The sequence below is a fragment of the Schistosoma mansoni genome, chromosome 1, assembly GCF_000237925.1.
Source record: "Schistosoma mansoni strain Puerto Rico chromosome 1, complete genome".
NCBI lineage: Eukaryota > Metazoa > Platyhelminthes > Trematoda > Strigeidida > Schistosomatidae > Schistosoma > Schistosoma mansoni.
The window spans coordinates 3,255,668-3,322,101 of record NC_031495.1 but is presented as its reverse complement, the minus strand read 5'-3'; the positions used below and the strand labels follow the sequence as shown (position 1 = coordinate 3,322,101).

At 36.5% G+C, this 66,434-nt stretch overlaps 2 protein-coding genes across 2 annotated transcripts; both read left to right on the top strand.

Moving 5' to 3' along the window:
- Positions 1–5,809: 5,809 nt before the first annotated feature.
- Positions 5,810–14,281, top strand: Smp_152190 (basic helix-loop-helix transcription factor,hes-related; the record flags this gene model as incomplete). Its single annotated transcript, XM_018793007.1, has 5 exons — positions 5,810–5,890; positions 8,582–8,686; positions 10,249–10,315; positions 13,710–13,947; positions 14,092–14,281. The coding sequence occupies 5 exons, from the start codon at positions 5,810–5,812 to the stop codon at positions 14,279–14,281; spliced, it is 681 nt and encodes a 226-aa protein (XP_018647563.1).
- Positions 14,282–32,304: 18,023 nt separating this feature from the next.
- Positions 32,305–50,334, top strand: Smp_152180 (putative fad NAD binding oxidoreductases; the record flags this gene model as incomplete). The annotated part of the gene is given in 6 exon segments (XM_018793006.1): positions 32,305–32,457; positions 35,152–36,033; positions 36,059–36,073; positions 36,079–36,345; positions 49,620–49,695; positions 50,210–50,334. Coding segments are annotated over 6 exon segments (1,518 nt in total).
- Positions 50,335–66,434: the final 16,100 nt, after the last annotated feature.

Sequence of the window (66,434 nt, the reverse complement as noted above, 5' to 3'; positions counted from 1 at the left end):
ATAGTGGAGATATATGTAGATACAATAAAGTTATTATTACTGTTTTATAAGCTTGAACCAATAGATAGACAGGTGAGAAAGGAAAGTTATTATTATAAATTTTTTATCAGAGTATCGAAAGTATTTCCAATTCGAGGAGTGAAATTCAACTGTCTTAGGGAAATAAGATTTGATATACTTGTCACATTCAATCGAAACAAGAATTCATTTGCAAAACTAAGAAAATGTAGCAGGTTAAAAAAGATTCCTTTCAACAAGAGAGAACACTTTTTAATATCCATCTTTTGCTTACAAGACCATCTTTCTTTCTAATAATATAAAACATGGTAACTAAATCTCTATTAGTTTTCTTAGTATCTATGATAAAAGTGGAAAATGTACAATATTCATAATAATAGTATGAAATTAAAGTCAAGCCTATATATATACATTACAGAATCAATAGACTAGTTGTTATGTTTAACGTTCATAGAATCATTTGAATGCTCATTATTATTATTATTTTACATTGAAGGTTTACTTGTCAAATCACTGTATTGCAATGATGATTACCTTTTTGCAATGAAATATTGACCGTATGAAAGTTGTGTTTAATTTGTGAAACTTAGGAACAAATTTTTCGCATGTCCTTTTTTGTTCCATACTCAAATTTTCCCACGCCTAGTATGGGGGTATTAACATCATTTTGGGAATAATCAAAATACAATAGACAAGTTATTGTTAGAGTATCTTCCTTCAACCAGAACAAAGGATCCAGTACAATTATGTACCTGCACAGATTACTAATCTTCAAATGATTGCTAATTCTACTTAAAACGATTTAAGACCACGTGACTCATGTCTACCTCATATGTATGGTTTACCAAAAGTTCACAAAAATGACGTTTTCCTTGGAACTATCCCATCAATATATTGTTTGTTTGAATCTTCCCACTGATGTTTTTAGGACTGCAACTGGTCAGTCTCTAATTGGCATATGTGCATACTGTGCGTATTGCCTCGATATAGCCTTAATTCACAAGCATGGTAAGCAAAGATGGATAGCGGCTAGCAGTGGAATCCCATCAATGATAAATTCATCGTATCAAAAAACTTGCATGCTCGATAGCAGAAAAGCTAGAGCTGGTGAGTCAGAGATTAGTAACATACATGTTAATAGATTCATTCCAGTTTGTAGATAGACTAAATTGTACGAATGTTGCCAGTTAGTTCATGGTTTCTTTTGATGTATCATCCTTGTTCACAAAGATACCACTTTTGAATCTAATGATATAAGTTGTCAGAATTCGCATCTCCTACCTTTAACAGTCCCAGAATTCAAAAATCTACTACTAGTTTGCACAAAAGATATTCAATTCCTGTTCAATGATACCATATATCGTCACTTCGATGGCATAGCAATAGGAAGTCCATTAGGTCCAATTAAGGCAGATATTTTTATGGGGTATCTTGAAAATGCAGTGCTTAAACAAACGATTTGCGCAACAACCGAATACTTCGAATATGTTGATGACACGTTTATTGTCTACAACAGTAAACAGCATGCAATTCACTTGTTAGAACTCTTCATTAGTGCCCATCTCAACATACAATTTACTATGAAGTACGGAAAAATGATATGTCCCACTTTATTGATATTGCCGTACAAGACAGGACAGTTCAACGTTCGGTTTATCGAAAAAGCACTTGGAATGATCTTTACATGAATTTCAATAGTTTTTTTCTAATTAGTTATAAGAAAGCACTGTTCAAAATACTATTGTATAGGGTAGAAAAGGTATGTGTCATCGATAAACTAGAAGAAGAATTGATGAACATTGAAAAATACCTATAAGGCAACTACTACCCACAGAAATTTGTTGACAGATATGAAAAACCATTACCTACAAATCTCAACTTCAAAGATGATGTAGTCGTAAACACAGTCAATAGGAGGATTAACACAACACTAACCAGAACTTATCAGTTCATACTCAATAACCCAATTAAAGGTCGACCAGCCACCCCCCATCATGTTACCGCCAACTGTGTTTATAAATTTACGTGTACCTACAACAGTGAACATTATTAGATTAGAAACTAACTTATTTGATCTGTTCAGAGATACTAACCTATATTATCTTCTAAACAGTATCCTGTCAAGACTCAGTGGCCGAGTGGATTATGCGATGGCGTTTGAAGCGAATGGTACTGGGTTCGAGTCCGAGAGTGATCATCAACTCTGAGATGCAGGTACATCCAGCTGACAAGTCCCAAATAGGACGAAACGCCCATCAAACTGGATTCCATTGCTAGCCACTATCTATCTTTGCATACAATGCTTGTGAAATAAGGCTATATCGAGGCGATAGCCACAGTATGCACATATGCCAATTAGAGACTGACCAGTTGCTGTCCTAAACATCGATGTGAAGATTCAAACAAACAATACTAAATGAATATTCTATATGGTTTAGGAATCAATTGTATAAGGTTTATTATGTAATACATATGACGGAAATCAATTTTAAGTTTATTCCTTGAGTAATAAGTAGCCTACCTGGTTTTGATTTTCTTTGAGAAAAATACGCTTTTCAACATTCTTGTGGGTTTGTATACTGAGAAATAAAAGTGGAGTAGAATATTATGAGGAAATAACAAAATGGTAGGTATTATACATACATACATTTAGATTGAAGAATACTGAGTGCTTACAGTTGTCATGCAGTTGGAATTCACCGTTAGTGTAACTAAATAAACGATCATAATCAGAATAGGGGTTTGTGGGGATTGTGGTAAATTTGAATGGTTGCTCAAGATCACTGGTAGATTAGAGTTAGACATTAACACTGTTGGATACTTGTTCAATGGTTTAAAGGTTAAGAGTTCGCGCGCGAGATCGAAGGTCTTGGGTTCGAATCTCCTGTGCGTGGGTGCGCACTACTGAAGAGTCCCATTTTAGGATAAAATGGCCGTCCAGTACCTCCAGGCTTTCAATGTTGGTCTTGTTTAGATAGACTCATGAACTCAACTATTAAAACGATCATAAGACATACTGGAAGAGTTCGTAATCAATTTTCCGATCAATTGTGTTCAAGTTTCAAGTATTACTGAAAGCTTTTATAAGAGATTCTCATCTCTTTTTTATTCAAATCTCAGACATTTCAAATTTATTAACTCCTATTATTCTATACTCACAAATAGTTAGTTAAAAACCATCGAAACATTTTTGACGTCATTCATTTTTGTATTAGTTGTTTGAATCTTCTATTTGATGTTTAGGACTGCAATGGATCAGTCTGTTATTGTCATATATGCATCCTGTACGGACTGTCTAGATATTGTTTTACGTCACAAGCATTATAAGCAAAGATGAATGATAGATAGCAGTGGAATCCAGGAAGCGCATTCCGTCCATCTGACGAGTCCCAAAAATAACGAAATGAACGTCCTGGATTCCACTGCTAACCGCCATCCATCATCCGTTGGATGATAACCTTAAAGTCAGTGTTTTCAATCATATTGTAATTTAAATATTGATCATGATTTTGATAAATTAACTGTTAAACTGACAAAATATACGATAGTATAACGATTGTGAATGAATGACAAATCTATTTAAATATTTATTTTCAGTATGAGGGTGTGAAGATTGTTAAATATCATCGAAATCATGAACCGATCAATGTTAGATCACCATTAAAAATCTCCATGGATCGGACGGTTGTTTTGTCCTCGTACAAAACTCCTCAGAGGAGCGCATCCATGATCTCGCATGCAGAAATCAAACTCAGTGCCTTCGATCTCACACACAAACGCTTAACATTTAGACTACTGAACCAAAGTCCAACGATGTTAGTGATTAACTTCAATCAATCCATAACATTGTGGGGTCATGTGTCCATTGTTTTTGGTGAATAACTATCTCACATATGATATGGATTAGCTCCACTGACCACGGCTTGTCACTAGAACTACAAAAATTTCCTCTTGAAGCTAGTCATTAGTGAGCACATGATAATTTTCAGTATGAGGTTGTGAAGATTGTTGAATTTCATTAAAATCATGAACTGATCTAATTTAGACCACTATTGTGCTAACTGATAACTTCCAAAGGTTAAAATTAAACTAATGAGATTTTCAAGAACTTCATTGATTCAGTTTAAGTATTCATGTTAATGAATATTAGTAAAGTAGTAACAATGTATCCCAACAATCTCAATAAAATATTTCCCAGACAAAGTTTGGATACTAAACCTAGCTACAATCTAATAAATATATCGACACTCATCCACTGCTGAGGAGTCCCATAATAGGACGAAACGGCCGTCCAGTGCTTCCAGGTTTTCGATGGTGGTCTAGCTTCAATTGATTCATGATTTCAACTGTGAAAATATCATTCATTCTTTATCAGAAAGGAGTTTATGGAGATTCTAGTAATTTAATAGTTAGATTCATTAGTCAATTAAAGCTAGACCACCATGGAAAACCTAGGAGCATTGAACGGCCACTTCGCCTTATTGTGAGACTCCTCAGTAGTGCGCATCCACGATCCCGCCTCAAGAGATTCCAACCCAGGACCTATCAGTCTCGTGCGCGAACACTTAACCGATAGACCACTGAGCCGGCATCCAACTGTGTTAATGTCTACCTTCAATCAATTCAGGTTTTCCATGTTGGTCTAGCTTTAATTGACTCATGAATTCATTTATTAAATTACTAAAATCTCCAGAGAACCCCTTTCTGATTTTTATATTTGCTCAAAGCACCATAAAAGCAAACGGTCATAATTCCATTACAACCGTAAACTAATGACAATTCTGGCCCTTTGATCAACACAACACCTTTCAGTTATTGAGTTAAAGTTCATTAGTTTTTATTTTTCATACTTCAGCGAAATTTATGAAACAATAACTACTGAAGTTTACAAGCTCAGAAATAAATTAATGACCACTGGTCATAAATTATCATGTTCATGGTGAGATCAAGGGTTTTAAATTCAATTATAAGTCAGAATGAGTTTTGTGGAGATTTCAGTATTTTCATAGTTGAAATCATGAATCAATTGATGCTAAACCACCATGGAAAACCTGGAAGCGCTGGACGGTTGTTTCGTCCTATTACGGGACGATCCACGATCCCGTCTCGCGAGATTCGAACCCAGGACCTATCAGTCTCGCGCCAGAGCACTTAACCGATAGAACATATCAACTATATGTGCGGTCATTATTATGATCCCATAAAAAGGAACTGTAAACAAGGGCAGAACACCAAATACAAATCTCTCTTCCCTTCTCTACTTTGCAGTGATCTTTAGTGAGCTTCTATTTCAATTGATTAACTAATAAGACCCATCTTATCTTATCCCCCAAAAAATGTAACATTCAACATTATTTCTAATAACCCATTATCATTGTCTTCTAATTTAACAAATCAAATTGAGGGAATAATTTTTTTTATAAACTGGCACAATTTCATCATGTGAGAAAATATGTGTACATGTGTGTATATGTGCATGTAGACATGACTAGGCATTTCAGTCATCTCTTACATGTGTCGATAATGTAGAACAAGAAAGGGATCAGGTTACAAAAATATGTTGTTGTTGTGCTTTTTTTTCAATATTCTTTAAGGAAGCCAATCAGTAATCAATTAACAATCAATTATAGATCCTATCTCTCACTCCACTCCCCCACACCAACCCATCCAGTGGTTAACTTCATAAATAAATGATTATATAATTAGTCTATTTTATTCAAATAGGAAAGTTTATTATTACAATAGAATGTATACATCAACTCCATATACTAATAATACAATACAACATTCAATGATACCTGATGAAATGGATATCTCCAATACTATTCAATTTAATTCTAACTTTAATGGAACTCAAACAAGTTGGAAAAAGGTAAGTGAATATAAGAATCAATACTTCCTCATTGTATTACTTTTAATAATAAGTCATAATATCTATGATTGATATAATCACATGATAAGTAATACTTTTAATAGTTGAAAGCGTGAGTCAATTGAAGCTAGACCACTAGCGAAAACCTGGAAGCACTGGACGGCCGTTTCGGTTAAGTGCTCTGGCACGAGACTGGTAGGTCTTGGGTTTGAATCTCGTGAGGCGAGGTCGTGGATGCTCACTGAAACTGAGGAGTCCCACAAAAGGATAAAACGGCTGTCCAGTGCTTCCAAGTTTTCCATGGTGGTCTAGCTTCAGTTGACTCACGCTTTCAACTATGAAAATACTAAATCTCCACAAAACCCCTTCTGATAATAATAATAATAATAATAATAATACTTTTAATGCCTACAATGCCTATAAAGTATAGCTTTCTCATATGAATTGGTCCACCATGGTGCTTGGTATCTGTATGGTTGAGCCACAGGATTGAACTGTATTGTTCAGATTGTAGCGTTGTAGCTCATATATTGTCTGGTTCTCCTGTTGGGCAGGATTGAGCTGTAGTATTCGGGTTAAGCCTGGGTAGTGTTTGGTTCTCTTGTTAAACGGGATCAAGCTGTACTGTTTGGGTTGTCACTTGAAAGTCTGGATGGTTTCTGGTTCTCCTGAAAACCAATTTGCAAAATTACCCTGGCCCATAAGGGTATATTATATAACTAATAACTTTCTCATATGAATAACAAAAATGTTTTCTAATGTTTTAAACAACATATTTACTTGTAGTATAGTCTGACCTTTGAATTTAACTTTAGCATGAATAGTCAATGTGCTTCTTTTTTTGATGGATTTCAAAAGAAGGAAGTTCATAAGTAGATGAAAGACACTGTAGAATATGTTTCTGATGGGGATATGTATATCTATGATTATTATTCTACGGTAAAAAAAACAACAACAACAACAAATAGTCCTATCCAGGATTCGTCATCTGGGTGTACCTGACGAGTCATAAATGGGACGAAACGTGCGTCCAACTGGATTCCACTGATAACCACCATTCATCTTTGTTTATAATGCTTGTGAATTAAGGCAATCTCGAGGTAATCCACACAGTATGCACATATGCAAATAAGAGACTGATCAACTGCAATCCTAAGTAACGATGGGAAGATTCAAGTAAACAATATGAATAATATTTTCTGGTAAGCGTTTTTAGCGAGTTAGTTTTCTACGGGATGGGGTCTCTAACCCCATGCCCAACCCTCCTCCTTTATCCGGGCTTGGGACCGGCAGTAGCCCCCGGAGGAACTACAGGCGGAGTGAAGTGAATTTAAAATAGTATACTTTTAAGGATGACATATGTTGTTTTATTTATAAACATAGTAGTGTAATAATTATTTTAGGGATAGTTTTGAGAAAAAATTGACACGAACAATAAAATTATGAAGTACTATACAATCAGTAATCAAAGTTAGAAGCTTCATTAAATTGTTTCTAAATGTAATGAATGAATTGTTTTATTTCAATTCAGTGACTAAATGGAATGATTACTTACTTCCACCTGTTACCCCTCGTGGAGGAGCATAGGCTGCACACCAGCATTCTTCGTCCAACCCTGTCCTGGGCAATCCTTTCCAGTTCTTTTCAGTTAACATTCATCCTTTTCATATCTGCTTCTATTTGCCGACGTATTGTGTTCTTTGGCCTTCCTCTTTTCCTCTTTCCTTCCGGATTCCAAGTTAGGGCTTATCTCGTGATGCAGTTTGATGATTTCCTTAATGTATGTCCTATCCACTTCATACGTGTTTTCCTAATTTCCTCTTCATCTGGAAGCTGGTTTGTCGTCTCCCATAAAACGCTGTTGCTGATAGTATCCAGTCAGTGAATGTTGAGTATTTTGCTTGGACAACCTAGTGGAATAATACTCATAACTGATTAATTTTGTAGATAGATAGATAGATAGATAGATAGATATGAACACACAATATACCTATGGATTCTAAACGCTTACGGATAAGAAATTTACTTAGTATTGTTTGTTTGGATCTTCCCATTGTTACTTAGGACTGCAACTGGTCACTCTCATTAGCATATGTGCATACTGTGAGTATTGCCTCGATATAGCCTAAATTCACAAGCATGGTAAGCAAAGATGGATAGCAGCTAGCAGTGGAATTCAGTTTGACGAGCGTTTCATCCTATCTGGGATTCATCAGATGGATGTACCTGCATCTCAGAGTTGATGTTCACTCTGGGACTCGAACCCATTACCTTTCGCTTCAAACATCATCACGTGATCCACTCAGCTACTGAGTCCTAATAGCCATCTGCTTGTGTAATGGGGTGAAGTTTAAATTCACTATTATCTTCCCATTGTTCTTTAGAACTGCAATCGATCAGTCTCTTGTTGTCATACGTACATCCTATGCGGACTACCTCAATATCGCTTGACGTCACAAGTCAGCAAGAGACTGATCAATTGTAGTTCTAAATAACAATGGGAAGATACAAGTAAAACAACACCAAGTCAATGAAACTATAGATTAGGTTTAATTTATTGATACACTTGGAACACTTAATGATTTGTCACATATAACACTTTAAGTATAATAATATGATGTTGCTACCTCTTTCTTAATTAAAATCAATCATAATTATTTGTTTACTATTCAACTTTTTTCATTCAATTAGCGTAATAAACCTTTAGTAGAGAAACGTAGACGTCAACGAATTAATCATGCTTTAGAAGAATTAAGAAGATTGATTATAGAGCCTAGAATTAAACATGTAAGTTTAGTTGTCCCAATTTTTTTTGGGGGGGAGGGGGTTTCTCTTCTTCCCTTTTTTTCCACTTACTAGTTAATTAATTGACGGATTCCTTTATTTTGTCATCCTAATTCAAACGGGTGCATATTTAATTGTGTTAATCAAGTGAACATTGTGTCTGTTATTGAATTTCATAAGTATCATGCTGTGTGTTAAGAAATTATAAATTACATTGTTTGAATACTTTTATGTATATAATAGGTTAAACAATATTAGAAGGGGGGGGGTAAGATGGTGGTTGGAGGTGGTCAACAGGAAACCCTGGACCTGGGTTTCATGCTACTTGGCACTCGTCAGCAAGGTGTACCTGTAATCTTGAGGGAACTGGTGCTCCCTGACGGATTCGATCCCGTGTCACTCAGCTTCACAGCCAGAGACATAGTGCATAGTGCACGCAGTGTCGAGCCACCTAGACTAGTGGCCACATTGCAACTTGATCGATAGCATTCGACCAGCACTAAGAAGGACTTGACACGCATGACATTGATCACTACGCAGTGATCAATCAATTGTGAATATTAGAAGGAGGGTTTTTTGTGGAGATTTTAGTAATTTTATATAATTGAAATCATGAGTTAATTGAAGCTAGATTACCATGGAAAACCTGGAATCTCACGAGGCGGGATCGTGGATGGGCACTGCTGAGGAGTCCTACAATAGGACGAAACGGCCATCTAGAGCTTCCAGGTGTTAAACAATAGTTTTAAATCATATGAATATGTATTTACGATTGAATAATAGATCTTAATAAATAGAAGGAAAAAAAGAACGTGTTAAATGTCGTGTATTATCTGAGTAAGCAATGAAATATATTGAGATGAGGGGAGATTTGTAGCTCAGGTGGATGATATTAATAGAGTTTTGTTCTCTGAGCTGGGCGATGAAAGCTTCACGACCAAACCATCCAGCTCAGAGAACAGAACTCTATCAAAATGAAATATATCTTCAAAGTGTTTTTCAAATGATTCAATGACTATTCTTTAATTCAATATATCGATACTATTTGTTGTACAATTTATGAGTTGATGAATAGACTCAAAATATAAAGTAACATCAGAATAACCATTACATACAGTTGCATTTTAACATTAAAAATATTTTAATGGTTAAATTTATGAATCCATCTAAGTTAAACAACTATTGAAAGTCGTGACCAGTGAAGTTCAATTCATGTTGGGTGTGAGAAACTTATCTACATTAGACAATAGATGAAGAGATATACAAGACCATGAATCAATTACAGTTAGACATTAACATCGTTGGATATCGGTTCAGTTATCTAGAGGTTGAGCGTTCACGTGTAAGACTGAAGTTTCTAGTCTTGATTCTAGTATACAAAGTCGTAGATATGCACTGATGACGAGTCCCATACTATAACGAAACAGTCATCCAATGATTCCATGTATTCAATGGTGGTCTAACTTAGATCAACTCGTGAATTCAATTACTAAAAAATATTTTCATTCATTTGTTTGCTTATTTTACATTGACACCATTCTATATTACTTTCATATGATCTTTTATTCTAACAGTCTAATAAATTAGAGAAAGCTGATATTTTGGATATGACAGTGAAATTCATAAAAGATTTAACAAATAGTAAGTATTTGTAATAAAACTATTTTTGCAAGTGAATTTATTTACTTTGATACTTACATTTTCTAAAAAAAAAAGACTGATCGATTGCAGGTACATCCAGCTGACGAGTCTCAAATGGGACGAAACGCGTATCCAACTGGATTCCATTGCTAACCACTATCCATCTTTGCTTATAATGCCTTTGAATTAAGGCTATATCGAGGTAATACTTACAATATGCACGTATACCAATAAGAGACTGATCAACTGCAATCCTAAGTAACAATGGGAAGATACAAGTAAACAATATCAAGTGAAGTTAATCTTCACCCCATTATACAAGCAAGTGGCTATCAGAACTCAGTAGCTGAGTGAATAACGCGATGGCGTTTGAAGTTAACTGTACTGAGTTCGAATCCCAGAGTGAACAACAACTCCGAGATGTAGGTACATCCAGCTGACGAGTCTCAAATAGGATGAAACGCGTGTCAAACTGGATTCCATTGCTAACCACTATCCATCTTTGCTTATAATGCTTGTTAATTAAGGCTATATCGAGGCAATACGCACGTAGGCACATATGCCAACAAGAGACTGATCAATTACAGTCTTAAGTAACAGTCGAAAGATTCAAACAAACAATGCTAAGTGAATTTAAAAAGTCGGATTGTTTATTTTTCTAGTGTATACTTAACACTTTAAGAGTCTTGAAAACTTGATAAGTCTTCAATGCGATTCGCTACGAAATAGGTTACCTAAAAAGAATATATATATATATATATATATATATATATGACGTACTCTGTAGGTGGTATTCGTTATGGACTAACAGGTGATAAGGATAAATCGAAAGCATCTTGTTTAATTAGGTATCTGTAAAGTGGATAAAAAGAATTAAGGGTCAGTTCAACAAAATTAGTTGCTAATCTTTGTACCTGTTATTATTGATAGCCTTAAATAAAAACAAATGGACTGCATGATAACGTTTATCATAAATCTAAGATAAGTTTTGTGATTATTCATGAATTGTTCATATATGTCTATGTCTAGTAACAATAACACCAGACCTAAACAGCAATGGGAAGATGGAAGCAAATAATAGCAAGTGAATTAAACATTACCCCATTGCACAAGTAGGTGGCTATCAGGACTCAGTAGATCAGTGGATAACGCGATGGAGTTTGAAGAGAACGGTACTGGGTTCGAGTCCCAGAGTGAACATCAACTCTGAGATGCAGGTTCATCCAGCTGACCAGTCCCAAATAGGACGAAAAGCGCGTCAAACTGAATTCCAGTGCTAACCACCATTCATCATTGCTTACAAAGCTTGTGACTTCAAGCAAACTCAAGGCAGTCCACATAGGATGCATATATGCCAACAAGAGACTGATCAATCTCAGTCTTAAACAATAGTGAGAAGATTCAAGCAAACAATACCAAGTGAAGAAAATGAAACTGATATTGTCGAAATACACGTCTTTGATTTGTGCTATTTTTTTGCAACGACTATCATCACAGTCTTCATAAAGAATACTCACTAATACCATTTCAACACTTATTTTACAAACTGTTAGTTCATGACATCATCTACCAGAATAATCATTATTCGAATTATTGATATTCAATTAGCAGTCAAATTGAATTAGGATTTTCCAAACCCTAATGGAAAAGCTTAGGTCAAAGTTTAAATGTATGAATGTAGTTCTATAGAACTCAATAAATTGCTGACAATTTGTCTTATAGTATCAAAAAAGAATACTATCAAGTTGTCTTACTGTTCTGAACAGAAATATAATCACATTTTTGAATACAAATTATTATTTTATAGAGTTGAGATCATGAGTCAACTGAAGCTAGATCACCATGGAAAATCTGGAAGCACTGGACGGTCGTTTCGTCCCATTCTAGGACTCGTCAGCAGTGCGCACCCTTGATCCCGCATCGTGAGATTCCAACCCAGGACGTACCTGTCTCGCGCCAGAGCACTTAACTGATAGACCACTGAGCCGGGATCCAACTATGGTAATGTCTAACTTCAACCAATCCACGAAATTGAGCAACCATTCGCCAATGTCATCAGTGAGATTCGCACTGCTGAGGAGTCCCATAATAGGACGAAACGGCCGTCCAGTGCTTTCAGGTTTTCCTTGGTGGTCTAGCTTCAATTGACTCATGATCTCAACTCTATAAAATTACTAAAATCTCTCCAAAACCCCTTCTGATAAATTATTATTTTACAATTTCGGGTTGTGGAGATTGTTGAATTTTGTTGAAACCGTAAACTGATCAATGTTAGACCACTATTAAAAACTTCTAAGCGCTGGACGCCCATTTCGTCCAAGCATGGGGCTCCTCAGCAGTGTGCGTCTACGAGCTCGTACTCGAGAATCGAACCCAGGACCTCAGGTCTCGCAAGCGAACGCTTACCTTCTAGACCAGTAAGCCGGGATCCAATGGTGTTAATGTCCACTTTTAACCAATTCACGTTGTTGCACGATCATCTTCTATTAATAGTTTAGGAGTTTTTCCTATTTCATTTTGTTTTATCCCGATGAGAATAGTGAATGGTAACTGTTGGAATCGACTTCTGGAATAATGCTATGCATTAGTCATATTCGTGTTCCACTTATTATAAGCTTTATTTCGACCCATAGACTATTATTATACAATTTACCATTCTTGAGTTATGTCCAGTCTATCAATTACTGTCTTCCATATTCACAGCCACATTTGACTAAACCTTGTACAAATTTTATTTTCTATTTTATGGTACGATATGGTTTGTTTGGTTTGTATATAAACCCAGTATGTCTGAAATATACGGTTCATATCTCAGAAGCTGTTATTGACGTTCTGGACTTAACAGATAGGACTACGGGGGAAGCAGGACCGATAGAGTCTCAAGACTGATCGTATGGGTTTTATGTGTTGTAGTGACCTGCTTTTCTTGACGAGAACGCGATTGGTGTAATGGAAACAATTATTATTATAGCCAATTGTACCAGTGATTGTTTTATCGTACTCGTTGTTGTTTAGCTGTATCAAAGTCACTTTTCGTTCGGTCGTACGCCTTGTTTGGTTCGAACATTCTTACGCTCTGCCATTTTGCCTGTGATCTTTGGCACATCTCGGTACTCTTTCGATACCACGAGATCGCCAATAAATATACTCCATCTAGACCAATTACAGTCCTCTGGTTTGCGAGTTATCAAAGGGACCAAGTCGTTTTCTGGTGCGTAATCTTATTGTAGTGGTGATCATAGTCAAACGCAACTCGACGCCATCTACAGTGTCATTGATCCGGTCGATAATTCACTGTATTCTAATTGGCGGCATCATCACGTCATATATATTCATTGGGACACAAACCCATAAATTCTATTATCAAACTCTTTTCTTCTTCTTCCATTTTCAGATTTTCAATCAGACAAATGTCAAACTATATTTCAAGAGTCTCAACAAGTTGACAATGTCCGAATGTTCTATTATGGTTATCTTTCTTGTGAAACTGCCTTTAAAAGTATCATTCAAAAACATTTAGAAGATCAACAAAGAACCAATGAATCTATAACATCTTCAACTATCAATAAAGTTAATCAAAATTATCTTTCTAATATTACCAATGAATGGATTCATTCCAAACAGTTTACAATGTCACATATATTAAGTAATAAGTTGAACACCATCCATTCATCATCAACATCATCACCATCATCATCATCATCCTCGTCATTCCCATCGGGACAAACTCCAGTCAATGATTTCTCTGAATCTGTAAACTTTATACCTGACTATAGTCATTCACATTATACATCTATTCAATATGAACAATCACAAGATTTATTGATTCAATTAAAGAAAACTGAAAAGTTCATGTCAAATCTAATTTCTCCGAATAACTGTAATGATGAAACATCATTATCTACATCATCATATAATTCATTATCATTATCAGAAGAGAATGATGGATTATGGAGACCATGGTAATCAATTTATGGAACAATGATCAACTCTATTTCTGTACAGTATAAACCTATATTTTTTAATATTTATATATCTATATTCAATACATTTTGAAATGAGTTTTAAGTATTGTTCTTTGTCAGAAGGGGGTTTGGTGGAGATTTTAATGGTAGGTACTGGGTTCGAATCTCGCAAGGCGGGATCATGGATGCGCACTGCTGAGGAGTCCCACAATAGGACAAATGGCCAACCAGGTTTTCCATGGCGGTCTAGCTTCAATTGACCCACGATCTCAACTATATAATGTGTTATTCTTAAATTGAAAAGAGTGATATTGTGGTGTGTACTACTGATGTCGATAGATATAAGTAGTATGTATCATCAACCGAAAATGGAATACCTGGCAGTAGAAGGTTGAGAAAATCTAAGAGAAGAGAATGAAAACAGAGAGTGATTGGTGTAGAAATGAAAGAACAATGAAGCCTGTGACGATTGACTGATATTTTGCAAATGAAGCGTTTGCCCCTCCCCACTCTCGGAGAGGGGGGGCTCCCTCCCTCTCGAAATGCTCTCACACGGCCACGCGTATATAGCCTCTCCCAGGGAAGTCCTACTCACTGCTTCCTCGTGGCATTATTGTTGTTTACGAAATCGAGAAGACGAAAAGAGAATTTCCGGCGCTTTAAACGGATTGGTGGACACGGAGTGTCCACCTAGGGGAGTTGGAAAACCCTCATTCCAAACCAATGGTGTACATTGTCTCTAGTATCCTGAGTGATCAATAGCAGTAAAACATGAGAAGACAAAAAGAGATCAGCGGAAAAGATGACATCAAGTTAATTGACTTTCGACACCGTATTTATCAACGAGTCTCCAATGGCACCAACATTGTGGGAGTGTAACATGGTATTTAGATGCTGTTTATGTCTCAGGTTAAAGTTAACAACTTGATATTTAGACGGATTAAGTATGATACCATTAACAACAGACCACCATTCAATACGAGACAAAAACTCATTCATTTTTATGGGATGTAAAGAGGTAGAAATCGGCATACATACAGTGAGATCGTCCGCATATTTCACAAAAGTATTTTCTGTGGCAGATGGCAGATCATGCACAAAAAACGAGGAAAGAAGAAGTGAAAGAACAACTTAACAGAATTTTCTAGAAATTATACATTCATTATAATATTGATAGATCATTTCATAGAAACCATTTAGTAATCAGACCTTCTATATTCATCATATTAGACCCTTTTATTGAGGATTAAACGTATCTGCAGAATGATAACTCATCCAAAGTTTTTCTTATTATTATCTGTATATTGTAGATAACTTTATGATTTATGAACTCAGTCAGTCAGTCACAACGTAGAACTTCGTACGTACGTACGTACATCAGTTCGAGTTGCCATACCACATCACCACAGAGATGCAGTTGTCGATTCAAATCCCATAGTGGTAGAAGTAGTAAGAGTATAAGCATTATGTGAAAGATTAGGGTTTGAAGATGTTATTGAAGGAGTATAATCCAATGAAATAAATTTGGAAAGAGAAAAAAGATGATGACATGAAGAATTCAGAAGATTAGAATTTGGCACAACACAAAGAGTGGATGCACCTTCGCCGTTGCAAACAATTTTGAGCCATGTTATTCAAGATCTCTAACCATCGGTTGCTATCATCTCGCGAATCCCAACCAGGTAGTCTACACCTACCAATATGGCTCAGTCCAATTGTCAGTGACTTCATGGATTTGTGCTACTTTTTGGTCTGGCCGCCCCTAGCTTTCTTCCAACCTACTTCTACGCCATAAAGCATTGCACGTCGGGGTAGTCGGTGAAGATAGACTATATGAAATACTAATCTAAAGTTAATCTTCGTCACAGTTAGGTGTCAGATGGAAAACCAGTAAATGTCATTAAACAAAGGACAACTATCTAATCATACTTTAATATTTTTCAACAGTATGTAACTAAGAAATCATGTAAGATCGAGACTAAAACTGTATGACATTGTAGTGACCTAATTTTCTCGACGAGAACGCGATTGGCATAATGGAAACAATTATTATAACCAATTGTACCAGTGATTGTTTTACTATACTCGTTGTTGTTTAACTGTATAAAAATCACTTTTCGTTCCGTTGTCCATCTTGTTAGTTCGAACATTCTTACGCTCTGCTCTTCATGTCTGTATTCTTTAGCGCGTCTAGGTATTCATTCGATACTACGAGATTGAGAATAAATATACCTTATTTGAACCAATTACAGCCTTCTGGTTTACGACGTATCGAAGGAACCAAGTCGTTTTTGGGCGCGTAATCTTATTGTAGTGGTGATCATAGTCAATCGAGACTCAACGTCATCTACAACCTTGTGGTAGTAGCAAAATAAATGAACATTTAACTCCACTATTCAGTGATCTGAATGTCCAACTAATTAAAGATATACATCTTTACAAACATTCCATAGAACTTAGATAACCAACCTTGAATAATAGTTATTACTTAACAAGTTTTACACAATCCTCCCAAATTACTTATGATATATCAACTCATATAGATTTGCAATGAAAATTAACTTCAAAATGAACAACTATGAACTTGTTCTCTTTAAGAGCAATGGTTATCAATATTTATTCCGTTTTATCTAAATTATTATCAAAAGGGGTTTTATGGATATTATAATTTAAATAGTTGAGATCATTGAATCAATTGAAGCTAGACTACCATGGGAAACTTGCAAGCACTGGACGGCTGTTTCGTCCTATGATGGGACTCCTCAGCAGTGCTCATCCACGATCCCGCCTCACGAGATTCGAATCCAGGATGTGCACTGCTGAGAAGTCTCATAATAGGACGAAACGGCCGTCCAGTGCTTCTACGTTTTTCATGGTGGTCTAGCTTCAATTGATTCATGATCTTAACTATCTAAATTATCTTTAGACTGATGTTGATCGAAACGAAACATTGTTTCAATAAGATCATCATTGAACCTGATTACAATAATAATATGAAACAATATGACTATATTTGTATATACGTTGGTTAACAGAATTCATTTAATCGGTCAGCCTTTGTCAAGTGGTTCGATACATGAAACTAGATTAATTTAGATACTATATCATTGTTACAGAATGTAATAACACAACTTATGTAGCCAATTTTGTGATTTTGATAATTAGTCATTAGGGATAATAAATGATAAATGTAAATTGGTGTATTTCCCAAATGTGACCAAAATATGTTCATTGATAGATTCTTATATATTTACTGGGTTATAACTGTGTACACTACACCCTGTAACACTTAACTACAGTCCAATAGGTAGATAAAAAATATTCATGATTGTAATAATTACACTAATGACGGTTTCATGCTTAACAGTAGCTAAATATGTTAGATTAGGAGATGTAAACATGGATAATAGGATAATGATTATTTAAATGACAAAAATTTATCCCAAAGCTGAGTTCTCTCTCGCGCGCGCGTTCTATGTGACGCCCAATTTTTCAGGAAAACAGTAATCCGACGTTACTTAACACTAGAAGGGGGTTTTGTAGAGATTTTAGTAATTTTATATAGTTGAAATCATCAGTCAATTGAAGCTAGACCACCATGGAAAACCTGGAAGCATTGGACGACTCATGATTTCAACTATATAAAATTACTAAAATTTCCACAAAATATGAATGGTGGATAGCAGTGGAATCCAGGACGCACGTTTCGTCCCAATTGGGACTTGTAAGATGGACAAAACGCGCCTCCTAGATTCCACTGTTATTCACTATTCATACTTGCTTATAATCTTTGTGACGTAAAACAATATCGAGACAGTCCACATAGGATGCATATATGTCAATAAGAGACTAATCCATTGCAATTCCAAACATCAATGGGAATATTTAAACAAGCAATACCAAATCAATTTATCATCCAAATGGTTTAGTTTTTTAGTCATGAAACTCAACTGTTAATCTGGCTATGATTTTACTTCAATCACAACGTTTTATGATAAAATTATAACAGCTATCCTACACCCGATTTCGATTATGGTTAATTTTGGTTAAGCCCTTACATTAATTTAACAGACATTATCATTTGGATAGTAACAATTTACAAATTTCTTTTTACTGTTATGATCACTATAGCACATGACAGACTCTAGCCAAAACGTTGATTGCTTAAATATCATCCGATGATCCATCCTCCCCCCATATATGTATGCACACAAATCCTATTATTAGCTTTGCTTCGTCTTGCTGCGCCGTTATACAATTTGACTATAAATTTGCCTATGTATTTGCTTGCGCTTGCTCGCTGATACTTACTCATGTGCTTGTAACTTTGTGGCCTGAGTTATCTGATAATCAACTGTAGTTGCAGCTTCTCTTTACCTACTGACTTCATGCACTGTTAAGATTTGTATTATAAGAGTTATCGAAATGAAAGATTAACGAAGCATTGCACTACAAGTTTTCAGGTTAATGAACAATGAGAACAGTTCATGCAATGTTATTCAAATACATTTATCCATAATTCTTTCTATATTGACTCTAAATAAGTTATCATCATAAAATGTACTTCTAAAGACTATTATAAAATGAGCAATGACTATGATGCAGTTCTCTATATTAGTAATTTACAAGATTATAATCAGAAAGGGGTTTTGTGGAGATTTCAGTATTTTCATAGTTCAAATCATAAGTCAATTGAAGCTAGACCACCATGAAAAACCTCGAAGCACTGAACAGCCGTTTCATCCTATTGTACGACTCCTCAGTGTCGGTGCACATCCATTATCCCGCTTCACGAGATTCGAACCCAGGACCTACCAGTCTCGCGTCCAGTGCTTCCAAATTTACAAGATTGTCAAGTTCTTCTTCTTTATTTTTTTATTTGGACCAATTAATCATGACAAATCACTTAAAAAAGTTTAATAGACATACATAATGAATAAGATAAAACGTGCATCCTTGATTCCATTATTAACCATTATCCATCTTATACATACACACTTAACTTAAATCATAAACCCAAATTAACAGGTACCCAAATTCAAAACTCCCTGCTGTGTAATTCTATTTATTTTTCAGTATTACCAATCATTGAAACACATCACATCCATTAAAGAAACACACACACACACACACACGCATAGACTAAGATTAATGTTTAACATTCTAGATAAACAAAACATAATTAGATAATGAAAACTTTTTCCCCCTATTCTCTCTATTCCCTTGCACACTTCATTGATTTTCTATGAAAAGCACAAAAAAAAGAAAAGAAAAACAAAACAAAAAAATAACAAAGAAATGAACTAAAGATGGATCATGGCTAGCAGTGAAATATAGGATAAGTGTTTTGTTCTATCGGCCCATGCTCCTCCACGAGGGGTAACAGGCGTAAGTAGTAAGTTTTGTTCTATATGGGACAAGATACATATATATGCCAATAAGAGATTGATCAATGACAATCTTTAAATAACAATGGGAAGATACAACAAATAAATAACATTTAAAGATTAAATTGTTTATTTAAGGAAAGGAATTGGATCAACAAAATGAATGATCCGATCATTCATTCATGTTTTCACACCTTTAAATGATTGAATAAGCGATCTTTAATTGAATTATAATTTTGATGAATTAGCTATTCAATATGAATCATTTATTAATCGTGATTTATTTGAATCATAAAGTAATAATGATCTTCACTTAGTATTACTTGTTTGAATCTTCTCATTGATGTTTAGGATTGCAACTGGTCAATCTCTTATTGGCATTAGTGCACAGTGTGCGTATTGCCTCGATATAGCCTTAACTCACAAGCATTATGAACAAAGATGCATAGTGGCTAGCAGTGGAATCTAGATGGACGCACGTTTCGTCCTATTCGGGACTCGTCAGCTGGATGTACCTGCATCTCAGAGTTGATGTTCACCTATGATGTTCATCTTTGCTTACAACGCTTGTGAATTAAGGCTAATATCGAGGTAATACGCACAGTATGCACATATACCAATAAGAGACTGACCAGCTGCAATCTTAAACATCAATGGGAAGATTCAAACAAACAATACTAAGTGAATTTAAACTTCACCCCATTATACAAGCAAGTGGATATCAGGACTCAGTAGCTGAGTGGATAACGCGATGGCGTTTGAACCGAACGGTACTAGGTTTGAGTCTCAGAATGAACATCAACTTTGAGATGCAGGTACATCCAGTTGATGAGTCCCAAATAGGACGAGACACGTATCCTGGATTGCAATGCTAGCCACTATCCATTTTTGCTTATAGAACAGTCTAAAGTTTAAAATGACTTTAATGTGTGGTTTTATACAGTTCCTACGTTGTACCATAAATGAAATGCCTTTTAAGTTTATCTTCGTCAATATCACAAGTCATAGTTTCATAATAAACATTTAGGAAATTCATTTTGTCAGAAGGCTTTAGTATTAACATGAATACAATTAATTTATATCGAGAACTGAATAAGTAATATTGTTACTTTAGTTTTCAGTAACTATAGTAAACATGTAGTAGTAGCATATGGTGTTATGGAATTAGTTAAATTTAATTGAAATCACGAACTGATCTAAGTTAGACCACTATTGAAAACCTCAAAGCACTAGACACCTGTTTCGTTCCAATATGGGCTCCTCAACAATGTGCATCCACAATATAGCACGCGGAAACTTAACTTTCAGACTAATAAATCGCGATTCAATATTGTAAATATCTATTTTCAAACAATCCACATTATTGAGCGACCATATTATTATTATTATTCTCATGTTGACCTTACTTAGTCACTTAAATCTACTATTTATTTTTTTCAATTTTCTACTTCTAATCTTCTCACATACATGTATATTGGACTAATGGTTTTTTGACCACGATTTATAACTTTGTATTCTACATATATGTTATTTAACACTTCTCCTACATAATTAAGTTTTATCTAGAATACCTAGAAAGTATTTCTATAAATTCATTACTTGAAATACCTTGGTACTTTAGAATGTGTGGTAGTTATGAAATATAGTAAATACACTTTCTATTCTTCATTAAGAATAGTGAAGTGATTCAAAACTTGAAGGATCCCACTTAGAAGTAGTATGTTCCAGTTTCAAATGTAATCAAGTTTGCTATGTTTTTGGGATTCAGATAGAAACTGTAACAGCAAAATAAAGTTTACGATTGAGTATAAATCAAAAAATCGCGCGCAAGATTGAAGGTCCTGGATTCGAATCCCACGAATGGGATCGTGGATACATACTTCTGAGGAGTCTCATACTAGGACGAAACGGCCACCCAGTTTTTCCAGGTTTTCTATGGTGTTCTAGCTTAGATTGACTCATGAATTCAACTATTAAAATCCTGTATTTGGTTTTAAATCTGTATAAATTAATGAGTATTCAGAAGATACTCTGAAAAGTAAATACTGAGTTTGTGTATAATCTTAGAACAGAACCATTTAGCTAACTTATATTTTGTAAACAAAATGTATACCAGTCTCGTGCCTGAGCACTTAACCGATAGACCACTGAGCCGGCATCCAACGGTGTTAATGTCGAAACGGCCGTCCAGTGCTTCCAGGTTTTCCATGGTGATCTAGCTTCAATTGACTCATGATTTCAACTATGAAAGTTTCTCTATCTTACATCTTGGTAGACCCTGACGACAAATATTGGGAATACGAAATGGGACTAAATATTCTTATTGTGTTTATTCGCTGACATCAAGAGATTACTCTTTTTATACATATTTATCACCTGGTTCCGTTATAAGGTTGTACTCTTTTCTTTTCCAACATAGAATTCATTGTTTTCCCACGCTCAGTAAGAAGTTGAATGAATAAGTTGACAGATGTTTCATTTATAAGACTTATATTAACTCTGTGTTGTCTCTTTGTGGAAATATTTGATTAAATCACTAGTTAACTGTTGTTTTTCTATCAGTTGTAACTGTAAACCATTTTGTGTAAGTAAAACACAATGCAACTGACGATATAAAATATTCTATTTTATACTATGTTTAGCTATGATTTCATTACTCATCACTTATTAGTATCAACCAAACAAAACTATTACAAATATTGCAGTCTGAAAACTATATGGTTTAAGTTTTAATCGAGATCATCAATTGATCAATGTTAGACCACTATTGAAAACCTGGAAGCACTAGCCAGCCATTTCGTCCTAGTATGGGACTCCTCAGTAGTGAGCATCCACCATCCCTCACTAAGCGGATTCGAACCGAGAATCTTCGGTCTCTCACGCGAACGCCTAACTCCTAGATCACCAAGACAGCATCTAATGGTGTTAATGTCTAGCTTCAACCGATACACAAAAATGCGCGACCATCTTCCATTGTCTGGGGTAGATACCTGTCTATACCTGACACGGATTAGCTCCATTGGTCACGAATTCTCATTAGAACTCCGGAAATTATCTCATAAAGCTAGTCACTACTGAGCACAGGAAATATTTTCATTTAATAGCTGATGTCACGGATTGATCTCGGTTTAATAACCGTTTAAAACTAGAAAAAACTGTATAGCTGTTCCTCCAAGAGACCAAAGGTCCGTGGTTCGATCTTCGGTGGTAGGTTCATGGATACGCGCTGTTACGGCTGTCCAATGTTTCCCCATTCTATTGACCACACAGATCATGTCCTTGTATCAGAAATTTAATAATCAACCAAATATTATGGTAAATACCGTTATTTTCTTAAGTACTGTCTGATTCTCAATGATTCTTAAGCTTATTAGAATTATTTACAGGTATAGTTTTATCAGAAAGGGTTTTTGTGAAGATTTTAGTAATTTTGTGAGATATCAACTCACTGAAGACAATGGTGAATGGTTGCTCAATTTCGTGGATTGGTTAAAGTTAGACATTAACACTGTTGGATGCCAGCTCAGTGGTCTAGTGGTTAGGCGCTCGCGCGCGAGATCGATAGGTCCTGGGTTCGAATCTCTTGAGGCTGGATCATGGATGCGCACTGCTGAGGAGTCCCACAATAGGACGAGTTGGCTGCCCATTGCTTCCAGGTTTTCCATGGTGGTCTAGCTTCAGTTAAAATTACAATTCATTTTTATCTACAAATAATAGATGATAACTTCATATTTGATTAACAATAACATTCATTGACACGTGCTTATCCTTATATAAATAAATGTTCATTCCATTCACTGAAGTGATAAATCGTAAGTTCTACTTTTATATCCTAACACATTTTGTATAGTTGAGATCAAAAACCCCCCTTTGTTGATAAACATTAATCTACATTTAAGACAAATAAAGGTCAGAGTTCATTCAATAAAGATCATTCCTATTAGTAATACGGGTTTGAGCTGAGGATGTCCTATTTCTGCATTTCAAAAACTTCGCACAGAAAGCTACAGAATATGACTGCTAGTTGATTACTTTAGAAATCTGGTAAGGTACTTAGCATTAAGCTAATCATAAACGATATTATAAACTTTAGACACAAAATTGATTACTTTAGAAATCTGGTAAGGTACTTAGCACTAAGCTAACTATAAACGATATTATAAACGTTAGACACAAAATTGCCAAAACAAAACCAAAACTACAATAAAACTAAGAGATGAAAAAAAACCCAATCAGATCATCGATGCTGCAGTGTTACTCAGTACTCATTAAGTGTACTGTAAACATTAAGTCAAAAACCAACACATTATCCCAAATAAATTTAAACTAGACGTATTCAGCATCTAACTTCATGGCGATGTTGAAGAAAACTTTATTCTCTGAGTTGAATGGTTTGATCGTCCACAAAACCCCTTCTAATATTAAATAAACAAATCTCTGAATTCATTTGGCAGTTGAATAAATAGTAATAAGATCTTCATATATATTTGTACAAAAGTATGAGTCAATTGAGTCTAGATCACTATGGAAAACCTGCAAGTACTGAACGGTCGTTTCGTCCTATTGTGGGACTCCTCAACAGTGCGCGTCAAACATCCCGTCTTGCGAGATTGTGGTGAAAAAAGAATGTTTTTCGTAGGTATGTATATTTAGTTGAAATAAGCAAATAATTCATTTAAACAGGTTGTCTATATAAAACAAACTACAAAAACTAAATCATAGTAACTGAATTCTATTTATGGAGTTACAATACGGTCACAAGTTTAAGTAGAAAACTTGGTTTAATGTTGTAGAAACGGTAGGAAATCAATTATCTATTTGTATGTTATTTTAGACGAATTAATGTTTTAACAAAGAGTCAGTCACAAAGAAAATAGTTTATTGGTAACATCCTTAACTGTAACTGTCATGACTTTATGAAAAAATAGGCCGTATGCCAATTCGCTATGATTTTATGTCCGGCTTTTTATCACGTGAATTATCCACCGATCGGAACATGACTTTTTTAAGCTTAGCACTGTGCTAACCAATGACTTCGACCGGTATGAGCAGTCTAGCGTCCTTATTGATCCCTTGTCAGCCTAGCCCTTCCAGTTGAGTCCAAAAACATCAATTGAAGCCTCTGCTATGCGAATCATTTATTTCAAACATACTCTATTTATATACCAGACAGACAGACCTCATCACACCATAACATAGAAAATAATATTTGTACAAGATGAAGCCAAATGTGGCTGTGAACGTGGGATACAATAATTAATAAACTGAATATAATTTAAGAACAGTAAATCGTATAATAATAATTCATAGATCAAAATAAAGCTCATAATAAGATTAATATAGATATACACAATCTAATGACTCAATAGTTAAACAATAGGAATATATATAGAATAATAATTCATTAATAGGTCCTGGGAGTTACTCGTACTTATGTCTTCACCAGGATATAACAGTAACTAATCTTTTTATAGACCCCATCACGATGAAGAACCTGGCAGGGAAATATAGTAAGTCAGAAAGACCACTCAAGGAAAAATAAGGCAAAACAATTACCGAGATTTAAGAACAGTGTAATGGATGGATGGAACACTTCGAGGAACTCTTGAATAGGCCAGCTCCGTTGACCCCACCTGACATAAAAACAACACACACACACCTTCCTACAGATGTCAATTCACGAACAACCGAAGAAATCAGGATGGTCATTAGACAAATCAAGAATAGGAAAGCAGCATGGTTTGACATTTATACCAACTGAAGCACTGATGATAGACACAGAAGCAACTATAAACGTGCTCCACTCTCTATTCAGCAAGATTTAGGAGGAGGAACAAGTGAAGACCAACTGGAAAGAAGGACAACTCATCCAGATACCAAAGAAGTCAGATCTGAGCAAATCTGCGAAACACAGTGGCATCACACTACTTTCAGTACTGGGAAAGGTTTTCAACAGAGTGTTACTGAACCGGATAAAAGACTCACTTGATGCCCAGCTTTGAGATCAACAGGCTGGATTCCGTGAAGATCGGTCGTATGCAAACCGAATCGCGACACTATGGATCATCATTGAACAATCAATTGAGTGAGACTCGTCGCTATATATCGACTTCATTGACTATGAGAAGGCGTTTGACTGTGTGCGCATGAAAACATTATGGAAATTTCGGCGACACTATGATTTATCTAAGGAAATCATCAACATCATAGGAAAACCATAACCTAGAGAGCATTACCAATGAACACAGAGGATCCGATGCAGAAGTAAAGGCGAGGATTGGCAAAGCAAGGGTCGCATTCCTACAAGTAAAGAACATATGGAACTCAAGACATCTGCCAGGAAACATCAAAGTCAGAATCTTCAATGAGAACGTCAAGATAGTTCCACTGTACGGAGTTGAAATGTGCAGAACTACTACAAGCATCATCAAGAAGGTACAAGTATTTATAAACAGTTGTCTACACAAGATACTCAATATCCGTTGGTCAGATACCATCAACAAAAGCGTTGTATGGGAGAGGGCAAACCAGCTTCCAGATGAAGAGGAAATTAAGAAGAGACGTTGGAAGTGAATAGGACATATATTAAGGAAATCACCAAAATGCATCACGAAGAAAGCCCTAACTTGGAGTTCTGAATGGAAACGTTAAAGAGGAAGGCACAAGAACACACTACGTCGGGAAACGGAAGCAGACATGAAAAGGATGAATAGCAACTGTGACCAACTGGAGAGGAATGCCCAGGACAGGGTTGGATGGAGAGTGCTGATGGTCAGCCTATTCTCCTCGAGGAGGGGTAACAGGTGTATGCACGTAAACCAATCAAATTAATTTAGGATTTCCATAATATAGTTGAATCCATGTCGGGTTGATTCAGGAATATACCTTAAACAATGAATGAATAATTACGCATCCATTCATAGATTGATTGAAGTTAGATATTAACACCGTTGGATACTTTCTAATGAAATTAATGTTACAGTTAATTCCTTTTTACTCTTTATTTTCTTACTTAAATCGGCTTTCTGTTTTAATTAAATGGAAAATCTCAAATTCCAAGTCAACCATACCACTGGCAACCGCTTATCAGTAGAGCTTCAGGAATCTCATCTTGAAGCCGATCACTAATGAGTGCATGGAAATTATCAGTATAGGGTTGTGGAGTTTGTTGATTTTCAGTTGATATCATGGAGTTCTAATGAGAAGCCCTGGCCACTGAAGTTCAACCGCGTCTGTTGTGAGGCAGTTACTCACTTAAGACGATAGTGGACGGTGGCGTAATATCGTGAGTTAGTTGAAATTAGACATTAACATCATTGAATGCCGTCTCACTCGTCTAGAGGTTAAGTATTCGTGCGCTAGACCAAAGGTCGTGGGTTTGAATCCCTTGCGCGGTATCGTGGATGGACGCTGCTGAGAAGTCCCATGTTGGAATAAAACGGCCGTCCAGTGGTCCCAGTTTTTTATGGTGGTCTGGCTTAGACCGAATAATGAACTCAACTATCAAGATTTCTACTATTTCCACAAATCTTGTTCTGATCAACTTCTTTACTTTTCGCCAGGTTCTGCTTTCGAGCAGGCTGATAACGTGTAAAAGTATGATTATTATAGTAGACAACTTTAATTTGTGACATTTTTAGTTTGTTATTAGTGAAAATATACCCGCAGCATATATACAAATGTTCTGTACATAGTTGAAAGTCATGATGTTTAACAGCTGATTGTAAATGCTCAACAATAACTGTGCGTTAAAGCTGTGGATTATATTTACAAAGCAGCATGATTATTGATCTCAACCGAACTTACAGCTGGGCCAAGAAAACTGGTACAAATCCTAGGAAAAAGTTTCTAACTGTTTATCAACGCACCATCAATGCTTAAACTTCTAGGCTTCCCAAGACTATTTTGATAAACGGTTGTGCTAAGCGCACCATAACCATTCAACTTAAGGAAATAGAAGACTGTGGTGTTTGAATGAACCAATGGTTCTCTTGTGTTGACGACTGTTTTGATTTTGAATTCCAAGTACAATACATTCGTTCGTGCTCATCTAATACTTCCTGATTAAATTGAATTGTTTCTGGGATTACTAGTTTATAATATAATCCAAATACTCTTAAATATCACAAAGACGTAGTACCTTATACCTGTCAGGAAGTCACCGGAATTTAGATATTTTTGACCTTGTTACTTGCCGTGCTTGATTTTGTTTCTGATTTCTGTTGACTTCTCTTCTTGTCTAAATAGCCGACAGCTTTACAAAGTGACCCCCAATGTTTTAGTTTAAAACTTGATGACTGTGTACTGGTTTTCGACAAAGTCCGCTTTTACTTTCTTTTCATCACTGACCTTCAGTGTATTTCCTTTGTTTAACCTTACTAGTATCCTGTTCTTTAAATCACTAAAAATGAACAAAAATCTCTTCATTTTATGCGTGTTACAAATGGCCTTAACATTCACGATCAAAAAATTAATCACCTGTTCAATCTATTTTGCCATGTCCCTGCGCAAACATGTGAGAAAATCTTTCCATGTGTGGTTTTCATTTTGACCATTAACTTATTTTTCCTATGCGTCGTTTCTTCTATTGTTGTCGGCATTTTTACACGTTTGTTGCCTTTTTGGGTTACTTGCAATTATTCTCTCTGTAATGCTCACAAACACTGAATTTTAACAAACCCTCCTACGTCGCTGAGTCTTCTAATAATTGTTCCGTATTTGTTTTACTTATCCTTTGGCGGTCGTCATATTAGATCACTGTACTTTAGTTGTGAAGTAATTTCTCCTGTTTTCTGTTATTAATGTTAGGGCGTGCTCCATGTTTGTTTTAGGAGAAAAGGTATTTAGTAGCATTTCCTGAATAACTAGTGTTTTATGTTTGGTCATCCATCTCTAAAGCAAAGTGAATTAACTTGTTCTTCTACTTTGGGTATGATACTGTTTGTATGGGGTTGAAGAAATGGTTGGAATTCGTTGAAATTATGAACCGACCTAAGTCAAACTACCAATGGGAACTTAGAGGCACTGGATGGTCTTCCGACCCTAGTATGGGACACCGCAATATACCACAGGTTTTAAATGGTTGTCTAACTTAGATTGGCACATAGTTTAAAGTGAATATAATGTTATTTCTTGACATACGCAGATATTTTCCCTCATATGATAAATGAATTTTATCATTCGTCCGTAATAAGTTTTACTTTTGCCTAAAGTTTTTGTGGAACTACTTCTTCTGTAACTTATTGAACGCTTGTATTGTTACTATAATTAGGTCGATCAATACCTTAGCCCTCTTATCTATTTGAATTTGAATAGTATTAGCTAGTGAAATTTCAACAAAACAGGTACACTGGAAATCCAAGTATTCTGGATTGTACGCCTCATTAATCTTAAGGTGTTCGGTGTCTACAGGATCGCTCGCTTTTGAAGAAGGTCTGTGACCCTCAAAATCATTCCAAATAAACATGTCTTTGATGCTTTTGTGGCATCGAAACACAGGTTTGATTTGAATCAGTTGAATTAAAATCCTTCCTTAATTCATTTCGGAGAGTTAAATTTTTTTTAATTTCTAGTACGTTTTGTTAATCTGAGCGTGTCGCCACCACTTTTATTCTAGAAGTCTGCCAGACGTTCTTTCATTTTTACCTGTTTTATTTTCTAAGCATTACATTTTATTAGAAGGGGGTTTCATGGAGATTTTAGTAATTTTATATAGTTGAGATCATGAGTCAATTGAAGCTAGACCACCATAAAAAAACTGTAAGCAATGGACAGCTAACTCGTTCTATTTTGGTACTGCGCAGTAGTGAGCATCCACGATCCCGCCTCGCAAGGCTCGAACCCAGGACCTACCAGTCTCACGCGCAAGCACTAAACCGATAGACCACTGAGCTGGCCGTCATCCAACAGTGTTAATGTCTAACTTTAACCAATCCACGAAGTTGAGCAATCATTCACCAATTGTCTTCAGTGAGTTGATATCTCCCAGCAGACCTGGTTGAACTCCACTGGTTACTGAGTGCTTCTGAGGAGTCCCATAAAAGGACGTAACGGCCATCTGGTGCTTCAAGTTTTTCTATGGTGTTCTAGCTTCAATTGACTCATGATCTCATCTATATAATATTACAATTTATGTTGGTTCTTACAATGGTTTAGCATATTCTTCTTGTGGAGAGTGGAATCGCTACTTTGCTATTCACGAAGATACTATATGACTAGCTCTATCACGTGTGTACTATCTGAAAAGCTGATTCATACTAGAGATGGTCAAAACCTTTTCTCACTGGGCAAGTATTTTTCGCCACTCAACCAAGACAGAACCTATCCAAGAGGCTACGAGTATCCTATCACTATCAAAAAGATTGACTGTGGTAATGGTGGTCAGGATACTGGGGTTCATGTTACTGATGATTTTGTACGTACCGAAAGCTCAATAATAAATTTGATCTCAGTGAAAGAAATGGACATCAAAAGGGATAAAATCCCATTGGTCAGCGGACTTCCTGTAAGAGGAGTTGAAAACTAAGTTGTCTCATCTGAAGTTGTGAACACAGAAATTATAAACTGAGAGGAAATGGTAACTAACGACAAAACCGTCCACTATAAGTAGCTCACCACTTTTGATGAGTGAGTAGTCTTTGCGAGATTCATATTTTGAGTCATGGAACCCTTCTACAGTGCTTCATACAAGACCACAAATCTGCTTTTTGCTAAGGGGAAAATACTAAGTTAAATGTAATATGATGAACGGTAGTTTGTAGGAGTCAGAGGACCAACGTCTTAAAACTTGACATACACATTATCAAGAAAAGGTAAGGATGTGTATTCATAGTATACAGCCAGGCAATTCAGATGGTGTCCATATAAAAAACCCATAGGAATAAATAGGTGGTTGAATGGACCGCCTGACATAAAGTCACCCTAATGTGACCCTAAGGTCGGAAAGAAAGGAAACGTCCCCCGGTAAGTAGCACTAGGAAGAAGGATTATACCGACATAAAGAAAAGATCTAATATTTCATCCGGAGAACTAGTCATGAATGTGGAGTGATACTTAGCCGTAGCAACGTTCATCACAATGAACCATCTCGACCTTGGAATGCAGAACATAGGACATTGAATAGCAGATAAAAGATAGTAAAAGTCAAAAGCTTGACGGTTAGTTACTACAGAATTTCTAATATCCTACAACATAATGCGAAAGGACGACTGTTCTAACTGGAATCTCAGCTCAACGACAGTGCAGCGAGGATAACCTGCAACCGGTTTTTTCCAAGTATTCAGGCCTTGGGAGAGGATGTTGCGTAGTCCAGCATAAATAACTCGTCCTCGTTTGATTCGAAAGTCTTGTTTGTTAAACTTGGCGTTCACCCGTAAAAATTATACAGGAACTGCTTTCACCTGTTGCGGAAGTTTAGATAAGAAAACTTGTTTGAATAGGCCTTCATCGAAGGTTCTATTCATTTTTTTTATCTTTCGCTTCATTTATTTTTAATGTTCATGTAACTAGATAGCCTAGTTCTGACGACCGTTTTCCCGTTGCCTCTCAGCTTTCCAATGTAATAATTTTCATATCATAACAAGTTTACCTCCGGTCTGATATTGTAAGGGATAATAGTTGCGGAAACAGTAATGTATTTTCCTAAACCTAAGATACACAAACTTGCAGAAGTATGGTCTATTTGAGTATTAACCGCATTTATCCTTGCTACTAGAACAATAGACCAAGTCCTAGAATTGTAGATTTGCTATGTGACTACCTTATTTATAAGATCTCACTTAACATCCACATCACTGTTTACATTGACTCGTCCTTTTGTGACAGTCAGCGTAATAATGTTTAGCACTGCTGAGGAACACAGTGGAACTGAGCATAAAATGATATATTTGATTTATAAAGGAATAATTTACACAGAGTGACCACGCATGCTTGGCCGAGCTATACCACCTCTGACCTTCTCTAAGAATTAAAACTTGGATGTAAATCTTTTCCTTTATCGTATTTCTGGCTTGAAGGATCGTGTGGTTGAGAACCAATACAACTACAAACTCACAAATAACTGTCGAATTCATTTCAAATATTGCAAACGAGTGTCCATATAACCTTTTCTGAAAGCGAAGAAAAACCTGAAATAGTGCAAAGAAAGTGGGTGGTTCATACAAGCTTGTCACCAAAATATTGGATATTGCGTTGTTTATTTACTTCAGTTATGCTTATGCATACTTGTTTGCAAGTTTAAATGGGAATCAATTTAGCTTAGGTATATGTAGGCAACTGTAGAAAAATAACTAGTGATATCATTTATCTTAACTAAAGAAAGAAAATAAAGTTGCTTGTGAGAATAGTTTCGGGTATATAATATATGATATATATTTGTTGTCAACATACCCAACAATAATTCTTTTTACTTCCCCGTCGAATTATACGAAACTGTAAAGTTATAACATCCCGCCTTCTTCGGTCTTTTCGGGGTTTATTTTTTTTTTCCACCCCCATGGAAACATCCGGCTTTTTTGTGCTTTGGATTTCAGCTCCATCTTCCTGTTCATAATTCTTTGTTTCGCGTTGACCAGCTAACTGCTTTCTTGTGTTATTCAACCTGGTTTTTCCATAATGTGAGGAAATAAATGTCATTGATATGGTCAAAGGGAAGTTCCAGGCTTACTTTCCGTTTGAAAAGAATTCTTTGACGTACAGCTGCCTTCATTGTCGTGCACATTTAGCTCGTCATGACGACCTCATAAGTAAATCTTTCCAAGGAAGTCAAGGTCGAGCTTATCTATTTAATCAGGTAAACAGCCGTCTTCTTATATTTTGAAACACTTTTGACGTCATTTTTGTAGGGCAATATTGCTGTATATTAGCAAATATCTGGGTGATTTGATGCTTGAGTGAGGGATTTGATTTGCTTATTTATGGGCTTCGTTTCGTGTTCTCCAATTGGCTCAGATCTCTTCTGTGAGTCCAAACACTGATACTCTGCGGTTTAGTCAGTTCCAGTCAAGGTTTTTGTCTATTACTCCATCGAACATGGCATAAACATTGGAACAGTTGATTAACTTAACCTTATAACCAAAGATTAGTTTGATAAGTTAGTATTTTCTGAGCTTACTCAGATGTTACAGGAAGAACACTCAAGGATTTTTATTGTAATGTTGTAATTTTAGTGACTGCTTTGACTGTACTACATTATATTCCATTTCTATTTAAGTAAAGTAGTGAGTTTACAAAGTACTTGTTTATGTACTCCACTTATAACCGCATTGACGTGATGAGGTTGTATTATTTTTTATTCTGAAGCTTAGTAACAGTACTCAGCTGCGTAAACCTAACTAGGGAATGTGGAATGCAAATTGATAGTCCAGTGAAGGAAAGCCGAATACCTTAACCACTAAACTTACTTCACAAATTACTTTAAGTAGTCTGATTTATTTGAATCTCAAGTAAATCTATGATATCCATGTCTAAAAGCATATCCTGCTTCTGAATCTCAGTTAGCCAGATTGTATTTGTTACCAGCACTCAGAGGTTTAAATGATTTTAATACACAATGTAGTTGCACTACTACATTTATGCAGATCGTCAACTTTGGTTTATATTTGATTAATGTTTAGTTTCCGAGCGGTTTTGTGTAGACTTTTCCCTTTGGTAGGACATCTATGGGACTCTTTGAATTTGTTAAGATTAATTAGGATCCTTGTTTGGAGATTACTTGTCATAAAACTTGTAGTTTAGGTTTACAACTTCATACTAATTAAACTTGGTAATCATGTAACTATTTCTGGATTCATAGCCATCGTTGCGGATGTCTATAACTTACATGACTAATAGTGTTTTCTTTTGAACGTCTACCATTGACTCAGTTTGAACTTCGTATAGCCTGGTTTTATTCAAGTACCAATAAAAGCAATTGTACTCATCTTATTTGTTTCTCATAATTATTCATTTTTTACGCTTCTCGTAACTATACGGTGTGTTTTTAATCTCTTTGACTGAATGTTTCTTCCTATTCTTGTACTAATTATAGTACTTTACACTTTAAAGTTAGATAAAATAGTGAAGACCGAGTGTTATTTGATTTTGATTATAGATAAGCCAGTACTTTGATTCAACACTTGAGGAACTTGCTTGACAAATGTAACCATCGTAAAAATAAGCCCTTAATATTATGACATTATATAACCGTCTTTTTTCCTATTTTTTGCCTTCTACTAATTGTAGTTACAAACAGTGTATCGTTGGCCAGTGTTTGTGTAACCTTATCAAATTCCCTTCGTTTTCATCTGTCTCGGTCATATTAGGTGCCTCATTCAGCGATAGTTATTCCAAGAGTGTTAGGGTCAGAAAGTTTTGGACAAATGAATATAAATGATCTAACTTACTTATTAGGTAAAAATTCATGTACTTGGCTTCGTCTGAGATGGCGATGCTACCAAGTTACTCAAACCGAATTAGACGAATCACGGTGTGAACTTGCAATTTGTTGACAAAAATTCAAGCGTCTTAACCTTAGGGTCACTGCTTCACCTTACTAGTGTGATTTCACTGCTTAAATTTCTGTGCCAAGCTATAGACTTGGTTTCATTGTCTTTTCATTATGACCCTTGGTAACCTGAAAATATATCCAGTACTTTTACTTCGATTGATGCCTCCAGCTGTTCAACAGTGTAATTTATCTCTCCGTATTTGTCACAGGTAGTTCATAGCATTTAGTCAGTACATAGTATTCTAGCTTCGACTGTGATGTAGCCAAAGCAAGTATAACACTCTATATTTTGGAAATGAAAGGCTTTTAAAGTAGACCAAATTATTTCAATCTGACTGTTATGTCACCTCGCAGGGGTAGGTTTTTCTCTTTGTTTCAATGTTATTTGTATTAGTCAACTTAAAACCATTATATGGACACCAAATAAATATTCGTTTTAGGCGTTCATTATTTTTCTGGTTTTCAACTGACTCAACACTTAACATTTATAGAATTTGAATGGTTTTTTGAAAGAGGGTACTTAATTTCTGTCAGGACCAGAGTAATGGTATGTATCAGGTTCAGGGAAGTAGTTATAACCAAAATACAAAGATGGGAAAAAATCTCAGTATTATTAAATAATAATGAGTGTAACTACTGTCTTTTAGATGAAAAGTCAGGATCTTGGCTCTTACATCTGTGAAATTTCGGTTACATTAGAGATATCTAAATCTTTCGTTGTAAAACAATAGCCTATAAAGTTTGTTGCGCTGTCAAACAAAAATTGAAAATTACTGAGGTATTGGTGTTGCTAAGTCTTCACATATAGAGGTTCCTTGGGAAATGTCGAGGGTGATGTAAGGTTCCAACAAGGTTATCATCAGAAACTATCATTCAATCTAGGGCACAAATTATCTTACCCTCTCTCTCAAACTTTTTACGCAAACTGTTGGATAATCCTAATTATGTAAATTAAATTAACTAAGTTTATTACATGTATTTTGCCTTTTGATCTCTTAGGCTGTAAATGTTCGTTGCGCTGAAGCTAAACAACGTGTTCTTCTGACCGGGTTGCATTTTGTAGCTGACATATTTTGTGCATGCTGTGATACAGCATTAGGTTGGAAGTATGAACGTGCTTTTGAACCTAGTCAACGATACAAAGAAGGCAAAGTGATAATTGAACTGGTACATTTATTTAAGGATAACAGTTGGGATGCTGAATGGTTATATCCTTTGTATCCGACAAGCTCTGTTGCTAATGGTAATAATTCAGACACAACTTTAAATTATTCAAAGCCGCATCCAATTAGTGTAAGTGACTACCATCACAGTGAAACTGGAAGATCTAAATCTTCATTAAAATTCCCACTGATTGATGCGTCTAATTCTTTATCATCCACTGATGGAGGTGTTTTTGAATCTTCGACAACTGATTTAATTGATCCTAATGAAGAAACGTGTACGGATTTCGAGCATAGTCATCATCATTCACACCCTCCTCCTCCTCTACACCGCCACCATCACCAACTTCATCATCATTTGAATACATCTCCTTCGTCCTCAACTCAGGTTCATCAGTCATCATTTTCTCTTATGTCAAATGATTCAGCGTCCTTAGCATATCGATTAAGTTCATCATTAAATGCAACGGGTTGGGCGTTTCGTATTCCACCACCAATGACATCAAACAATGATGGCCATGATAAATATTTATTACGATTATCTGATTCTGGACGTGTCAGTGATTATTCTCATACTTGCACATCAACATCAGCAACAGAGAATGTAGGACATTTAAATCCTGTTTGTTCTACGGATAATAACAACAGTGATAGTGATGATGGACACGTTGGCAATTTAATGCTAGATAGCGTGATTATCACTAATATTGATAAAAGTAACACACGTATTCATAATAATACAGATAACAAAACTAGAATAGTCTCTAGCCAAACAGGCACTAACGTTAATAATACTGATGATATTAGCAAAGAAGATGGACATTTTACCAAATCAAAGCCAACAGCTCCTGTTGCAATTAAGCTGTCTCATAAAGATCAAAACAATAATTCTGTGGATAGTAATAATAATAATAATTCTGAATATAGTTGTTTGGTAACAGATGCATATGATATTTTTGAAGATATCAACTTTAACAATGGGAATAATCATAGACCAATGGATGATTTATGCTTAAGAAAGTTATCTCAGGTAAGTTAACATTTATTTGACTTCAGTCGTTGTTTTTTATGTAATGTATGTATTCTATATACGATTTGCAATTTAGGGCATTTAACTGCGTTGGTCTGTAAATATTTATTTAATTGATACTGTCACTTAATAAATACGATATTGCATGTGTTGACGTTTGTGATTCCTACTTATACAAAGAGTTTGTCAGAAGGGGTTTTGTGGAGATTTAGTATTTTTATAGTTGAAAGCGTGAGTCAATTGAAGCTAGACCACCATGAAAAGTCTGGAAGCACTGGACGGCCGTTTCATCCTATTATGGGACTCACGCTATCAACTATGAAAATACTAAATCTCTACAAAACCCCTTCTGATAATTAATATAATCATATGCTCACTAGTGACTGACTTCGAGAAGTACATCCAGGAGTTTTAGTGAGAAGCAGTGACCAGTGGAGTTCAAACAACGTCTGTCGTGAGATATCAACTCCCTGAAGACAATTGGTGAACGGTTGCTCAACTTTGTGGATCAGTTGAAGTTAGACATTAACACCGTTGAATGCCGGCCAGCTCATTGGTCTATCGGTTAAGGGCTCTGGCTCGAGACTGGTAGATCCTGGGTCCGAATCTCACGAGTGCGGGATCGTGGATGCGCACTGCTGAGGAGTCCCAAAATGGGACGAAACGGCTGTCCACTGCTTCCAGGTTTTTCATGGTGGTCTAGCTTCAATTGACTCATGCTTTCAACAAAGAGTTTAGAAAATCAAAACTGAGAATCCCATTTTTTATTTTTTTTTGTTCATAGAAAGCTTAGTTGTACCAATATGTTGCTTCTTCACGCTTACTTTATCCTCCATATACTTAGTCAGTTAGCATTAATTGAGGAAAAGTTGAAATATTGATGATTAATTAGCTGTCGTCTTGGAAGAGCGAGAACTCGTCGACATTTAACATTCATAATTCATATGATCATTATTTCACAAATCATTTATAGCAACCGATGCGTCTTATCTTTCGCTTTTCACTTATTTTTGTTCTTTCGTGGAAAACCTTGTTGTCTTTTATTTCCTTAGTTTTATTTTGTTGTTTTTAAGCTTCGTACCATTAAGAGGCTAATTGCTGTTTTAGGCTCGATGTCGATTGGCGTTTATTAGTTTCTCGACTGTTGTATATCCCTTCATATAAGCTTATTTTAAAAAATGCAATTCTTTCCATGTCTAATTTTTAAATATGATAAAGAGCATCTAAAATTATCTTCTTGAATGATCACTGGTGTGCGTATTTAAATTCCATAATTTATAATATTATCGACGTGACGTACCAACCTTGGTTACACGGCTCAGTGTTTTAAAGGTTAAACGCTCGCCATGAGACCCTTATCCCTTAGATCCTTAGTTTGAACCCTGGTAGTAGTATTATAGACACACACTACAGCCGAGTCTCATTCTAGGGCAGAATAGATGTTCATTCTCTCCTGGTTTAACATTCAGCAGTTGCCACCAATCCCTATACTAAGGATAATTCATTGTATCATTCAACTTTTTGTATTGACTGATCATAAAAAAATTGGGTTAGAGTATTTGATTTAAGTTCATTTCATCCGTAAGATTGAGTCAGTGAGCATTTTTATGAGACCTAAAATCATAACTGCAATTAGAAATTAAAGGAATAGTTTGTTTTGTATGGAAGATACTTCCACAGATTGCTGTGTAATCGAGTTGATCTACATACTGGCTATAATCTGTAAGGTGATGGTTGTAGTCAACAGGAGACCAATCACCACCTCATACCTCTAAATAGTTCACGAAATGTGGAGTCACGTTGCAACTTGATCGATAGAATTCAATCTACACTAAGAAGGACCTGACATACATGACATTAGTCACTACCCAGTGATCGGTAAATTGTAAATTACTACAATGTTAATGTGAAGTTTATTTCCTCATATTAATTTTTATCACACGTTTCAACTAGGTACACCGGAATCGGTAAAATGTATTTATTAAAATGACAATTTTAAAAGTACAAATCTATATTTAGCACCTTTCAATATATAATCTGTACTAATACATAAATAAATGAAGTATGTTTTAAGTAGCTTATACAGTTTGACTCACGTTCAAATGTATAATATACGTGACATTTATTACCTGCCAGTACCTATTTATCTAATCAGAAATAATTCAGTAGAATTATTTTTGAATCGACCACCGAAAAATGAACTGTCAAAAGTCAGTTTAATTGAACTAAAATTTTATATCATCTGTGTACTTTCAAATATATTTACTTATGCCTGTTACCCCTCGTGGAGTAGCATAGGCTGCCCACTAAGATTCTCCATCGAACTCTTAATTAACAATAGAAGAATGTTTGAGACACATTTCTAACACTCAATAACTACATGAACTGATGCTCACGTTTTGGTGTGGCCACCATAGCCTTCTTCTAACGTACTTCTACACCAAACAACTATCGTCCATCAAAGTGATTGAGCATATGTAATACGTGTTACAATCACTTCAGTCGATGAGGATCTATTACCTCATCAACCGACTCGTCACCTTTTCCTATTACTAATCCATTAAAGTTAATGACTAATGGATTTACCTATTTGGAGAGCTTTTGAATAACTGATTAGTGTTTATAGATTTTGTCCCGACCGTTGCTGCTACCTTGACATGGTGGTCGGGCTTGCCTATCGTGATGAACCAATCGAGCTATACTGGCTAGAACAATCGTTCCTCAAGGTCCCATCATCCCAGGAGGTAGGTTAAAGAGCGGTAAGACTAAAAGCAGCAAACCCAAGATCCGAGGGCGAAATCGTACTGCTGACTGTACAGAGGTGTGATGGCAGTAAGGTGTTTCCCTAAGACAACCAGCATAACAGCGATGCTGCCTTCCCACAAGGAAGGGTGGGGTTAGGAAAGGTCAACCCTAAAAATTCACACCTCACCTTATCCCACGGATATCCGTCTCCGGCGGTAAGATCCCAACAAGTACGGAGCTAACACAAAAATGGCGTGTGTGATCGACCGCAAACAGTTGTCCCTTTGGCACTTCGGTGACGCTCTCAGGCCATTAAGACCGCTTCTAATCCAACTTCCTTTTCAGGTACCTCTAGAAGAACCCTTCCATGGTGTGGGCAACCAGGAAATGATAACTGCCCTCATACCTCTAACAGCACTCAAGACCACTGTATTCATAATCAATCTCTTTCTTCGATTCCTATAGTTTTTGTACACGAAATATAGGTTGAAGTCACAATTACAAATCTGTAATTGGTTAATGACCTTCTATAAACCACTAAACGCAAATGAATATTTCATCTTACAAATATTATACAAGATAATTAAGTAAATCAGCATATAGAGACGGGGATATCTTTATCTTCAAACATTTTCAATGATACAATACACGTTCACATTTTGCAATCGGTATTCTTCCTTGCACAAGCAAGTGGCTATCAGGACTCAATGGCCGAGTGGATAACGCGATGGAGTTTGTAAGCGAAAGGTACTGGGTTCGAGTCCCAGAGTGAACACCAACTCTGAGATGCAGGTACATCCAGCTGACGAGTCCCAAATGGGACGAAACGCTCATCGAACTGGATTCCACTGCTAGCCACTATCCATTTTTGCTTACCATGCTTGTGAATTAAGGCAATATCGAGGCAATACGTACAGTATGCACATATGCCAATTAGAGACTGACCAGTTGCAGTCCTAAAACATCAAAGGGAAGATCCAAACAAACTAAGTAAATTTCGGTATTCTTTCTGTTTTCTTTTTTTATTGTCTATCTATGTCTCAATTAGATATTAAACTAACTTGTTTAATTACTGTATATATATTCTTTTGTGTGTTCTCTTCATTGTTTTAACGTAATCAAAATAGTTATAAGTCACGGTTACACAGTTAGTTACACGTGGTTTACTTAGAGTTCCGAATTTTTTTTTGTTTTTTTCATATTTTAAACTAGATCATATGATACTTTTGTATCGATCCATTTTGTTGCTTATTTTTTTCGATTCATTACAAATAGTGTGTAATGTTACAATTCCAATATAAACATATATTGTTTTAAAATTAAGTTGAAGTTCAATAATGGTCTGTTGGGAGATATCAACTCACTGAAAACATTAATGAATGGGCGCTCGATTTTGTGGATTGGTTGAAGTTAGACATTAACACTTGGATGACGGCTCAGTGGTCTAGTGGTTAAGCGCTCGCACGCGAGACTAATAGGTCGTGGTCTCGAATCTCGCGAGCTGGGATCGTGGATGCGCACTACTGAGGAGTCTCACAATAGGACGAAACGGCCGTCCAGTGCTTTCAGGTTTTCTATGGTGGTCTAGCTTCAATTGACCCATGATTTCAACAATATAAAAAAAAATTACTAAAATCTCCGCAAAACCCCCTTCTGATTAAGTTGAATAAAACATTTTTACCAGAATGTTTATTAATTGCTGAATAAGATATAATTATGTTATGAAGTATCTTAAGATACAACATTTAAAAGGAAGAAATAATGTAAAAGTGACTGGTTCACTATCTTTTTGTGCCACATTTGGATTCACAACAACTTTTACTATGGTGTGTGTTACTGATGTTGACAGATATCGTACTTCAGTTTAGAAATCTATTCAAATTTACGCTAGGTGATATAATTTAAATCAAACTGTGCTGAACTTTAGATATATGATAATCTGTTCTTACAAAGTATTACATAGTTTACATACAAATACTTAAATGAAAGTTTAGGTCTCGGTAAATTATTTCTCATGGTTTACTAGTGGTGTGGTGTGTTTTACTGATGTCAACAGATACAAGTAGTATCTATCATCAATAGAAAGTGAGATGCCTGGCGGAGGAATGTTAAGAAGATCAAAGAAAAGAGAACGAGAACAGAGAATGGTTTGTATGGAAACGAAGGAACAATGAATTTTGAGACGATTGATTGATATTTCGCAAATGAATTACTTACTGTCTGGTTCTCAGATTTTACCAAGTGATTCTGTAATTTTATATTCATATACGTTTAGTTGTACCCGCCTATGTTCTCTTTCACTACATTACTACCACTACTACTTATAATAGTAGTATTGTGGTGTGGTCTACTTATATCCACACAAGTAGTATATGGTAATGGTCAGACAGAATGTATTTTGGCAAAAGGTCGATAAGGAAAGAACAGGAATGAAGTGCAAACGGTATGAAAATGCATGAACAATGAAATCAGAGAAGATGGACTGATATTTGCAAAAGGAATGGCCAAGATTGGGACAATTCATTGTTATTTTGCAAATTAACCTGTTGACTGTATGGTAATCAGAATTAAGTGAGATAGCCTGTAATTTGTGCCTAAACAAATTCGATTTTCCCCACCCGTGTTCTCAATCACTACAGTATTACTCATAACAGTGACACAAATAGTGATGAGATAGTCTTAAGTTTGTAGCTTTTGTATAACTCTTTTTTGTTTTTCTATACCTAATCTTTCATACCACTACCACTACTACTGCTACTACTCTGGAACTTGTTTTGAAATAATTTTATCTCACTGTGTTGATATTGTGTGGTAACCTAAGCTGATGAACATATCTATCGTGCTCAGTGTTGTATATAACTGAATGACAGCACAATTGTACAGTATTTTCCGAAGAACTTTAATTTATATTTATTTATTTATTTAATCACATATATATTGGTACAAAGGGCACCGGATACATATGCGCCACACAAAATAATGAGAATGGGAGAAGGAAGAAGATGTGTATATATAAAAGAAGGAAAAAAAAGAAAAGGAGAAGAGTAATGATGGGGGGAACTGAAATGTACAACCAGAAGAGCTCTCTCAGTTAGGAAAGTTATAGCCACTCTTTATGAAGAAAGTAAAAGAAGGTTACAGCAGGCACGCCACTGGCTTCTATTCTGAGCCATATCTGATAACGTCTCTAGCCACTGTGTAGCACCATCTCTCGGACCCCAGTCAGGGAGTCATGAAAGATCAACAGAAGCTAGCCCTTTGCAGCTTTCTTTCATGCCACGACACCATGTCATATACTGACCTCCTCTCCGCTTTTTCCAACCAGTCCCAGAGTCGGCAAATAATGCACAACGAGGAATTCTCTGGGACGACATTCTTAGAACATGTCCAAGCCACCGAAGTCGGTGTTTCAAGATGGTAACATCAATTGAATTATCGTCTCTGCACCCGAACACACGATGCCAAACCTCTGCATCACTAGCATGGTGTTGCCACTGGATGTCAGCAATCCTTCAGAGACAACGATGATCAAACACAGAGAGTCGTCTAACATCCTCAACTCGGAGAGACCAGGTTTCACAAGCATAGAGCAAGACTGCTCTCACCGACGCGTTGTAGGTCCGATTTTTTACAGCCAGACTAACATCACGAAGGTGCCAAAGATGGCCCAGATTGGCATAAGCCGCTCTGGTTTTCATTATACGTGCATCGATTTCATCACTCACGCCACCACCAGCACTTATGTAGCTACTTAGATACGCGAACTTCTCAACTACTTCAATCTGCTCACCATCTAGGGTGAGTGCAGGATGAGAATCCTGCCAGTCTTGTTGGAGTACCTTGTACTTGGAGGGTGCAAAGCACATGCCGTACCTGCGGACACTGATTGCCAACTGATTAAGTGCGGATTGCATGCCTTGGGCATTATCACACAGTAAGACAATATCATCCGCATACTCAAGGTCGAGAAGTCGTTCTCCAGGCAGCAGATCCACACCGCCATTACTTACATCCATCAGAGCTGTTTCCAGGATGTCATCGATGGCAAAGTTGAAGAGGAATGGTGAGATTGTGCAACCCTGCCTAACCCCACTGCTCGAATGGAACAAGGGAGAAAGGTGGTTATATGCCCTCACTCTGCCTGAGATGTTAGTAGACAGGACCTTTAAGATGTTAATGAACTTCTCAGGCACACCCTTCTTCAATAGACAATCCCAGAGAACAGTCCTGTCCAACGAATCGAAGGCAGCCCTTATATCAAGAAACACTACGATTGTTGGCCTGCGATAAGTATGACGGTGTTCTAACATTTGGCGGAGGGTGAAGATATGATCAATGCATCCTCGACCAGAACGAAAGCCAGCCTGCTCCTCGCGAGTCAATCGTTCTCGGGTTTTAAACAACCTACGAAGAATGATAGAAGCCAATAGTTTGTACGCAATCGGAAGTAGACTTATCCCCCGATAGTTATTACAGGAACAACGTGGACCCTTTTTAAAGATAGGGACGACTATCGACTCATTCCATGATGTTGGAACACTTTCTGACTCCCAAAACTTTGCAAACAACACAGTCAATTCCTTAGTCAGAAAGTCACCGCTATCTTTAAAAAGAGCCGGAGGTAAGTCATCTGGGTCCGGTGATTTGTAACGTTTCAAGAGTTGGAGTTCCTTGCAAACTTTCGCCTCGTTTGGTGGATCAGTCGTCACCGGCCATGGGGGGCAGGACAAACTGGTTGATGTTGCCGGAGCAGCAGGCCAGTTGAACTGCCCTTCGAAAAATTCCGCCCATCATCCAAGACGTCGAGAGATGTTAGCGATTGGCATCCCATCATCCCCGTAGATTGTTTCACTCATACCAGACTTCTTGCTGCCAGTGGCTCGGATGAGTTGGAAGAGCTTCCGGCAGTTACCAGATGCAGCTGCTGCTTCCATCTCATTAGCACGCTCCGACCACCAGGCTTCTCGGTTCTTACGCAAGCTTTGCCCAATTTCATTATGTAACAGCCTTCGTTTGTGGTCATACTCACGATCAACCGGAGTAGACCGACGGGCTTCCATCAGTTGTAAGGAGCCAGAGGAAACCCAGTACTTGTAAGCGGGACGTTTCGCGAAGCCGCAAGTGGCTTTACTCGCCATTTTCATGGCGTCGTGAAGATGCAACCAATGCTCATCTATACTTTTCGGTGGGGTGGTAGCTAGCCTAGAGGCTAGCTCCGCTCGATACTTACTTGCAACAGAAGTTGCAGCCAGTTTACTAACATCGATCCGTTGATGGCGGTCAATCCTTCGGCCACTGAAAAGTAAGGTGAGATTGGCGCAGACCAGGGCATGATCAGACTCCAGATAGGTACTCCAAAAGGAGCGGCAGTCTTGTACACAACCACGCCAGCGGTAGCTGATCGCGATGTGATCAATCTGAGTCCAGGCTTGGGATGCAGAGGGAGGACGCCAGGTGGCACACCGGCGATGACTGTGCCGGAAGTTAGTGCTGGCCAGAAACAGGTTGTGGTCTGCTCACAGTTGCAGCAAACGGTCCCCGTTATCTGTCCTGCGACCAACAAGTCCCCATCGGCCACCTAAACGAGTCTCTTCTGTGCCTAGACGCCCGACCTGTGCATTCAAGTCTCCGGCTAGTACTACAATATCTGTCGAACGCGCTTTCTGGAGAAGAACTGTTAACTGATGGTAAAACTCATCCTTGATTGCATCCGGGCTGCAATCTGTCGGGGCATAGGCGGAGATGACGAAAAGACACCGTTTCTCACGTCGATTTCTTCTCACTTTGATGGAACTTTCTAATCTAACAGCACATAACCGACTGTTAATGGGGATCCAATCGATTAGTGCTGCCTCAGCTCTAGCGCTTAGTGCGACACCAACGCCAGCAAGACCAGACGAGGATGCCACAGGGTCGACGGATAAGCGCACGTGAAACAAGCTTTTCGAAGCGACAGATGGAGAGCGAATTTGTAGTACTTCACTAGAGTCTTGAATACTGGTCTCGGATAGACAACAAACGTCAACATTAAGACCTTCCAAAGACATAGCCAGCCCTATCTGTTGTCCGATCTGCATTAGTGTGCGAACGTTGAAGGAAGCCAGTTTGAACGGCGTACGTGGTTTCAGAAAGACTGCTTCAGCATTCAAAATTGGTGGAAGCATTCACTTTCGACCAAACAGCGACTAGAGATCGTTTAGATGGAACAGAGTTTCCACCAAGAGCGAGCTGCTGCATAAGTTGAAAAGTAAGGTTACACAAATTGGGGATAAAAGGGGGTGAGTTAGCGATATGGTAAATAATAATAATAATAATAATAATAATAATAATAATAATAATAATGATAATGCAAATTGTCTTTCTTCTATTAGGAACGAGAGCAGTGTAGTTAGTGTAGTGCGTCATTTCATGTCATTTGTGTGTGGGCTGTGATACTGCCCGGGTGCCCAAATCGAAGCAGGTGGTTTTCTTAGGGGGCCACGCGCCGAGCCTTTGACCTAAAGATCTGATCCACAAGGCAGTGGAGCATCGTGAGGAGACGCAGTCCCATGGTAGTCGGTGACCAATAACTAGTTCATACGCCGTTTGTTCTCTCAGGATACTGGAGCCCATGTGCACCATTGGTTTGGAATGAGGGTTTTCCAACTCCCCTAGGTGGACCCTCCGTGTCCACCAACCTGGTTAAAGCGCCGAACATTCGCTTTTCGTCCTCTCACTTTCGTAAACAACAGTAATGCCACGAGAAGGTAGTGAGTAGGACTTCCGTGGCAGAGGCTATATACGCGTGGCCATGTGAGAGCAATTGGAGAGGGAGAGCGGACTCTCCCCACTCTCAGCCGTACCAGGGCATTTGGGGGCGAGAGAACTTTAATGATTGATTATGATTGTTTGAGAATCATTGTAGACAACTTGGTCTGAATTTATTTCAGACTTAAGTTTTCCTGATGTAATAACTGATGAATTGACCAGTGTATTCATGAAACAATCATTCGTGAATATGAAGGTTTGAGGAAAACAACAATAAGAACTGTAGTAATGGATAATTAGATTTGTTTGGTAGGTTGTCAATAATGAATCGTGAAATGGAAACTTCTTCGTCTTTTGTAAATATTTTCATAGGTGAAATCATGAGTCAATTGAAGCTAGACCACCATGAAAAACCTAGAAGCACTGGAAGACCGTTTCGTCCTATTGTGGGACTCCTCAGTAGCAGTGCGCATCCACGATCCCACTTCGCGAGATACGAATCCAGGACCTATCAGTCTCGCGCCAAAGCACTTAACCTCTAGACCACTGAGCCGGCATCCAGTGGTGTTAATGTCTAACTTCTAAATATGTTGTTTGTAAAACATTCCTCTCATAATAGAGAAACAAAGACTGCGTAAAATATTTGAAAAAAGTGTTTTACTTCAGTTTTTAATGTTAGTCAACGATTTTATTGGTCAGATTTTAAGTTTGATTACCCTAATATTTTCTGTTTTCTTCGTATGTCCATGTAATTAATAACTCTTCGTGTATAACATGTGTATCATAATAGTTTTCGTTGAAATAAACTCCCTATTTCACCAGTTGATATCCTTACACCGAATACCTGTTCATCACAAATCAATAACCATTTATATACCTTTCCGTTGTATTGAATTCGTTCATAGTCTCCTGGAAAGGATTCTTTGTTGATTCACTAATATTCAATAAATCATCACCTATCATGTAATTATAGGACTATATTGGGTTTCAGTTCACTAAGAAAATAAAGGGATACTGTTTGTTAAAGATGATTAGATTGTTGAAAGCTTCACGATTATATAGTATGGATAAATAAAATCAATAGTTTGTAACTAATTGGTTAAGATTTAAGATCGGTTATAAACGCACTAATCTTTTGCTTCTCTCCAAATACTAAATATAATATTATTGGGTACTTTTGTTCATCGTTTCGGTTCTTTTGGCTTTTTCTCTTTGTTTACGCTATAATCCGCATGTTTAGATTTGCTTGCTGTCAGTTTTCAACTAGTTATGATAGCATGAAATGGAGTGACTTGAGTCATCGGTTTGAAAATTTCCTAAATGTTGAATGACTGCTTAAGTCAACTGGAAGCTCATGAATTGGGTATATTTGCAATATTAACAGACGTTATACTCCTCAAGAAGTTCGAACTAGCGTTGAGTTTCAACTGGGGTGAAAGCTCAACACTAAGGTCGACAATAATTTAGTACGTCCATGGAATTCGTTTTACAAACCAATGTTTGGTGATTGAAGGTAATCGGGAAAAATTCAACTGCATTCCCATCTGATTCTTGATGAGATTAGATTTCATCAACTAGTGTAAATTTATCATTCCTACAAGCAATAAGTTACGAGACGAATAGTTCTATTATGATTCCTCATATTTTGACTCTAGAGTGATTCAGTTTCGAATCTCATAGGTGTTACAAGTCCTTAAACTTGTAGACATAACTTAATAAATAATTCCAGATAGTAAGAAACTCATGCCTAAGACTTCCTTCCACCATCTAAACTCCAAAAATAGTACATGTAGTGTTGAGCCACTTGAATTACTTGCCGTATAATCACTTGGTTGATAGAAAGAATTCGATAAACATAACATCATTTACCGATAGGTGGTTAATTAATATGTTTGACATCTTTTTGTAATATTTTATTGGTTTCGTTTTATGTGTCAATGTATGACACTGTCAGTCAGTCAGTCAGTCAAATGCAGGTACATGTGTACATTAGTCGAAGCTGCAATACCGCATCAGCAAACCGAGATGAAATTGTCAAAGCAAATCTCAGAGTAGTAGGTGTAATGACATTATTAATAGTAATAAAAAAGATTAGGCGTCCAAGATACGATTCGAGTAAATGTTAACTGATGGGAATAAAATTTACATGGAATTTAGAAACAGGATCAAAGGGAGAACAAAGAGCCTTGTCGTTCAAAGTTTATAACCATTGGCTACGATAATTGCGCACCTACGTACATGGCTCAGCTCAATAGTCAGTGTCCTCATGGACTGGTGCCATGTCCTGATACGGCCGTCCTAACCTTTCTTTCAACTTACTCCTACGTCAGCCATCATCACGCGTCTAGGTAGTTGGTGGACGAGCTTACATAATACATATCCTAACCGTCTCAGTCGACAAAGATTCATTAACTCGTCAATGGACTTGCTATTTCCACCTAGTAATCTGCTTTTAACCTCAGGATTGTCAATCCATGATCCCAAAATATACGAGCGGTGACTCAGAGACACCTATAGTCAAATACTAGTAACTTACTAGTATCCTTTATTTTTCAAGGTGTCAATTCACAACCATTAGGTAGAACAGTGTGTGTAGTAGCACGGTATACTAGTCATTTTGTTTGCAGACGGATATCTTACCTCCGCTTCAAGTGAGGCAATTTGGCAAAACCAACTGGACTTTCTCAATTCGTGCCAAGATTTCGTTAGACACTACTCGGAACTGCGGAAATGTAGTGTTTAGTAGTACTTGATGTTATTAACAATATGGATTTAAATCTCGATGTATATCAGTATTTCTTTAGTTCTATTTTATCTCAATAAATCATTATGAAACTGAGTCCCGACATTGTATAGAGCATCGTTGGTACAACCATTTTGTATAGGTGTTTTGTGTCTATGTGTAAATTGCGGTTTTACATGTTTCTTTTACGAAAAAGTAATTCAAAAACAATACATGAATGAATATTTATTTATTTGCCCCCAAATACCTGGTACGGCTGAGAGTGGGGAGAGTCCGCTCTCCTTTGAAAAATGCTCTCATATGGCTACGCGTATATAGCCTCTGCCACGGAAGTCCTACTCACTACCTTCTCGTGGCATTACTGTTGTTTACGAAATTGAGAGGACGAAAAGCTAATGTGCGGCGCTTCAACCGAGTTGGTGGACACGGAGGGTCCACCTAGGGGAGTTGGAAAACCCTGACTCCAAACCAATGGTGCACATGCGCTGGCTCCAGTATCTTGAGGTAACAAACGGCGTATGAATCAATCGTTGGTCACCGACTACCATGAGACTGCATCTCCTCACGATGCTCCACTGCCTTGTGGATCAGATCTTTAGGTCAAAGGTTCCGGGTGTGCCCCCCCCCTTAAGAAAATCACCTGTTTCGGTTCTGGCACCTGGATAGCATCATAGCCCTCGCACAAATCAAATGAACGGCGCATATATATCTAGTGCCCCTTTGTACCAATATTTATGTGTTTAAATAATAATAGATAATTTATTTATTTATATTGTATTCTAATCACTAACTGATTCCTTTCCATTTTTCACTATGATTTTCTAGTTTTCAACACCACAAGCTAGAAGAATTTCTAAAATCAATACACAAAATTTACGAGTTACATTCAATTCTAATTTAGGTAAACGTAATCGTAAACGTTCAAAACATCGATTACGTGCTTCTTCTGCTTCACCTTCAAGAGATTTTCTATTACCTAATGGTTCAGAAGAAGAAGATGATGATGATGAAGAAGAAACAGATGATCTATCGAATTTTACTCATTTTAATAATCAATCACAAAATATTGTTAAAGTACAAGATTGAATTTCTTTTCATTATCATTTTGAATTCAAAAAACTACACTGAATGTCCATGAATTTCACACACACACACACACACTTGCACACACACACACAATAAGCCTTTGTATGATTTTAAATACTGTGGACTAATAAACCATATGTCTTTCGAGCCATCTTTGATTTAGATTAAACAGTTTACTTTAAAAAAATAATAATAACCAATTCTATCCTAGTAACATATCTCCTATTCATTGCTTATTGTTTGGCGGTTTATTTTTCTTTCAGCTTCCTTGTTTTCTTTTCTTTTGTGAACATTAGATTAATCCTAATCTTATATATATAAAGAAACCCGCCCCCCATTATTTTACAATCAACTAATGTATATCATTAACATAAACCTTTAATATATATATATCCAGTTTCTAGGCTATCAAAGCTTATATCTTATTCAATTAGAACTGTCCAAGTCATATGATCTTCAATGCATAAATATCTATATATATGAAACTGATATCTCTTCAATATCTTCCTTTTTCTTCTTATAATTATTTTGATAATCGATTAGAAACAATGGAATGTTCCAATGGATCATTTGTATGCATGGCAACGTTAAAATTGGGAATAAAAATGAATATTATTCATGTTATGATTATAAATAGAATCAAAAACAAACTGGTGATTGTTAATTAGTTACTTGCTTGATGGATAGTTTCAATTTTATTGATTATTTAACTTTAGTTATCTTTCCTTCTTTCTTTCTCTCTTTCCTTCTTTCCTTCTTATGAATACAAAGAAAAGTAACATTTTGACGTAATTTTACTTTTCTTTCTTCATATTACAAATTGTTACATAATAATAATAATAATAATAATAATAATAATAATTTGTTACTATGGTTTTAATATTAACATCATTAATAATAAGAACACATACTAAACCCCTTGATATGATATTGAATTTTAAAAGAGAAAAACAAAGGGAGGGGGGTATCTGTAAAATTTTTAATCGATTATTATTGACTGTGTCTTAGTTACTATGTTCTATGTTATTTTTCATTTTTCTGAGATTGTTTTATTGTTGTATTTGTGAAGAAATTTTATGTTTCCCATTTTTTTTAAAAAATTTTGTTTCTTTCATTTCATTGACTCTTAGAATATCTAAATGAAGTCATATTTTATTAAAATAAAAGAAGTTCGATAATGTTTTTCTCTTTTAAAGCAATATTCATCATTCTCTATTGTCAAGCATACAATCGAAACAGGTCATATGAGAGATCTTAACTTGGCTTTTATGGTGTTTGGATAGTGTAATAAAAGGAGATGAAGATTATCAGAACTATGTGATGATATATTGGCGCAATACATTTCGAACAATCTGATCACACATAGTATACTTGTTAAGAACATTTATATATAAAAATAAAAGGTTAACTAGACTGGAAATGGGGGGTAAGATGTCAGAAAGTGTATATATTCGACTGAAGTGAGTTACATTTCATGACTGATATAGTGCGTTCTGTTGACTAATAAAGAATGTAACTCACCTGTGGGTTTGTCTGATGCGAGGTCACCTGAAATGTGAGAGCGTGAATATTTAAGTTTGAACTTGTAATCTGTGATTATGTGAAGACATGTGTTTATGAACAAGTGTAGAATAGTTTGGGAAGTAATCATGTTACCCCCTTCTGATAGTGATCATATACTCACTAGTGACTGGCTCCATGAGGTATTTCCTGAAGTCCTAGTGAGAAGCAGTAACAAGTGGAGTTCAACCAGGTCTGTTGTGAGATAGTAACTCACTGAAGACATTGGTGGATGTTTGCTCAATTTCGTGGATCGGTTGAAGTTAGACATTAGCACCGTTGGATGCCGACTCAGTGGTCTAGTGGTTAAGCGCTCGTGCGAGAGTCTGATAGGTCCTGGGCTTGAATCTCGTGAGGCGGCATCGTGTATGTGTACTGTTGAGGAGTCCCACAATAGGACGAGTTGGCCGTCCAATGCTTCCAGGTTTTCTACGGTGGTCTAGCTTCAATTGACTCATGATCCTCAACTATATAATAATGATAATAATGTGAAAACAATTTGAAACCTAATCACTCTGGATAATAAGCTAATATTACCAAGGTAGGTTTAAGATGAGAACAAACTATTTTTGAATGCACAAAGGGGGTTTGAATTTTCGCATGGATGAGGCTTCAATAAACCTTAGCATACTCCCTTTTACACTTTTATACAACACCACAAAAGCCGAGTTAGGATCAATCTTATGACCTGTTTCGATTATATATTTGGCAATAGAGGATGATGAATGTTTCTCCTCTACTTTCATCTAGTCATTTGATTCTATTTGTTTTGTGCAACCATTTTGGTACAAATAGGACGAAATGCGCATCCTGGATTCCACTGCTAGCCATTATCCATCTTTACTTAGAATGCTTGTGAATTAAGGCAATATCGAGGCAATACTCACAGTGTGCACATATGCCAATAAGAGACTGACCAGTTGCAGTCCTAACATATCAATGGGAAGATTCAAACGAACAATACTAAGTGAATTCATTTTGATACATGTTCACACACATTAATTTTCAGATCACGATTGCTCCTCCCTATATAGATGTGACCACATTTACGTTTAAATTGGTAAACGCAGTGGGATGTGACACAATCGTTTTCATGTCTTTTAGGTTTTGGATCAAGCATGAACCTCGTTCTTTCTTTAATAATGACCTACGCTACACAATACGTTTTGTTGATGACTGATTTAAGCTTTTGTTTCTTTTAATCACTATTTGAGACAATTTAATGCAAAACTAATCGTTGGTAATAGGCTAATTTATTAATTTAATCCAATGATAAACTATGAATTACTGTTTGAGTCTGAACTATAAATGATTATGCATGTCATAGCTTAAAAATTGACGTAGATAAGATGGGTTCATAATTTGGAAGTTCAACAGTGAAGTTATGTATTTCAACCAGTAAAACTTCACTTTATATAGAATACTTCATTTTTCATTATATTTGATTATCTGATTTGTACACCGATATACAAGTTTTCTATAAGTGATCTCAATCAGCTATTTGAGTCAGAAAACAGAGACTGAGTAGGAATTTTCAATACAAATGTCAAGACAGTTCTACTGTATGAGGCAGAAACCTGGGGAACTACGAAAACCATCATCCAGAAGTTACAGGTGTTTATTAACAGTTGTCTACGCAAAATACTTCGGATCCATTGACCGGACACTATCAGTAACAACCTGCTGTGGAAGAGAACAAACTAGATTCCAATGGAGGAAGAAATCAGGAAGAAGCGCTGGAAGTGGATAGGACACACATTGAGGAAATCACCCAACTGCGTCACAAGGCAAGCCCTCACATGGTATCCTGAAGGCTAAAGGAGGAGAGAAAGACCAAAAAACACATTACGCCGAAAAATGGAGAAAGACATGAGAAAAATGAAGAAAAGTTGGATAGAACTTCAAAGGAAGGCCCAGAACAGAGTGGGTTGGAGAATGCTGGTGGGTGGCCTATGCTCCATTAGGAGTAACGGGCGAAAGTAAGTAAGTAAGTAAGTAAGTAAGATGATTGATTTTACTTCACGAAGGCAGGTATATGCTTGGAAAAAACGTGAAATAGTTTTCAAGAAATTACATAGTTAATTTAACTGTGATACGATAGACAGATAGTCTTGTTTTAATATCGTTAGTTACCTAGTGATTTACAATTTATACACTATAGAATGTTTGTTTCTTTGTTTAATATTCTGTAAATGAATAAGTATAAGGACCAATATTATTCTGTGTGTTGCGATACTTATCCATTTAGTCATTGTTATATGAACAAAGTTATATGACCAGAATTCTGATCAATATATTACAAGTATAACCATATTCCCACGCAATATCGTTTTTGTTACTGTAACCAAGTGAAGATATTATACATCGTTAAAAAAATTAAGTTAGATACATGTTACATTTAGTGATGGTTAAATTATGTTGATATTCAATCATGATTACTAGGCCATTTTACAAGTTCTTCACTAGTATTACATTTCAGTAGTGGACGTTTATGTTTTTATTTATTTATTTATTTACACATATAAATATTGGTGCAAGGGGGCACCAGATATATATGCGCCACACAAAACAATGAAAATGGGAAGAGAAAGGGGTAAGATGCATTTAAAAAAAAAGAAAAAAAAGGTAATGGTGAGAGAAACTGAAATGTACAACAGAAAGAACTCTCTCAGATAAGGAGGTTATAACCACTCTTTATGCAGAAATTGAAAGAACGTTACTTCACGATCGCCATTGGCTTCTATTCTGAGCCATATCTGATAACGTCTCTAGCCACTGTGTAGCACCATCTCTCGGAACCCAGTCAGGGAGTCATGAAGGACCAATAGAAGCCAGTCCTTTGCAGCTTTCTTTTATACCACGACACCATGTTATACACTGACCACCTCTCTGCTTTTTCCAACCAGTCCCAGAGTCGGCAAATAATGTACAACGAGGAATTCTCTGGGACGACATTCTTAGAACATGTCCAAGCCACCGAAGTCGGTGTTTCAAGATGGTAACATCAATTGAATTATCGTCTCTGCGCCCGAACACACGATACCGAACCTCTGCATCACTAACATGGTGTTGCCACTGGATGTCAGCAATCCTTCAGAGACAACGATGATCAAACACAGAGAGTCGTCTAACATCCTCAACTCGGAGAGACCAGGTTTCACAAGCATAGAGCAAGACTGCTCTCACCGACGCGTTGTAGGTCCGATTTTTTACAGCCAGACTAACATCACGAAGGTGCCAAAGATGGCCCAGATTGGCATAAGCCGCTCTGGTTTTCATTATACGTGCATCGATTTCATCACTCACGCCACCACCAGCACTTATGTAGCTACCTAGATACGCGAACTTCTCAACTACTTCAATCTGCTCACCATCTAGGGTGAGTGCAGGATGAGAATCCTGCCAGTCTCGTAAGAGTAATTTGCACTTTGAGGGTGCAAAGCACATGCCGTACTTGCGGACACTGATTGCCAACTGATTAAGTGCGGATTGCATGCCTTGGGCATTATCGCACAGTAAGCCTTTATGAAGTAATATAGGGAAAAGGACATGCTACGGGAATAGTTGGTATTCGATGCATTAACACAATCGATAGATAAATCCAAATATAAGTTTCTACTATATTTGCTTATATTGATTATGTCTATCTATAACCTTCAAAAGAATATCGACTCGGGCTACTTTATTACGCAACAATACAATAGCTTATGATTAAATGCTTTATGCATGCAGCACGCAAACCATTATATGACGATAAATAGTTATTTCTTTTATTAGTTACGATTTCCTTTTCATGGTACTGATTAATTTGGTGATTTTAGTCTGCTCACTGTCCTATCTAGATGTGTTTTTCTATTTGTTTAATTCACGTGTCCTGTCGTCACAAAACATGTTTCATCAGAGGAACCTTCTAGAACTGTAAGTCACTTGATTGGTGTTTTTTCCTTATTCCCAAGAAGATATATATATATATATACCCGAGCATACCTGATACCCTGGTGTAATGGTCCTTCTTACCTGCTATGACCACCCAATTGAGCTATATTGCCTGGAACACTCATTCACTTAGGTCCTATCATACAGGTCAGACCAATTTTAGAGCAGGAATTCTAAAAGCAGCAACTTAAACTCTGAGGGTAGAGTAATACTGCCAGCTGTACTGCAACATGATAGGATTATATTGTATCCCTTGGGCAACCGCACTTTATAGAAAAGTTGTTTTCCCATAACAGAAGGTGGTTAACTCCACCCCCAAAAAATATCGAGCACCATAGTCATCACTAATGATAAGGGATGAAAACTATGAAGCCAATACATTTAAAACTACTCACAAAAGTCAATGACTGGACGCTTACAGATAGAAAATTAGTTGAGTGCAATGATCATTTCACTTATCTTTGAAATCTCACTGTTGTTGATGAGTTAGTGTCTGACGAGATTTTGGCAAGTAATAAAAAAAGTCTTTTTGCTTGTTAGAACTTTAGTCATCCGTATATGGGGGAAGTGTCCATCTATCAACCAAGACGAACGTATACTGAACAGCATTTCAATGTTTCCTTACACAGATGTAAAATATGACATTTAAAATTGAGGAGATTTGTACGTTACTAGCAATTGATTGTAGATGTATTGAAAACACTAACTGTTCGAATGAAACTTGTTTGTAGATAGGTGCAGACTACTCGATTAGAATGTGTATAATTTTTGTGAAAGATGGCGTTAGTTGATAATAGGTGACATGTATGAGAATCGGTTGCAATGGAATAAATACATTCATTCTTTATCTTCTAAATAAATCTTGAATTTTTCAGTTCTCTCACATTTTTCATTTCATAGTTGAAATCATGAGTCAATTGAAGCTAGACCCCCATGGAAACCCTGGAAGCACTGGACAGCCGTTTCGTTCTATTATGGGACTCCTCAGCAGTGCGCATCCACGATCCCGCACTCGCCGTCCAGTGCTTCCAGGTTTTCCATTGTGGTCTAGCTTCAATTGATTCATGATTTCAACTATGAAAATACTAAATTCTCCACAAAACCCCTTCTGAACTTTTCATTTCACCAGTTCATTCTTCAATCGTATTCTGTATATCTAATTTTTTCGCTACCATTATGACTATTACATAAGTGTTTGGTTAATTCTTTCCTCATACTGAACTGATGTGATGTATCAGCCTGATTCAATTCACATGTGAACTATGTTCAACTTTGTTTATCACTAATTGATGTATATCACGGAATATTATTCTCAACATTTATATATTGTAGTACAATTACGTACAGAATGTTTCTTTGCCCTGTTTCTTATTAAGTTATTAAAGCGTAAACAAGGGATATTTTGAATGAATCAAACGAATGTGCAGTTTTTTTTATAGTAATAACCAATATTTAACATCGGAAGACATTTCGAAACATAAATCTATTCGATAACGACTGCCATACTGATAATTACCATGTACTCAATAGTGACTAGGCTTCGTTAGTTAATTCTCGGAGTTCTAGTGAGAAGCCGTGAACAATGGAGTTAATCCGTATCAGGTAGGGATAAGTATCTACTTCAGACAATGGAAGATGTTCCCGCATTTTCGTGGATTGGTTAATATTAGACATTAACACCATTGGATGCCAGCTCAATAGTCTATAGATTAAGCGTTCACGCTTGAGATCGAAGGTCCTAGTTTTAAATCCAATGTACAGGATCCTCGATGTTCACTGCTGAGCAGTCCTATACTAGAACAAAACGGCCGTCCAATCCTTCTTGGTTTTTAATAGTGGTTTAACATCAATTGATTCATAATCTCAATCGAAAATGATTTAATTGTTTTAAAATTAACAAACCTATCAATGAACATACCGATTTCAAATGAATTTTCATTTATTAGAAGGGGGTTTTGTGGAGATTTTAATAATTTTATATAATTTAATTCGTGAGTCAATAGAAGCTAGACCAACAAGGAAAACCTGGAAGTACTGGATGATCGTTTCGTCATATTGTGAAACTCCTCAGTGGCAGTGAGCATCCACGATCTCGCCTCGCTAGACTCGAACCCAGGACCTATCAGTCTTGAGCGCGAGCACTTAACCACTAGACCACTGAGTTCGCCGGCATCCAACGGTGTTAATATCTAACTAATAAATCATATCCCTTCATTTCCCTATCTTTCAATTCTTTACGGTAAACAGAATCTTCAGATCATCAAAATATCTATATTCTAATTTATAATCAATAAGATGATATACAAAATTTACCTGGATTATTGTCAATTTTTTTCTCTTTTTTTCTGTTAACTTGATAATTATGTCACGTGTAATTGGTAATGTATAAACATTTTGTTTAAAGTACGCTATTAGTACCTAGTGATAGTTGTAGTTGCTATGAATCAACTTTATCATGAATTGATATTGTTAATGTTATTTGAATATAAACTTTTGGTAGAACTATGATGTAAGCAATGAATGAATCTAGAAAATATTAAAGAAATTTGTAACTCACTTACGTAATAAGGGTAATATTTACTTGAATTTGAAGGGTAGTTCAGTTGTTTAAAGACTAATGATACTATAGTGAACATGAACACGAGTAGGGACAATCCGATATAATCACAATTGATTGATCACTGGGTGGTGATCAATGTCATGCGTGTCAAGTCCTTCTTAGTGCTGATCGAATGCTATCGATCAAGTTGCAATGTGGCCACTAGTCTAAGGGATCACCACCCAGTGATCAATCAATTGTGATTACATCTCAGTCATACAGGAGGTCAGTCGCGGCTCGGATAGATCAGTGGTAACATCTCTGACTGTGAAGCTGAGTGACATGGGATCGAATCGGTCAGGGAGCACCAGTTCCTTCAAGATTACAGGTAAACCTTGCTGACGAGTGCCAAGTAGCACGAAACCCGAATCCAAGGTTTCCTATTGACCACCTCCAACCACCTTCTTACAATCCGATGGATTAAAGCACAAATTACAGACTATCATACTAAGATCTGATAACCATACAGTAAACAGTTAATTTGCAAAATAACAATCAATTGCCTCAATCTTCACTGTTCCTTCTGCAAATATCAGCCCATCTTTTCTGATTTCATTGTTGATGTATTTCCTTATCAATTGCGCTTCATTTCATATCTTTCCTTATCGATCTTCTGTCAAAATACATTCTATGTCTGACCATCACCATATACTACTTATATTGATATAAGTAGACCATACCACAATACAAATCGATTGCCTTAATCAAAATAAGTGTAATGAAATTTAAACAATATAACCCTCATGGTAAACAGCTGAGTGTTTTAACTAATAGTCACAACTCCTACAGAAATATGGTGGTGATGGTGGTGGGGGGAACTTAAAGGAAGAATAATATGAGTTTACGAACTCAGTCAAGAATGAGAACTTTTAGCAGTATATTTTAATCCAGTAGTCCTAATCCTTCTATACTCAGTTCGTTATTCACTCGAAGTTTATAGTGGAGAAAGATGCTATACTATGAATAATTAGCTCTCTGGTAATTCATTATTTTAAATAGTCGTTCAATTTGTCTCAGTTCCTTTTAATATCGCTGATGATGATGATGATGATGTGGGTTCCTTATCTTTTTTGTAGTTACTATGAACAATCATGTATAGTGAAAAACAATATGATAGTATACACTATCCAATAATTGTTATTGAGATCTGAAAGTTCTATCAGCATGAATAAATATATAGGGTTAGTCTCGAAAGTTGCAATGTTATCAACTCTTCACAATATGATAAGTGAACTTCAAGTGATATTTGTTATATCCCGAAGTGAATTATGAATGGTAACTTTGAGAACTATTTATGGACCAATATGATGCGTATATTTCCTATTGTATAATTGTTAAGTAGCTTAAGTATTCATATTCGTGTTCCTCTTATTATAAGCTTCATGTTCACCCATAGATTATTATTATATGATTTACCATTCCTGAGTTATACCCAGTCTATTGATTACTGTTCCCCCTATTTACAGCCACATTTGGCTAAATCTTGTACAAACGTTGTTTCCTATATTATGGTACGATGTGATCAGTTTGTTTGGTATATAAACTCAGTATGTTTGTGAATAATGATTCATATTACAGAGGCTGTTATTGGTGTTTTGGAGTTAACTGGCAGAACTAAGCAGATCGCAGGACCGGTTAGCTCTCTAGACTGCTCGTACTACTTTTGTGTGCGATTGCTCTGGTCGATAGTTCACTCCTCTCTGATTGTCGGGGATCATCACATCATATTATTAAACAGGGCACTCAGGCTACACAATATAACAGTATTTAATTCAATAACTTGAGTAAAAGGATTTTATTACGTATTTTATATAATACATTATATATAAAGAACTTTCACCTAGATAAGTACAGAACGTTTGGGGATCCTGTTTATAGATTAACATCAAACAGATGTTGATTAAGAATCTAATAAAGGTCAATAAGCGAACAATTTATAACTGAAATACATACTATGATAAACGACCAGATTATACTAAAGAATATTCTGTTCTATCCTTTATGTTGATATAAGATAAGATCAGATATTTAGTATATTCACCCCAGAAATCTCAGTGTAGGTCATTTTTTAAAACCTAAGTGCAATCAAATTCCCTTGATGTTGTTTACTTATATCTTTTCATTGTTATTTAGGACTACGATTGATCAGTCTATTGTAGGTAAGTGGATAACGTGATGGCGTTTGAAGCGAAAGGTACTAGGTTCTAGTCCCAGAGTGAACAACAACTTTGAGATACAGGTACATTTAGCTGATGAGTTCCTAATAGGACGGAACGTGCGTCCTGGATTCCACTGTCAGCTAATATCCATCTTTGCTAGATGCAATCAGTCTACAGATATTTTCTATAATTCTCAGTATTCATTCATTTAAATACAACTAGAAAGTTTTACAAATAAATAAATACTTTCGATCGTGAGATTTTTATTTTATTTAAACACATAAATAGTGGTACAAGGAAGCACCAGATACATATGTGCCACACAAATCAAATGAGATTTGTGCGTGAGGGCTGCGATACTGCTCGGGTGCCCAAACCGAAGCAGGTGGTTTCCTAAGGGGTCACACCCGGAGCCTTTGACCTAATGGTCTGGTCCACAAGGCAGTTCAGTGGAGCATCGTAAGGAGATGCAGTCCCATGGTAGCCGGTGACCAATGATTGATTCATACGCCATTTGATCCCTCAGGATACTGGAGCCAGCCCATGTGCACCATTGGTTTTCCAACTCCCCCAGGTGAATTTTCCGTATCCACCAACCCGCTTATAGCTCCTGCCGGACATTCGCTTTTCGTCCTCTCAATTTCGTAAACAACAGTAATGCCACGAGAAGGCAATGAGTGGGACTCCCCTGGCAGAGGTCGTATACACGTGGCCATGTGAGAGCGTTTGGAGAGGGAGAGTTGACTCTCCTCACTCTCGGCCGTACCAGGGCCGTGAGCTATGTTAGTTTTGAGTAAACTACCTTATTGATCATATCGTAATACAATTAAACTAAATTTTAGTGAATAATAAAGATTAGATAATATACCAAATGAATTCCATTAAAATAACCATTTACTATAATACTGTATATTTCAATGTTTTTTGATCTTTTCATACAACCTGTTATTAGTAGGATATATATAAAGTTTAGATTAGTTTAGAGATAAGAAACTATAACGAACTAATTACGATCATTTTTAATCATCCCCCTTCCCCCCCTAAATAGGTTTATAATCCATTTAGAGAGAAAAATTAACCATTAATAATGTAGTGAAATGATAAGTCTTGCTGATTGAACGCTATACTCGGATCCTAAGCTAGTCTCGTAAACCCCCAAGCTAAACCTACACAGAGACTTGAACACCAGAGAAAAGGCGCAAAATATACGAGAAACACTTTACTGCAAAGGTTTATTTATGTACAGAAAATATAAGGTTTTTATAGTATTTTAAATATCCTTAGGTTTTCCTGAAAATTCTAGAGTGCTACTAAACATAATAGCAGTGTAGTAATTAGCCAATCAGAACCTCTAAATGTGACTTTTCATTTTCATAGTTGAAATCATGAGTCAATTGAATCTAGACTACCATGGAAAACCTGGAAGCACTGGACGGCCGTTTCGTCCTATTGTGGGACTCCTCAGCAGTGCGATATTTCTAGCAAAACTTCTAATCAAATGCTGATTGGAGAAAATGCTTCTTAATGTTTCCTGAGCTTGTCGTGACTATTGCGAGTAATTTTTGGGATCATCCCAACATGAACGAGAATATAAATGGAGACGATTGAATGTAATTGAATATAAAATTACAGAACAACTTAGTAAAATCTGAGAACTATACAGTAAGTACTTCATTTGTAAAATATCAGTCAATCGTTTCAGACTTAATTGTTCTTTCGTTTCCATACAAATCATTCTCTATTCTCATTCTCTTTCCTTCAATCTTCTTATCGTTCTGCCTTCAGGCATTGTATTTTCGATTGATGATACATACTACTTATATCTGTCGATATCAGTAACACACATTACAATATTCTTATCAAATGAGGAGTAAAAACGTTTTCATCATTTATTCAGTTAGTATGAATTCAAATTAAAGACTGCTTCACTTACATTTCCCCATTATCTAATATTTTTGAAAATTGTCTAAAGGATTCCTAGATGAATACTTTAATTTCTATGAGTATCAAGATATCATTTATAATATTGATTTCTTGAAGATATTCCAGCGATACTTTGGTTAAAAGTAGAGTTGAATGTAAGTACATCCAGTTTACAGGTCATCAACAGGATAAAAAGCGTATCATAAATTCCACTGCTACCTATTGTCCGACTTTGCTAACAATACTTGTGAATTAGTTGAGAAATCGAAGCAATCCGCATAGGATGCACATATGCCAAAAAAGACTGATCAATTGCAGTCTTAAACATCAATGGGAAGATTCAAACAACTAATACAAATGGATAAACTGGTCAGTTTTGTAATGACTTTATTTAGATTGAAGGTCAGTTTCTTCATAAGTTTGCGAAAAAACTAAAAATTAGGGTGGACGATACGAAAACCATTATTTGGACATATTCCATCAGTTTTCCTTTACATACTTCATGATTCTTGCAACTATGTTGTTAATTCAATGGCTCCCTGTTTCCCTTCCTGTTCTTTTCAATTAGGTCTTATGTTGAATTGCATTCCACTTCCGATACATACCGTGCGTATTGCCTCGATATTGTCTGAGTTCACAAGCATTATAAGCAAAGATATATAGTGGCTAGCAGTGGAATTCAGGACGCGCGTTTCAGATTACTTTGCTACATACATCCTAAGACATTATACATGATGGAGTTCAAAACTTCCAAGTTTCTTGATGTGTACGGTAATAATTAAACTAATGACCTAAAGTTCAGTTGCATACATATTCAACTTCAGCGAATTTGTATCATATTAGTTTTTCTCTCTCTCACCTCTACTAACTTGGCTAACCCTAAAATTAACTTCATCTTCAGAAGGGGCTTTGTGGAGATTTCAGTATTTTTCATAGTTGAAATCATGAGTCATTTGAAGCTATACCACCATTGAAAACCTGGAAGCACTGAACGATTGCTCAAACTTCGTGGATTGGTTGAAGTTAGACGTTGACATCCGTTGGATGCCGGCTCAGTGGTCTATCGGTTAAGTGCTCTGGCGCGAGACTGGTAGGTCCTCGGTTCGAATCGCGTGAGGTGAGGTCGTGGATGCTCACTGTTGAGGAGTCATATGGTAGAACGAAACGGCTGTCCAGTGCTTCCAGGTTTTCCATGGTGGCCTACCTTCTATTGACTCATGATTTCAACTGTGAAAAATAGCGCCATCTTACTGAAATTTAAAATATTTGTTTTAAAGCTAATTAACGATGTGATGAAGCAAATATTCTCACTGCTTCTCAGTTCCTCATAATTCTTAAGATAACATCATTTTGTGATAAAACTAACTTGTGTATAAGTTATTTCTCTTAATAACTTTTTACATCTCACAAGACATAATAAGGTCAATAAATTCCTATCTATCTATTCCATATAAGCAGAGATGGATGGTGACTAGCTGTGAAAACGAGGACGTGCGTTTCGTCCTATTTGGGACTCGGTAGATAGATATGCCTGCATCCCAGAGTACTATGTTCGAGTCCCGGAGTGAATACCAATTGTGAGGTGCAGTAATACCCATCTCGTGAGTCCCAAATAGGACGAAACGCGTACTCTGGATTCCACTGCTAGTCACTATCCATCTATGCTTATAATACCTGTGACTTAAGGCAACATCGAGGCACTCCGCGCAGCATGCATATATACCAATAAGAGATTGATCAATTTCTGTCCAAAACATAAAATGGAACATTCAAACAAACAATACCATATATTCCATATATTTATAACGTGAATAAACATATATGTACCATCAGTCAGTCAGTCAGTCAGTCACAACGTAGAACTTCGTACGTACGTGCATCAGTTTGAGTTGCCATATCACATTAGGGCAGAGATGCAGTTGTCGATTAAAATCCAATAGTGGTAGAAGTAGTAAGAGTATAAGCAGTAATCTGAAAGATTAGGGTTTGAAGATGTTATTCAAAGGGTATAATCCAGTGAAATAAATTTGAAAAGGGAAAAAAGATAGAGACATGAAGAAGTCAGAAGATTAGAATTTGGGGGAACACAACGAGTGGATGCACCTACGCCATTGCAAACGATTTTGAGCTATGTCATTCAAGGTCTCGAACTATCGATTGCTATCATCTCGCGAATTCCAACCAGGTAGTCTACACCTACCAACATGGCTCAGTCCAATTGTCAGTGACTTCATGGATTTGTGCTACGTTTTGGTCTGGCCGCCCCTAGCTTTCTTCTAATCTACTTCTACACCATAAAACATTGCACATCGGGGCAGTCGGTGGTTGGGCATACGTAACACGTGTCCCAGCCATCTCAACTGATGAAGTTTCACTACTTCATCAATCGATTTGCCATCCTTACCCTAGTACCTGTTTCCTAACAACTGCATTACATATATGTACCATACAAAATACTTGAGTTAGTCTGTTTGTTTTTTCATCTCAATGAATCAAAGTGAACAAATACTAAGAACACTGATTTTGTTTAATGGATTTCCCCGATTATATTAGGACATATTTACATGAATGTTACTAATGGGAACTAATAAAAAAAACAGAGTAATTATTTAAACGGACTTCATTAGCTTGTGTTCATATGTGTGCAATCAATAAACGGCTATTACATTTCTATCGTAATCCGCTTTTATGTTAGATTCATATTTTAGAATATTAGATCCATTGGTAAATTCATCTACTTAAATCAAATTAATGACCTTAAAGTGTCCTTGTAAGCTAGTTGGTAGATATGGCGTTGATAACATTTAAAGTATAAAATGAAATACATTTCTACAGATTTTGATTAATAGTTATTCAACTATTGATTGACATACAGAATTTCACCCTTCAGAATATCCATGGTGATCTATAATAACTCAAAGTAAACGTTTCTGATAATAAAAAACACGGACAACATGGATAGGTGTCAGACTTCAAAGAGTAGAACTGCTAGACTCAATTGTTTTTTGCAAAATATCTCAGAAGATCTATGATTCGACGATTATACTTACTTACTAACTTACGCCTATTACTCCCAATGGAGCATAGGTCGACAACCAGTATTCGCCAACCCACTCTGTCCTGGACCTTCCTTTCTAGTTCTATTCAACTTTTGTTCATTCTTCTCATGTCTATCTCCATTTCTCTGTGTAATGTGTCCTTTGGTCTTCCACTTCTACTTTCGCTTTCAGAATTCCATGTGAGGGCTTGCCTTATGACGCATAAGGGTGGTTTCTTCAATGTGTGCCCTATCCACTTCCAGCGCTTCTTCCTGATTTCTTCCTTCGCTGGGATCTGGTTTGTTCTCTCCCACAGTAGCTTGTTGCTGATAGTGTCTGGTCAACGGATAAGAAGTATCTTGTGTAGACAACTTTTAATAAACACTTGTATCTTCTGGATGATGGCTTTTGTAGTTCTCCACGTCTCCGCCCCATACAGTAGAACTGTCTTCACATTTGTATTGAAAATTCTTATCTTGGTGTTGGTTGACAATTGTTTTGAGTTCCAGATGTTCTTCAGTTGTAAATATGCTGCTCTTGCTTTGCCGATTCGCGTCTTCACATCTGTATCAGATCCATCGTGTTCATCGATGATGCTGCCCAGATATGTAAAGGTTTTCACATCATCCAAAGCTTTTCCGTCAAGTGTAATTCGATTGATGCATGCTGTATTTTATTGAAGAAACTTGCTTTTCCCTTTGTTTGTATTGAGACCTACTTCTGCTGAGGCTGCTTTTACACTGGTCGTCTTTTCTTGTATTTGTTCTTGCGTATGTGATAAAAGAGCCAGATCATCTGCGAATTCTAAATCTTCCAGCTGCATCCTAGCTGTCGATTGTATCCCGTGTTTTCCTCCAGATGTTGACGTCTTCATGATCCATTCGATCAGCAGGAGAAAGAGAAAGAGCGAGGGTAAGCCTGTAGCTCCTCTGGGGGCTACTGCCAGTCCCAAGCCCGTATAAAAATGGAGGATTGGGCATGGAGTTAGCGACCCCATCCCGTAGAAAACTAATACGCTTAAAAAAACCATAACCAGAAAAAAATTATTCAAATCATTTAAACTCTGCCCTGGGAGTTGAAGGAAGAATATTATTACTCAACAATAATACTCTATTATATTTCGCTATCAACTATCAACTTAACTGAGGGATTTTTAAGCATATCCATCAACAACATGACTCTATATGATAAAACATTTTTGAAATGTTCCAGTTGCTAAACTCATTCTGTTATTTCAAATCTAAATAATCATTGTATAATTAAGGTCAATTAACTGTTGTAAATCTAATGTATGTCTCTTTTCATTTTACTTAGATGATAAGAGCAATCAAACAATTATTATCCATATTATTGTTCATGCTTATATCTTCGTTGTACTGAATAGTTTTACGTTGAAATATCTTTTAGAATAAAAGTTGTTGAGATGATGAAGTACCAGATGTTCTAATACGAAGTTATGATCTAAAAAAGATAGACCAGATTAGAAGGTTATCCAGTACTCCTTAATCTTCCATGTCAGTTGTGAACTCATACATTGTCCATATTTTTTCTTC